This window comes from Elgaria multicarinata, chromosome 11, assembly GCF_023053635.1.
Source record: "Elgaria multicarinata webbii isolate HBS135686 ecotype San Diego chromosome 11, rElgMul1.1.pri, whole genome shotgun sequence".
Taxonomy (NCBI): domain Eukaryota; kingdom Metazoa; phylum Chordata; class Lepidosauria; order Squamata; family Anguidae; genus Elgaria; species Elgaria multicarinata.
The window spans coordinates 22,417,823-22,489,606 of record NC_086181.1 but is presented as its reverse complement, the minus strand read 5'-3'; the positions used below and the strand labels follow the sequence as shown (position 1 = coordinate 22,489,606).

The 71,784-nt window shown below is 40.4% G+C and overlaps 8 protein-coding genes across 8 annotated transcripts; 5 read left to right on the top strand and 3 right to left on the bottom strand.

The window, feature by feature from the left end:
• Positions 1-2,244: 2,244 nt before the first annotated feature.
• Positions 2,245-3,210, top strand: LOC134405464 (olfactory receptor 6M1-like). Its single transcript, XM_063136708.1, has one exon. The coding sequence runs from the start codon at positions 2,245-2,247 to the stop codon at positions 3,208-3,210; it is 966 nt and encodes a 321-aa protein (XP_062992778.1).
• A 5,951-nt stretch (positions 3,211-9,161) lies between these two features.
• Positions 9,162-10,130, bottom strand: LOC134405463 (olfactory receptor 6M1-like). Its single transcript, XM_063136706.1, has one exon. It carries the CDS (start codon positions 10,128-10,130, stop codon positions 9,162-9,164), a length of 969 nt encoding a protein of 322 aa, XP_062992776.1.
• An 11,217-nt stretch (positions 10,131-21,347) lies between these two features.
• LOC134405462 (olfactory receptor 14A16-like) lies at positions 21,348-22,274 on the top strand. The gene has a single exon (XM_063136705.1). It carries the CDS (start codon positions 21,348-21,350, stop codon positions 22,272-22,274), a length of 927 nt encoding a protein of 308 aa, XP_062992775.1.
• A 5,457-nt stretch (positions 22,275-27,731) lies between these two features.
• LOC134406844 (olfactory receptor 14I1-like) lies at positions 27,732-28,646 on the top strand. The gene has a single exon (XM_063138445.1). The coding sequence runs from the start codon at positions 27,732-27,734 to the stop codon at positions 28,644-28,646; it is 915 nt and encodes a 304-aa protein (XP_062994515.1).
• Positions 28,647-32,539: 3,893 nt separating this feature from the next.
• LOC134406239 (olfactory receptor 14A16-like) lies at positions 32,540-33,472 on the bottom strand. The gene has a single exon (XM_063137564.1). It carries the CDS (start codon positions 33,458-33,460, stop codon positions 32,540-32,542), a length of 921 nt encoding a protein of 306 aa, XP_062993634.1. The 5' UTR covers positions 33,461-33,472.
• Positions 33,473-38,641: 5,169 nt separating this feature from the next.
• Positions 38,642-45,578, bottom strand: LOC134405461 (olfactory receptor 14J1-like). The gene is made up of 2 exons (XM_063136704.1): positions 45,393-45,578; positions 38,642-39,388 (listed from the first exon to the last, which is right to left on the bottom strand). Exons 1-2 carry the CDS (start codon positions 45,576-45,578, stop codon positions 38,642-38,644), a joined length of 933 nt encoding a protein of 310 aa, XP_062992774.1.
• An 8,184-nt stretch (positions 45,579-53,762) lies between these two features.
• Positions 53,763-54,341, top strand: LOC134405459 (olfactory receptor 14A2-like). The gene has a single exon (XM_063136703.1). The coding sequence runs from the start codon at positions 53,763-53,765 to the stop codon at positions 54,339-54,341; it is 579 nt and encodes a 192-aa protein (XP_062992773.1).
• A 10,955-nt stretch (positions 54,342-65,296) lies between these two features.
• On the top strand, positions 65,297-66,319 carry LOC134405458 (olfactory receptor 14A16-like). The gene has a single exon (XM_063136702.1). The coding sequence runs from the start codon at positions 65,297-65,299 to the stop codon at positions 66,317-66,319; it is 1,023 nt and encodes a 340-aa protein (XP_062992772.1).
• The last annotated feature ends 5,465 nt before the right edge of the window (positions 66,320-71,784 follow it).

The window sequence follows — 71,784 nt, the reverse complement described above, 5'->3', positions numbered from 1 at the left end:
CATAGCACCCTCTAAGGCTTTCTGGAATCCAAGAGGATCCATCAGCCTTCAAGGGCGGACCATCTTAATAGGTCCGCCACCCCTGCAGGGGCAGATGGTAGCCATGATATTAACCCTGACCTGAAAATGGTCTGTCCATGACAACGCAGAGTTATTTCTCACCTCCGCCCACAGATATGTCTGTTTGGAACTGAAAACAGCATCGAGGGTGCGACCTGCTGAATGTGTGGGTCCAGAGACCAATTGGGATAGGCTCATGTTTGTCATGGATGCCATGAACTCCCGAGCTGCACCTGACAAACCATTCCCAAAAGGGATGTTGAAGTCGCCCAGGACCAAAAGCCTGGGCGACTCCAACACCAACTCCGGCACCAGTTCCGTGAGCTCGGCCAGGGAGTCTGATAGGCAGCCTTAAACACAGGCTTGATGGCTCCCTCAATCACCAATCAATTACGATGGCTAGAGGTGGTCCCCACCCCTAGCCCTATCTCAGCATACCATTTTAATCTTCTCCCTGGTCATATCTTTTGCTAAGGGCTTGATCTGCACAGACCTTTCTTTCTTTACAGTGAAACCCTGTATTCCTATATATAGCTTTAGGGTGCAATCTCCTCTCAATTTACCCTGGAGTAAAACTGATTGAATTCAGTGGGGCATTTTATATATACAATGACACAGTTGTAGAGATTGTTGAAAGCAAGGCTATTTTTTGCTCGTTTGTCAGTTGAAGAAAGAACTCTAAAGATTTGTTGCTATTGTTTAACAAGTAGGCAGCCATATATGCAGCTCAGTTCTTTTTTAAACCAGATCTCCCTTGAGACCTGGGAAAAGGGCTGAGCAGTATCTAGATATGAACCACTTAGCTGTATCTAGTTCTCAACTATAGAAGGGAAGCAACTGATGAAGGAGAAGGAGAAATCTGAAATCTGTCACCAATTTTTGTTCAGACTCAGGGGAAGGTGACAGAGAAATGTCTGTAGAAATCTTCACTTAAGCAAGTGTGCATGCATGAGAATGAAAGAAAGGAATTTGTATGCCACAGATTGAAGAGATATAGAAATGGGTCACATATTGATAAATAGCAATTCTTAGGAAATAGAGTGAAATATGCATAGGGATTTAAAATTTAAAAAAGACCAAAATCAAACTGGATGAGAATTAGAGAATTAGAGATGGATGGATAGGAGAAATATTTTGGACTTCTTAGTTCCTTGACTTATGTATTATGTCTCTTGAAGAATATGAAGTGAATTCAGAAATCTCATCCCATTCACCCTTGATTTCCTTCCAGTTTGTAAGTATGCTTTGTTTGACTTTACATCATTTTGTATTAGTACATAACTTTAATGGAAAGGATTTATCTGCAGAAATTCCATCCAATATTAAAAGCTGCAAATTTACATGCACTTGAACTCCATCAAGTGCTAAACTAGATATTAAACTCTTCTTTCACTGCCATCAAGGGCAAGTTTATGCACTCAGATTGTATGGTTTCACATTCAATCTCATAAATGCTTGCTCTTCTGAATAATTTTTTTTTGCAAGTGTCACTCCAAATGAAAAATGAATTTCTAACACACACCCATATGCAGAATGTTGATTGGGCATTGAAGGGCAGCATACATACATACTTACACATTACATATACATTCACATACATTATAAATAATTTATTTACAATCTTTAATATATATCATGACCTCCAGGAAATGCTTTTAATGTTTTGGATTTTCTTGGGCATGATAGGTCTTTGGAATCATTTGAATAAAGACACTGAAGGAATTTTCAACATTAACATCTATATATGCATATAATGTATCTTTGCTTTCAACATAGTAATTAAGGCTGCAATCCTACAGCCAGGTTCTTGGTAATAAGCCCTGTTGAATCCAATACTACTCCCTCTAAAGCAGAATGTATAGGATAGGACAGTGAGACAATATTTTCCCTTTCCCACCCTGTTTTCACTATATGTAACTGCGTTCCAAGCTATAATGTATGGTTATAGTGCATGTGTGTTTAGTAGTAGTAGTAGTAGTAGTAGTAGTAGTAGAAGCTGGGAGCATGGGTAACTAAAATATATCAGTTTCCACTTGGAATATTTTATTAATATTTTAAAATATTAATATTTTAAAATATCAAGAATAAGCAATAAACTCAGCATGATGTTAGTAAAACTATTAATTAGCTCCATTGCCTGTCTCCTCTGTTCTGACTCTGGCAGGCATATCCAACAGTCAGGAAATGGATGCAAATTATACTTTTGTCACTGAATTTGTGTTGCTGAGCTTCCCACATATCCGTGAATTGGAGGTCTTCCTCTTCATTATGATTTTCATCATCTACGTTCTGACACTGATGGGCAACATGGTCATCATCATCCTTATTTGCACTGACTACCGTCTACACACTCCCATGTACTTCTTTTTGGGAAACTTCTCCTTCATGGAGATTCTGATTACTTCTGTCGTTGTTCCCAAAATGCTTCAGAATCTGCTGTCTAAGAAAAAAAGCATCTCCTTTGCAGGTTGTATCACTCAATCTTATTTCTATTTCTTCCTTGGTGGTGTTGAATTCATCCTGATTGCAGCAATGTCCTTTGACCGTTACTCAGCCATCTGCAACCCTCTCCACTACAATAATGTAATGACAGGAAGAGTCTGTGTCCACATAGTTGTTTGTTCTTGGCTTGGAGGCTTCTTCTCCAATATCTTCTCCACTATAATGATGACCCGTCTGCCTTTCTGTGGCCCAAATGTTATCAACCATTTCTTCTGTGACAGTGCCCCTTTGCTTAGGTTGACCTGCATCAGCATCCAACTTTTTGACTTCATTGAGTTCCTCAATTTCATCTTTTCCACTATAGTCATAATTACTTCCCTCTTGGTGACAGTGGTGGCTTATGCCTTCATTTCAGTGACCATTCTCAGGCTACCATCCTTGGAGGAACGACAAAGAGCTTTCTCCACATGTGCCACTCATATAACCATGGCTGTGTTGGGTTATGGGAGCACCATCTTCTTGTATGTGCGTCCAGCCAAGTCCACCTCAGTTCAGGACAAACTGGTAGCTCTGCTCAACACAATTGTCACTCCTGCACTCAATCCATTTATCTTCAGCCTAAGGAACAAGATGGTGAAGGATGTAGCAAGAGATGCCTACAACAAGAGTCTTCTCTTCTTCAAAAATCTGAGGAAACTGGGAATGTAGCAAAAACAATAACTGTAACAATAGCAACAATATAATACATTCCATGTTTTTATAACAGATAACGAAATGGCAAATTTTATTTAACTCATTGTTCCCTTTCTCCTTTTCACAGTCCCTCTCAGCCATTTAAAATGTCTGTGGAAAACAAAGCTCCTTCAAATCCTAATAATGTCTTTGAAATATTGAAAATAGTTATGGAGCAATAATAAAATGGTGCATGCTTTGTGTAAATTAGGACTGTCCAGTACAGGTTGTAGTGTTTTGGTAGCTGGGATGGATGGATGGATGGATATCTGTAATCATTCCTCAAGATTTTCACATCAGATTTCTGCATTCTGGTTATATTTTGCTTTTTGATGTGGAAATTACAGCAGATCTACCACCATGGGTTCTTTTGAATAAAAGTTCTTATAATCCAAATATAGTAATGATTATTTTTCTTACCTATTGCTAGGATCAAAAGAATTCCTTCAGACCAGTTCAAGAGCTTGCAATGGCTTGTATTGCAAACTGCTTTTCAAATCTCTATACAGTTTCAAAACAACTGCTTATCATGTGGCATAGGGTTTCTGTTCAAGAATCAACAGTCCAAAGCCTCCCTGGGCATAGGGAAGTATAGTACAATCCTTTGAGTCTTGGCTAAAGCCTTAAAAAAGTTTTGACAGTTCCAGACAAAGTTCATTGCACTTATTTCCTATTTAAATCAATGTGTCATAAAGGACTTGATTTAAAAGTCATGGGTGATCATTGTTTCAATGGAACCTATGTTCAGCTAACATAGGCCTGGTTCAGACAACACGCTAAACCATGCTGCTTAACCACAAAATGTTTAAGGCAATGCATTAACCTTAATGCATTCCATTAACCACTTTGTGGTTAAGCAGTATGGTTTAGCATGTTGTCTGAACTACGCCGAAGTCTAGAACCAGCCTACTCAGTTTTATGCCTTTTATTCTGTTATACAGGATAATGATACAAACTAGGCTGCAGGGCATCATGTGTCTGGTCATTTGGTGGCACATCTTTTGAAGATGGTGCAGCATATAATATAATCAACTGCTGAAAATCTTAGGTTATCAACTTCCCTTTTTTAACCAAATTATTTACTTGTTCAGTGAATGCGTGGGCACTCTTAACACATACACAGTTGGATCCAAACTGTCTTAGTTAGAATAGACCTACTGAAATCAATGAGACTCACAATAGTCATGACTGAGGCCATAGCTAGACCTAAGGTTTATCCCTGGATCATCCAGGGGTCAAACCTGTTCATCTAGATGACACACAGGGGATCCAGTGCTCAGGCAGGGGCGAACCCTGGATGATCCCGGGATAAACCTTAGATCTAGCTGTGGCCTAAATTAAAGTAGACTCATCAAAATCAATGGGGATTAAGTATGGCTCAGGCTGAATACAATCCATAGTAACCATGTACAATGTTCACCATTTCCCTTGGGATTCACTCTTTGCAAAGCAGCTTCATCTAGTAACTGAAAAACTGAGGCATCTCTTAAAAAAAACACCCAAAAAACAGCAACCCCTGATCAGTTTCTTGGCTTTTCCTCAAAATTGCTCAGGCTTGATCTACATATTTAACAGAATGAAGTGGGAATTAACTGGGAGAGTCCAGAGGTGGTAGAATAGACTGTACCACTCCAGGCCGAAGGTGGGAAATGACACTTTTAATGTTTCTTCCATAAAGAAAACAACAACAACCTCTACAGGTAGAAATTTAGGAAGGGAAAAAATGGGATGGGTTAGAATCCCACCCCCACCCCTCAATGCAGGGAGTTCTTTCTTTCTTTTTAAAGGGAGAGCTTTTATTATTATTAATACATTTCTATAGCTTGCAGTTCTCACCAATTAAAACCACAAAATACAGCATGAGTTCCCCATAGGAAGTAAAAATTGGTACAACGGTGCTGTACTCTGATGTTTTGTAGCACAACCTATTCCAGTAATGGAAGGCAAAATAACGAGATGAGACAAGAAGTTGGGTTTAAATTAGGGCCACATTTATTCATGTTCAGAGAAAGGCTGATGGAGGCCTAAGAGGGCATCCTAGCTAGGCCACTGATTAGGCCAAGTTCTACTTGAAACCAATGAAAGTAATCACATTAAAACAACTAATTTTGTCCCAAAGCTTTCACTAGGAATTATTCATGAGCAATACTTGCTGGATCAGGACTAGGGATACAATAGAACATCATATATGTGTGCAGCAACATCCTACCTTTTTATTAAAAATGTGCTTTTACTACTGCAATAGCATAATGGTCACAAGGTTCTATTTTGCAAGCTATATCCTAAGAGAGTCAAGGAGCCAATTGGCCTAGAAGGAACATTTTTGCAACAGCAGCAGCAGCAACAACAAACCATTGCCATAGACTTCCATTAATTTCTACTTCATGTACAACTATCTCTTTTGTCTTCAGTGACCTTACTAATATTTTCCTCTTGGGAAAAGTATTAGTAAAACCACGTTGCTTAAATAGAAAGTATATTAGATTTTTTCCCCTTCTGCTTTCAATAAATCATTTCTATTTTCATGTGCCCACTCTGAAAATAGAAGTGGGTAGCAAAAATATAAATAAATAAATAAATAAATCTTGAAATTTTAAATTAAAAAAGAAATTAAGTATGAAGACAACGTTTTTCCACCTGGAGTATAGTCACTGCAGTACATACAAATTGGAAACATTATAATTAAATCCCCAGGGTGATGTAACCTACCACTTGATATGAATGCATATAGCAATTGTTAGCAAGAGAAATAAATAGAATTTTAATGGACCAGTTGGGGATAGGTGGTGATGTAGGGTAAGAATTCAACTAGTATGAGTAATATTCTCCCAATGTGTCTTTGATATAATATATAAACTTTTTTCTTTTATTAAATATCTGAATTTCCACAAATACCTGCATTACACTTGGAATGGATGATAGACAGAGACAAGCATGAGAAGGGCACTGCCAGACAGAGTACAGGAGGATAAATTAATAGATCTATCTAGATAGGCTTGATAACTGAACCAAGAAGGCAGCCAATCTTTATTTAGAGGAGCAAGTGAATCACTGAAACTTGTGGAGTGATGGACTGGCATGGTGTAGTGTGGTGTAGCAGCTAGAGTGCTGGACTGGGAGTCGGGAGATCCGGGTTCTAGTCCCCACTCAGCCATGGAAGTACACTGGGTGGCTTTGGGCCAGTCACAGACTCTCAGCCCAACCTACCTCACAGGGTTGTTGTTGTGAGGATAAAATGGAGAGGAGGATTATGTATGCCACCTTCAGTTCCTTGGAGGAAAAAAGAGGCAGGATATAAATGCAATCATAAATAAATAAAAATGGACAAAATACAGTCAAAGAAACCAACAGCAAGCTGTAAAGGTTGAGCAAATCTTTCTGTGACCTGTACCATTGGATTTAGCACGGACCCAGACCAAGGCCACAGCTAGACTTAAGGTTTATCCTGGGATCATCCAGGTTTCGCCCCTGCCTGAGCACAGGATCCCCTGTGTGTCACCTAGATGAACAGGTTTGACCCCTGGACGATCCAGGGATAAACCTTAGGTCTAGCTATGGCCCAAGACAAAAAGGGCTCACAAATTGTGAGGTAAAAGACTATATTAAGACTAAAGGTATGGTAGATACATGGGAAGAATAAAGAGATGTAACATGAAACATGCATAGCATAAAAACCCAGTAACAGATAAAACAATAACATCTTAACTGTGACTACTTACTCACAAGCAGGACTTTGCCCCCCCCCCCCCCCATGGTTCTCTCCACATGCTTTGGCAAAGACAAGACAAGGAGTTAGGGGCAGGTCCCCAACTATATACTTTACCTCCTGTTTTGTCTCAGCCTCCCCCCTCCTGCCTCAGCTTATTACCTTCCTTCCTCTCACACCTCCTTTGGCCTCTGAGGTGACTCACAGCATTGAAGTAGATAAGAAGCATCTTCTTGGTGCCAAGGCTCTTTGTCATTTCAAATTCTTTGTCAGTTAGAATTTGTGCATAATAATACCAGACTTATCTGACCTTCCTCCCCCCCTCCAGGTGGTCTGGCTGCCAAGACTTTTGTCATTTAGAATTTGTGCATAATAATACCAATGATGGTTCATTGTTTTACGTAAAAGGCATTATAAGAAATGGTGGCTGTAAAGCAGTCGTTTATGCAAGATTACAGGCTGTAATCTTGTGTAAACGGCCTCTTTATGGCTGTCATTTGCATAAAATGCCTTTTACGTAAAACAATGAGTTGCCATTTTTACGCAAAATGAGAGCCTGCTGAGGAGTCAGGTAGTTGTTCACTGGTTGCTCACAGTAATTACTATGACTGAAGTATTGAGCTCTTTTGTAGCATCTTTGTTGCACTTCACTTCCAAAAGGTGTAGTGATGACCACCAATTTGGATGGTTTTAAAAGGGGGTTGGATAAATTCCTGGAGGAGAAGGCTATCAGTGGCTACTAGTGTTGTGTTTCCCAAAACCTCCTGTGTTATTGTGAAACAATAAAGAGATCTTCCACATAATCCACAAATCTTTTTTCAGGCAATAAACATCTCTTTCCACCTGAAGAGAGTCTAATCTCTAGGCAAAACTATGCAAACTAAGCGAGACAATTGTCCTTCCAAGAAAAAGGGAAAGCCTTTTCCCAGAACACTTTCAATTCAAGGAGTCTGATTCTGAAGAAGCCTTTGGCAAGAAGCTAGCCAGGCCGATGTTCTCTTGCCTTCCTTTAGTTCTGCCCATTTGAGTCTGTGGCAGATTCTATGATCTGCCAGCCCTGAAGTGTCCTCCCCTTCTGAAGAATACTGATTTCCCACAGACTGTGTGTTGTTAATATTTTCAATGATAAGGTCTGGCGAAAGTTCATCCCCAGCTGAAGAGCCCATGAGAATTACCTCCCCCACCTCCCATGTAGGCAGATACATTTCTGGCGCTGTCCGTTCTGTTTCAGAATCTGATTCCAGTTGATTGCCAGAAACTCCTTCCCCAAGCCTAAGGAGAACAGGCCTAGTCATGACAACTAGGCCTAATGGCTATGTGCCAACTCCAGTATCAGATGCAGTAAGCAGAATAACAGCTATTAAAAAAAGAATAGTCAGTTTTTAAAGCTCCATTTTTAAATCTTGGCTAAATAGATAGGAAGATAAATTCTGTAAGCCCCTGCTGAAGGAAGTGAGGCAGGTGGGTACTAGGAGGAGGGCTTTCTCTGCTATGGCACCCCAATTGTGGAACGAGCTCCCCAGAGAGGTTTGCTTGGTGCCTACGTTGTTTTCCTTCTTTTGCCAGCTGAAGACCTTTTTTTATTTTCTCAGTATTTTAACACCTAATTTAACTTAAATTTAAACTTCGCTGTTTTAATCTCATATTTTAACCTTTATCGATTTTGTCTGTGTGGTTTTATCCTGGTTGTGCTTTTTATATTATATTTTGTATTTGTGTTTTTAAATTGTTGGTTGTTTTTATGCTCTTCATGTTTTTAATTTTTGTTAACCGCAGAGAGCTTCGGCTATTGGGTGGTATAAAAATGTAATAAATAAATAAATAAATAAATAAATAAATAAATAAATTTTGGACTACTATTGCAGTCTTCTCATTTTAATGGTACAGGATCTCTCTGGTGGTATCACTAGTGTTATCAGAAATGAGAGATAGCATGTACACTATAACTGACAACAACAACAACAACAACAACAACAACAATAATAATAATAATAATAATAATAATTTTAAAAAGGAATGTTTTCCATACAAAGGGTAAACACCTGCTAACAAAGTGGCTACTGATAGTGCTCAAACTTGTTAGCAGTTCCTTCTATCAAAAGGAATGCCTGAGAAGACATTGGAATTTGACAACTCAGCAAAGAAAGGTTGGTGTATTAAGCTGACAGTTTGCAAGAAGCAGGAGTCAAATCCAGACACAGATGTTTGGCAAAGTAAGTGTTCAATCAACTTCCCTCCCTAATGTAGCTCCAATATGCTTCACTGCATCTTTTACAACATCCTTGACTACCTTGTTTCTAAAGCTATAAATAATTGGGTTGAGTAAGGGGGTTACCACAGTGTTGAGCACCGTGGCCACCTTATTGAAATCCATAGAAGAGCTGCCAGCTGGCCTGACGTAGATGAATATGGAGCTGCCATAATAGAGTGAGGCCACAGTGATGTGAGAGCTACAGGTGCTAAAGGCTTTCTTCCTACCCTGAGCTGAAGGCATCCTCATCACAGTGACAATGATGCAGAGGTAGGAGATTGTTGTCACAGAGACAGAACTCAGCAGTGTGAAACAGGATGAGGCAAATTCTATTGTTTGAATGAGATGTGTGTCTGCACAGAGCAATTTTGTCAAGGGTGCTGTGTCACAGAAGAAATGGTCAATGACATTGGGGCCACAGTAAGGTAGGCCAGATTTGAAGACTATGCCAATTGTGACACAGAACAAGCTTCCCAACCAGCAGGAAATCATCATCAGTGTGCAGACCTGGTTACTCATTATGGCTGTGTAGCGTAGTGGGTTGCAAATGGCCAAGAAGCGGTCTACAGACATGGCTCCTAGTAAGAGGACCTCTGTGGTTCCAGCAAGGAAGTACAATGTTATCTGGAGAGCACATCCAAAGAAGGAGATGGTCTTTTTCTCTGAGATCAAAATGCTGAGCATCTTTGGTGTGACTGTGGTGGTGATGATAATCTCCAACCAGGAGAGGTTGCTGAGAAAGTAGTACATAGGGGAGTGGAGACGGGAGTCAAGGCGGATCATGATGACCACCAGAGCATTGCCAATTAATGACAAGATATACAAAATTAGAAAGAGGCAAAAAAGTGGAAGCTGCATCATCGGAAGATCAGAGAAGCCAAGCAACACAAATTCTGTCACAACTGTTCTGGAGATATTTTCTCTATTATTCAGGAACATTGTGCCAGGAACTGTAACCAAATCCCCCCAGAAAAAGGTTGTGTTACTGCTTCTACAAATTCTAAACATGAGACTAGATAGAAAAAAACAAGCATGAAGAAGAAGGAGTGGTATTTGAAATCTGGGCCAAAAGGTTGTGATAAATCAATGAATGAATAAAGAAGATCCTGTAAAGTTCTGGTATCGTAACATTGGGCGATATAAAAGAAGAATGTTCTTTGTTGTTGCAACATGAGATAGGCAAACACCCCCCCCCAAAACTGCATTGGTGGAAGGTCCCCCCCAAAAAACACCATTTCTTTCCATTTTTGGTTTTAAAAAGTGCTCCAGATTTTAGGACAGCTTTGGTCATGACAAAAAAAGCACACTTAAATTCAAATTCAATCTGTTCTGTTCTGCCACTAAATGTATTATTTATTTATTTATTTATTTATTTATTTATTTATTTATTTATTACATTTCTATACCGCCCAATAGCCAGAGCTCTCTGGGCGGTTCACAAAGATGTAAGCATCTAACCTTTCAAATTCTAAACTCTGATGATAAAAGCAAAACATGGCCATAAAAGAAATCAAGCCCTTTATTTATTTATTTTGTCATCTGTGCACATATTCATTAGATCCAATTTTCTTTTAAGTTATAGGGCCTGAGAAAGACAGAGGAAAGAATAAGGAAGATGTCCACCCTAAAGCACTTATGAATTTTATATAGGATTCACACTCACTATACCTCCCCTTTGGAGAAAAAAATGAATGTGTTGGACATGTTTAGAATAGAGATGATGAGATAATAAGAGGTGATAAAGAGCCATTTTGAAATATTTGAAGGGCTGTAACATAGATGATGGAGCTGAGTTGTTTACTGTTGCTCCAGACTGTAGAATGTAAAACAATAGGTTCAATTTGCGTGGAAGGGAATTTCAGCTAAATATACAGGAGAGGGATATGATGGTATGAGCTGCCTGACCATGGGCTCATCTATGGCCTTAGCTAGACCTAAGGATTATCCCAGTCAAATGGAGGCGTCATCCCTGCCTGCTCCCGGGATCCCCTGTTTGTCATTTGGATGCACAGGGATGATCCCGGGACAATCCCAGGATATAGTCCTGGTCTAGCCATGGCCACAGCCAAGCTGGATATTCCACTATTAAAGCAGTATATAAAAGGCAGGAGCCACACTATGACTTTATAGTGGTATTGAAGTGCACTGACAACTGTTGGGGCCCATGACACATACCATATAATGCTTTCATACCACTTTCATAGTGTTATATCCTGCTTGGTGTAGATATGTCAATGGGCCCCAACAGTTGTCAGTGCACATCAGTACCATTATCAAGCAGTAGTGTGGCTCCTGCTTTTTATATACTGCTTTCATACTGCTTTCATACTGCTTTCATAGTGGAATATTCTGCTTGGTGTAGATAAGCCCATTGAAGCAGATGACCTGGAATATGATAGCTAGAGGTTTTTAAGCAAAGTCTGGGTGATCAATAAGTATACCCAAAATGCATAGCTACATTCCCCCAAAAAGGAGGGATTCTCGGCTTCAATGGGTTGCCACCAGATTTTGCCAAATGCAAAGTGGATTTGGAGATTCCTCTTTGCTGAAACATCTGAGGAATTTTGAGGGAGGCATGCAAGAAGTTGTGCAAGACAAAAGTCATTTCTCCAAGGATAAGTTTTGAACAGCCATAATGATGTCAGCTAAATCACAGAGCGGTACTTCCAGAAATGCAAGCAGATCTAGAGTGACCATATGAAAAGGAGGACAGGGCTCCTGTATCTTTAACAGTTGCATAGAAAAGGGAATTTCGGCAGGTGTCATTTGCATAAATACAGCACTTGCTAAAATTCCCTTTTTATCACAACAGCTAAAGCTGCAGGAGCTATACCAGAGTGACCAGATAGAAAAGAGGGCAGGTCTCCAGAGGTTTAATGGTTCACATCAAACAGGTTCAATAACTCATAGAATAAATGGATCAAACATGCTTTAGACAATATCTTGGGGGGGAAAAAGAAACAAATATCTGAAAAACTGTTGGTCATGGAAACCATTCCTTACCTTCATACAGTAGCACCCCCCCTGCATTTTTCTTCAGCAGTGTCTGCAAAATCTATCACACATAGGGGGAAAATTAAATACAAAATGCAATAGGAAACTATAGATACTGTCCGCACTGGAGTCATATGGGGTGGGGAGCCAAAATACCTTGAAGTATAAAAAGGATTTCAGAAATGCCAAAGTTGATTACACCTAACTAATCCTTTTAAGTTTAACCTTATGATTTAGCTGCTAAAGTTTCCTGGTTCCTTTCTCTATGGAGACTTACTTAACTTTTTTAAAAAACAAAACAAAACAGTAAAAGCTGCTAAGCTCCTGTTTCCTATCTCCCCATTTCTCTTACACATCATTTTCTGTGATAAAAATAAATAAATCCCGCGCTAATAAGAAACAAGAATTCCAATATTACATACAGCAAAAAGAGCAGATATCCACACAGCACACACATGGCCTGGAACTCTGGTTGTGTATCTATCAGAGTCAGAGCAGCTCCTAAATTTAAGATACCTGCTTATAGTATTCTGTTCTATTCTGAGCTTTAAGCCATGGGGACCTCTGTGGCAACTCTTGAGATTGAAGCCTCTGGTGTGAGATTGGGCATGGAGTCTGCTCTCGTGGTCATGATCAAATATACAGCTGATTTCCCACATCAAGAAGACACTAGTATTCTTTCACCACAACATTGAAAAGATAATTAATATGGCCATTGGATACATGGTGACAGGAGCAAAAGTATTTGAATATTCTTTTGTGCCAGCCCTTCCAGCTTCATTGGCACTACCACTGAAAAGGAAGGACCTTCCTGTAGTCTGTAGGGGTTTGCAGTGGTAGCATGGTAGATCTTGCTGGGCCTTATGCAAGAGCTACATGGCCAGGTGTCTTTCTTTACAAAGGGAAGTCTTCGAGTTGAAGAGTTGTCAGAAGGGGTAGGGTTTAAGAAAACACACACACACACACCTATATTTAGGCCAAAGGTGAAGTGGATTTCTTGAAGCAAATGGTGAAGGTTGGTGATGTTTGGACAATAAATGATAAATAACTGCTGCATCTTTGAATGGATCTTCAATGGTGTATTTCGAACATTTTATTTATTTATTTATTTATTACATTATTTATTTATTTATTTATTACATCCTCTCTCATCTCACACTATTGCCCCGCTCGTGCTTTTCGCTCCTCTGATGCCATGTTTCTCGCCTGCCCAAGGGTCTCTACTTCCCTTGCTCGGCTTCGTCCATTTTCTTCTGCTGCCCCTTATGCCTGGAATGCTCTTCCAGAACATTTGAGAACTACAAGTTCAATCGCAGCTTTTAAAGCTCAGCTAAAAACTTTCCTTTTTCCTAAAGCTTTTAAAACTTGATTTTGTTCTGACTTTATACTGTTAGTTTTACCCTACCCAGTGCCTGTTTACCCTACCCTGTGCCTGTTTGCTTTCTCTTCCCCTCCTTATTGTTCTATTATGATTTTGTTAGAATGTAAGCCTATGTGGCAGGGTCTTGCTATTTACTGTTTTACTCTGTACAGAACCATGTACATTGATGGTGCTATATAAATAATAATAATAATAATAATAATAATAATAATAATAATAATAATAATAATACATTTACATCCCGCCTTTTTTCCTCCAAGGAACCCAAGGCGGTGTACATAATCCTCCTCCTCTCCATGTTATCCTCACAACAACAACCCTGTGAGGTAGGTTGGGCTGAGAGTATGTGACTGGCCCAAAGTCACCCAGTGGGTTTCAATGGCTGAGTGGGGACTAGAACATGGATCTCCTGACTCCCAGTCTAACACCTTAGCCACTACACCACACTGGCTCTCATTTTGTCTTGTTTGTTTGTATTTTTCCTTGTATATGGGCTTTCTAATGCTGTGTTTTGCACAACTGGATTTTCACCTTTTCTATAATAAATCACATCTTTGATATCTTTAATGACAACCGTTGGGTGCTATTTAGCACTTTTGTGGCAGCTGAAGCAGTTTCTACATGTATTTGCTTAAACCTTCACACAATTGAGAACCCTGCTTTATCAGGAGGTAGTATCCAATGTTAGTCCTACATATAGTAGACTATTGAAATGAATGGATTTAAGTTGGTCACGACTAACTTAAGCCCTTTTATTTCAATGCACATACTCTATGTAGGATTATCATTGGATACTCCACAGTGGTCCAAATCACAAAAATAGTTCTACTTGCTTTCAGGTGAATCCAAGCAGAAGCCCCCTTGAGACCTTCCTGTGCAATACAGGAATGTCAAGACCTGAGAGGACAGGGTTTGCACATATGGAGACTGAGGCCTCTACATCCTTTCCTGCTTCCTTTTCAAGATAACGCCTGGAAAGTGCTCTAGAACTGAAAAGGACCTTAGAGGCAGTATTTATGGCCTTAGCTAGACCTACCTGTTAATCTGTGATGGAGGGGTGAAGATCTCGTGATGGTTTTATCGTGAGATCCCCCCTCTGTTTACACAAGGCACGTGACGACCTCAGAGGAAGAGGCATCATGCCCACCGTCTTTTAATTTGTCCCACTCAACCCACCCCACCCCACCCCACCCCCCATGGGTGCAGTGCTCCTGTGGAGCTCTGTGCCCCTGGCTCCTTGTGAGGAACCACAAGGAGCCAGGACAAACCGTGGTGCTCGGCCACATGTTCTGTGGTCTTGGCCTCCCCGGGACCATGGAAAAACCAGGCCTAAAGGGGAGGGCGAGATCCCAGGGCAAGGGAGGGATCATCCCTCCCTGATCCTGGGATCCCCTGTGTGCCATGTGGATGCACAGCGATGATCCTGGGAATCACCCCGGGATTTTGCCCAGTCTAGCTATGGCCTATGTGGAAAAAGAAAATTTGGGATATAGCAATACATGAAAAGCTTATACAGAAGTTAAGAGTTCATAGAGGAATAAAGAAAAGAGATACTTCTAGGACAGACTGGCAAAAATACATAACTGCATGAAAAAAGAATCGAACAGAATAACATTGGCAGAAGCTTACGGAAATTTCTGGGACTCACAAAAAGTAAAATATAAATAAATAATTGATTAATATACCGCCCTGGAATGGAAAAAAAAAAGATGAAAGACGTAAGAAGAAAAACTTTGAAATGGATCCAGCGTCAGAAAGGAACAGGGAGGGATTTTGAATTAGTATCAATGTGTTTCATTTTTGTTTTCACTGTATTTTATTTTTGGAAACTCAATAAATAAATAAATAAATAAATAAGAAGGACCTTAGAGGCCAAACCTCATGCTCAGTACAGGACCTCAAGTGCTGAATACAATTACTGCATCCCTGAAAGATGGCAATACAGCCCCTGCACGGACACCCAGGAGGACAATCTATAGCAGAGAGGCACAGCATGCTGGAAAGCACCTAAGCTACACTTTAAGCTTGATGACATCACCATTCTTACTGTTATGGTGTAGATGGAGTAGTGCAGTCATTCACCACACACCTTGTTAGCAATTTACAATCTACCTGCTCTTCTTAATGCTTTTATAAATCTACAACCAGCATTAAAAGCAAGTCTTAAAGGTGACAATGTAAAATTATGCATTGATTTGCAAATAGTTTTTTTTTTTTTTTTGTATTTTAAATGTTCCAGGGTAATCCTAAGTGTAGCAGAAGAAATATCATGGGTGTAGGAAATGGTGAGTTTTCTGCTCAGGGGCTCGTCCACATGGGTGCTTTGCCCTGGGATTGCTTTGGAGTGGCAGCAAGTGATCTACATGATGCCGCCGCCACTCTGAATTAGTCCAGGGGCAAAGCCCCGAAGCTCTGCACTAAAGAAGTTGGGGACTTACCCTGACTTTTTTAGATTGGAGGAAGACTCTGCGCCTTTGCAGAGCCTTGTTAAGGAAAAATAAATAAAATTTAAGGTGTGTGTGTGGAAATCCCTCCAGGGAGGGAGCACCCCATTCCTTCCCCCTTGTTCCCCCCATTAGCTGTAAATGCGATCCTTCGCATTTACAGCTAAACAAAACAAAAAACGTCAGCCCCATTTTCCGTTAAAAACCCCACTTATCAGAGCAGAGGCGGGATGAATGCTCCCAGGTGCCTCGTGAGCACTCAGGTGGGCGAGCATGGTGGTAGGTGGCAGCAGGAAACGCTCAACTGCGCTCCTTCCCATGTAGACACTGTGAAGGAGCATCAATGCAGCTGCAGATTGTGCCGCTGGGCATAGCATTAACAAACTCGTATAGATGAGGGCCAGGTGTGCTGGACTCTTGGGAGTAAGATCCCAAGAAGGCCAAACAAGTTTAATGACTTCCCTTCCAATTTATGCCATAATTATTTCTTGTTGCAAAGATTTGTCCCCATTATCAACACAAATGAATGGCTTTAAGCATGTACTAATGTGTGCCCACACTGTGGCAACTGCTCTTGGAAGGTTGAACATGAGAAGATGCATGAACTTTCACACACCATTGACATCCTAGAAAGTCAGAGTGAACACTGAATATTACAATGAAAATGGTTTAAGTGTTTGGGTAAGTAATTGCATTTTAATTTGGTTATGCATTTGCTAAGATATTTTCAAGTGCTCTCATATATACTTGAAACATTAATATGTAGAGGCAAAAATCACTACATTTGTTAAATATTCAATGCCTATCTGGTTTCATTTATTTATTGAAACTGCTTATATAATGCTTGGTATCATAAGAACACTAAATGGTTTATATAAAAGCTACATGAAATACAACATAAAACTAATCAATATTAGTGTGGTGTCCAATTATTTCAACCCCCCCGCCCCAACCATACAAGCAGGGGAGACAGTCAAAAAGAAATCCCATCCAAAAATTGGGTGGGATTTCTTTCATGATGTCTTTCCCTGGGCTTTCAATGCTCTCAGACCAATAAAAGCTTCTTACAGTAATATGCCCCTTGTGAATAAAAAATCTCATAACATGTTCTATGTCATTCCCATTCCCTTAGAGAAAGGCATTGTGTTTTCTTTGTTTTATTTTGCCTTACAACCTGGCATTTTGCCAACAGCATTTCTATATTTCAAGAAGTCCCTCTGAGATAATATTAAACATGGATTTCACTCACAAGGGCAATCCTTTTTCATGGATTCAGCAGCATTTGTCATGTTCTAATTATTTGTTTCAGTTTGTTAAAAGAAGAAGAAGAAACAACATTACACACATTGGAGTTTCAACAATGTTTTCTTAAGAGGTGGGACTAAGATCTGAAGAACCCGAATATCCCTAAAAGCCAAAACATACTGAAATGACACATGCCCATACAGGTTACAATGTTTATTGCTAACTATTTTGTCCATAGTATCTTTACAGATTAAGTGCATTTTAAAATAGTATACTTCTTTCGACAAAGCACCAATCAGTCTCATATGCCACCAAAGATTGAAAATACTTGGATGACAGAATGCATGGATTCATGCATCACTGACACATCACATCCTAAAGGAAGATGGAAGGAAAAGTTGTATCTTAGTGAGTATTTGAAAACCATTTTAAGGTATTTGGTAATTGTACTATTTATTCTGATTTTGCTGTAATACAGCATAGTCAGTTTTTCCTTATTTTTCTACCTATCTGTCCATCTACCTACCTACCTAGCTATCATCTACCTCTTGATTTATAAATAGTTCCTCTTGGAAGATCATTTTACTATCAGAATTCTCTCCACATGGTTAAACATTCAATGCCCATTTGGTATGGTATATTGCAAATGAATAGTACTATGAGAAAATGAAGACATCAGGGTACCTAGCTATTTCCCTGCAAATAAATGTTCATTCAGTTGGGCTGTATGTATGAAGTAACGGAAGAGTGGATTCATGCCAGATTAAGGCTCATTTTTATAGGAACATTTGTGATAGACTTTGTTTTTTGTTCATTTAAAAGGAAATGGTGATCTTTTGTAAGTTCATTTTTCTAACATTACACTAGATTTCTAGTTATTATGTCTTTAGTGTAAAATCATTTTATTTATCTAAGTTAAAAGTTACATATACTACTGTGTTTTGTATTGGAAGAAGAACTAAGGTGTGAATGGTTAACTGTGGAAGAGAAAAAGATTGCTTCTTTCACCCTTGGCTAGAGACAGAGAAATCATACAAAGTTTAAATGTTGTGCTAGCAGTCTGCCAAATGACTGATAAACTGATACTATTGCTTATTGCTACCAAGGAGATGGATATGTTGGGTTAGGTGTTTTTATTTTAATTTTATATGTATATACATACATGAGTGGTGGAATAATTCAGTGGTCAGTTATGATTGGTTAGTTTTTGGACATTCCAAGTCAGTTGGTCCATTAGTAGAGAGAGTGAAGGTGTGGAATTCTCACCCACCCCAAATGAGCTGATTGGCTGGAGGAACCTGACAGGTGAGAATATAAGGATGGGTTTAGCAGTGGTACAGGGCAGTTGAGAAAGGCAGGCAGGAAGACATGTGGAAACAGAGAGTCACACAGTCCTGGGAGGAGAGTGCAGAAGAATACGGACAGACTAAAAAAGAGGCTCAAAAGTAGTTGAGTGAAGCTTGAGGAGAACCAGGAGCAGTGGAGGCTAAAAGCTGAAAGAAAATGGAGGAACCACCCTAGCTAGCATTTGTAATCACTCAAAGCAAGAGCTGGAGAATGTCTGCAAGTGAGAAGTGGGAGAGTCCTGATGGAGCCTTCTGGAAGGCACTGAGTCCAGAATGACAGTGGGTTGCAGTGTACATAAGACAATGCATGGCACATCTATGCACCATCAGAGCAACTTAGGTGATATTCCCTGACTTCTTGTGCTGCACTCTGAGTGCAGTTTCATTGTTCCTCATGAGGAAGAATGGGAAGACCCATCACATTACCCAGTTGCCCCGTGTTTTCTAACTTCCAAGGAGGACGGTGGTGATGGCCACCTAATGAGTTTTCTGGTGAGTAGGGATTCTCTCCACCCCACCCAAAGAACCTGGAAAACATACAAAATGATGACATATCATAGCATAGTTCTCAGTGGACATCTAGAAATTAAAATAGCAGTGGTCCCAGTTTCCAGAGGAGTGCTGCAGTGAAAAGGTGATCTTGGGGACAGATTCAGGGAACTTTTCTTCCTTCCCCCAAATTTCAAGCTGAAATTTCCAAACAAAGAACTTTCTGCCCAGGCTTAGCTCAAACCACTTCCACTACATCTAGGACAAAACATGATGTGACTCAAAATAATTTTAGCAATGTCAGGTTTTTTTTAAAAAATAAATAAAATAAAATAAAATAATGATACCAGCTACACTACTGCTTTTAAAGCGCTTTAAGGCACTTTGAAAACATTTTGAAAACTGTACATGCAGTGTGTCCTGGGCCCTAACAGTTGTCAAACCTGTTATAAAGCGCTTTAAAGTGTTTTAAAGCAATAGTGTAGATCCTGCCCAAGTATGGGGATGGGATGCTTTCATCTAGATGGCAGTGCCAGGGGAAGGCAGGTTTAAATCTTTCCTATATCCAGCCATGATCCCAATGGAAATCATCCTTTCATGGAACAAATAGCCTTAGCAATAAATAAATGAATTCATTGACATGGATAGGAACTTTTTCCTAAGATGTATTGGTTCATGGGGATGGCTCACTTCCCCACTGTAAAACTAACATCTTTTTTTGCCCTTGGGTTCTTCAACTCTTCAGACACTTTTCTCGATTTTTTCTGCACCCCCCCCCCCCCCACCACTCTCACCTGTTAATTCCTTTTCTCTTCCCCTTCCCATTTCATCCTTTCTGGCTGCTTTAACCTACAGTTTATTGTTATCAATAATGGTTTCATTCATTGAAGGAGACATGAAATCTACTGAAGTACACAATGCCCCCTTTGATTCCCTCAGACTAGGTTGATTCTAGTGTTTCCCTCCTCACATACATTTAGAGAGTCATCAGACTGGGGAGAAATCATATTTCCCAACTGTTGCGACGCCTCCTGCTGCTGTCCCAGAATAGTGATGATTTCTTTACCCAGACGCATGGGCAGGGTTGTATGTTGAAACACAGTGTGCTTGAGGTCCTTGAAATAAGCTTCACTGGAAGCACTATCGGCTGTAATACTGCCATACCCATAGAATGGTACCATCACACCTGTCCACAGTGGAATCAAGTGTGAGATTTTAATAATGTCATTGACTAGGTTTGGAAGCACTTCCTGGTTGCCCCTGTAACCCTCACTGCCTTTCAAAATAACAATCTGCTTTATCTTCTCTACCAGTCTGTGAAAGCATTGACATTGCACATTTCCCTGGAACCTATTGGAGGTCTTTTTTTATGGCATTGTTCTTTGTTTCTTCTGTCTTTTTATGGCATTCTTCCTTCTTCTGGAGGAGGAATCCTTCCAATTCTATACAGTAGTAAGGTTTTGCTTATTTCACACTGTGTGGGTAAGCTGGACTTATTGTCATCTCCCTCAGTTTCACTCAGTGCCACAGTGATGATGTGTGCCACAAACCTGGGGCAGCACAAAACTCAGGGTTTGCAGCACAAAATGGCACAAAACTAACAGTAATTTTTGGCACCAGTTTGGAGTTTGTCTGAGAATGTGATTTTTTTTTCTAATCCACCAGACCACATCTAAGGGCATGTCGTTTTCACACTTTAGGATGTGGCACAAGACTCGGGGGTTGTGGCACAAAATAGCACAAGAGTAAGACTAATTTTTGGCACCAGTTTGGAGTTTGTCTGAGAATGTTAAATTTTTCTCATCTACCAGACCACACCTAAGGTATTTTGTTTCCCGGCTTCCTGGGGTGGCACAAAACTCAGGGTTTGTGGCACAAAATGGCACAAATCTAGCACAAAACCTTGGCACCATTTGGAGGTTCTATGACAAAGTTCATTTTTTGGTGTGTTAACTACGAACCCCCGCTCGAAGTATCAATACACAGCTGTTGGTGGCGGCACAAAACTTGGAGTTTGCGGCACAAAACAGCACAAAACTAGCACAAAACTTTGGCATATGTTTGGAAAAGATTCTAGGTTGGGGGGTTCCAAGTTAACAGAGCCAAGAACGAGCCCTGCTTTAGCACAGAAACAGTTGGTAGATATAATTGGCAAATTGGAGGAATCTTGTGTAAATTAACTTGGTAATCAATATTAGTCGATTACCAGTTCCTGCCTTCTTTCTTCCACAGGTAGCAGGCAAGTCATGAAGACAAAATGAGAAATAATTCTTCCATATTCACATTTCTGCTGCTGGAATTCTCAGACGTCCGAGAACTACAGATCTTACACTTCTTTGTGTTCCTAGTATTGTACCTACTGGCAATTGCAGGGAATCTTTTCATCATCATTGCAGTAGTTCTTGATCACCACCTGCACACCCCCATGTACTTCTTCCTAATGAATTTGGCTATGTTGGACATCGGCACAATTTCAGTCATGGTACCCAAATCCATGTCTATGTCCCTCATGAATAGCAGGTCAATTTCTTATCCTGGATGTGTTGCACAAGTTTTCTTTTATTTCTTCTTTGCAACAACAGATTTTACCCTCCTAACTATAATGGCACATGATCGCAATGTTGCGATCTGCAACCCTCTCCACTATGAGAGAATCATGCACAAAGGAGCCTGCCTTCAGATGGCAGCCATTGGGTGGATCTTTAGTCTTTTTAATGCCATGTTACACACTTGTTGCACCTTTGCAAACATTTTCTGTTCTAATATTGTCCATCAGTTCTTCTGTGAAATACCACAGTTACTAAAGCTCTCCTGCTCTGATGGTTACCTTGTGGAAGTTGGGCTCCTTGTGCTAAGCTGTAGCATCGCAGTAGGATGCTTTATCTTCATAATAATAACATACATGCAGATCTTTGTTGCGGTGCGAAGGATCTCCTCTGCACATGGTCAGAAAAAAGCCCTCTCCACTTGTCTTCCCCATCTCACAGTTGTCTCTGTGTTTGTGTTCACTGGAATCTTTGCCTATGTAAGACTTCCCACTGATGATTCTTCTGACCTAGATATAGGTTTTGCTGTGGTGTATGTCATAATTCCTCCCATGCTGAATCCATTCATCTATAGCATGAGAAATAAGGAGATCAAGACTGCATTGTGGAAAATGTTAAGATTCGGGCCTTCACTCTAAAAAATTATTTGGAATTGTTTCGTTACCATTATATTATATGGTTTTCTGGGTTAAATTGTTGTTCCTACACTTAGGCCTTAGCTAGACCTAAAGTTTATCCCAGGATCATCCTGGGGTCGTCCCTGTCTGCTCCCGGGATATCCTGTGTGTTATTTACATGAACAGGGATGACCCCAGGACATGAATGCAGTTTTGTAAATCGGGGGAATGGTTGAGTGTTAAATCATTAAAAAAAATCACTAAAAATCAGGGCATGATCCAATATCCTTCAAATTGGCCTTGCTGAAGGTCCTATGTGGAAGCTATCATGGTGCACAGTTACATGTGTGTATCTTAAAAAATCATGGAGATGAATGCAGTTTTGTAAATGGGGTGGAAGTTTTAAAAATTCCTAAAAGTCAGGGGATGATCTGATTTACTTCAAAATTGGCATGAATAAGGATCTATTTAGATAGATGGTGCCCAGAATGCCCTCTGCACATGGTAAGAAAAAAGCCCTCTCCCCTTGTCTTCCCCACCTCATGGTTGTCTCTTTGTTTCTATTCAGTGGAAGCCTTTGCCTATGCAAGATCTCCCACAGATACTTCTCCTAATCTGGATATGGGCTTTGCTGTGATAAATGCCATAATTCCTCCCATGCTGAATCTATTCATCTATAGCCTGAGAATCAAAGAGATCAAGACCGCTTTGTGGAAAATGTTAAGATTTGGGGCTGTACTCTAAACCTTAACATTTTCCACAAATGTTTAGACATGTTGTGTAAGAGTTGGCTTATATGCTCTTCTTCATGTAAATGATTGTTCCTGCTGTTATTAACCTTGCTTGATAAACATGGACATCCCCCATGCTTGCCTGCCTCAGAGAGGGAACAAGGTTGTGGATGGTGCATGGTGGGACAGTGCCTGCATCTACATGGTAGATAAATATATAAGGCTGCTGCCAGATTAGGTCAGGGGAGATGTTTTCTCACCTACTCTGCACAGATGTTGGGTGAGGGAATTATTTATTTGGGGGCTTAATTTGGTCATATTTGCATGGGAGGTATGTGTGGGAAATACAGGTACAGTATGTAGGCCTTCTTTTCTTTTTAGAGAAGAGATTTGGTCATATCCCAGCCCATCAAAGACTTTTCATCTGGGAGGCCAAGCCAGGAAAACTGCAGCTGGAATTACTCCATTGCTGGGAATGCTGGCAGAGTTGAATAATGCAGTCCAAGTCCCTAACCCTAACCCTAACCCTAACCCTAGATTTATCAGGGAATCCAAAGACATGAATGGGTTGCACTTAATTTCCAGCATCTTCCATGGCCTGCTCAGAGCCTTTTAACTCTTCACAATCTGACACCAGGGGCTGGCAAGGAACCCTGTAGCTTTTGAGCTCTGGCAGCCTGCCGTCTCTGATCCCGCACTGTCGTTAGCCTACCATGAGTTGGGTTTGGAGGAGCCTGGTGATCCCCTTCATCCCTATCATACTTTGTTAAAGTGGCTTCAGCTGGGTCTTGCCTGCCCCCTGAAAGTAGGGGGTCTTGTCCTACCATGCTTCTAGTCCCTTCCCCAGAATCTGCTGGAGCTTGCCTTTCCCCTTCATCCTCTGATGATGAGGAGTCAGGGGAGGCATAATAGTCAGCAAGGAAAATATGCACCAAACCCCAAATGGCTTAGTGGGGATGTTTCTGTTGGATACATAAATATGTGGTTGTATTCTTTTCTTTTCTTTTCTTTTCTTTTCTTGTTTACGTATACGTTGCGGTGGCCTTCAAGTAGTAAAATTACTACTACTACTATTATTACTGCCTATTATCAATAGGAAAGTAGTAATAACTTTTCAATTTTGTTGCAGTGATCATTGTCCCTACTATGTGGACTATGCAGGCCAACTGTCAGGATACCCCATCTTTCATTGTATTTTAGGATAAAACAAGTTTAGGGATGGTTTTAGAAATCCATGTTTTGCAAGAAAAATACACCCAAAACCATATATTATAGAACACATTTAAATATACATTTTCTTTTCATACTGTATTTTTTATTTCTTTTTTGGACTAGAGGTTAATTCAGTCACAGAATAGAACAGATTCATGAATGACATATGCAATACAAACACAGACCAGAAAAAGAGACTTGGGCCACAGCTAGACCTAAGGTTTATCCTGGGATCATCCAGGGTTCGCCCCTGCCTGAGCACTGGATCCCCTGTGTGTCACCTGCATGAACAGGTTTGACCCCTGGACGATCCAGGGATAAACCTTAGGTCTAGCTATGGCCTTGGTTTGGATGATAAAATAACCCTTGATGGGTTAAATAAGCCATAGTGAGCTATTTAAGCCATAGTGGGTTACATCGTGTCCTGAAATAACCCACTCTGATAAATCAGTCTTCAGAGTAGGGAATTATGGGTTATGGTGGGTCATTGTGTCATCTGTTTGGCATTGTGGCAGTATAAAAATGAAATAAATAATAAATAAATAAATTGGGATATTAGGCTGCTGCAATGTTGTCAATGGGTGAAACAGCACAGCTGCTCAGGCAGGAGGTCTGCAGTGGAACAGGGCATGGGGTGGGGTGTCACTCAGATTACACACATTAGCTTAATAAACACCCCAGGAACCCACACTCACTGGTTTTGCATGTAACAGCAAGCTACAGCATGCTCCTACTGTGGTTGAATATTCAAAATGGCAGCTTCCACTGCAACAAAAAGCTCAATGGGGAAATTCCCATATGTCAGCTTATTGTTACTTGCAAGCCAGACTTGAAAGAGTGAAAGAGAGAGAGAGAAACTTTTTGATTGCAGGATGACTGCCCTTGCCTTTTTCCACACAGAGCCTAGAACTGCATTCAACACTTCTCCTTCATAAGGAGGGTTGAGTCTCCTGGAACTGGCATCCAACTTTGGATGTCTAAAGTTGAACTAAAATTTAAAAATGACCACCAACAGCACTCCTGAGCCACAATGGAACTTCCTTCCATGAGTCCCCAGTTTCTTGGAATGTTACCAGATAAACAAGGAAAGAGGGTGTCATGTGAGGCAGCTCTGCAAATACTGGGCTGTCTGATATGAAAGAGAAGATCTACCCAACCTATATTTTGGGGGATTGTGCAGTGGGCCTAGGAGGAAAAAGATAGTGAATGGGGAGTGGTGCCAATGGCAATGAGGGACCACCCAGGGAGGGTGGCCCACTGAAGGCATCTTTTCCAAAGTGCCCCCTTCCAAATCCAGACCTTACACTGGTCTTAATCAAGGAGAAAAACTGTCAGGAAGCATTACTTTTACTCCTCTTACTATAGTGTTTTTCATGTATTCAAGTGCTGCAGAAGTGTGCTAATTATCTCAGTAGGGTTGCTAGAAAAACACAAGTAGTTTGGGGATGGTGTGGTGGATCTCATTTTTTTAATCATTTGTAATAGACTTTTGGGAGACAATCTCCAAGGAGAAAGACGATCTTTAAGAAGGGAGATCAAACATTCATAAACCTCCTTTCCTTGGAAGCAACATTTTATTTCCAGTTTATATTAGCTGCACACACAGAAGCAAGCCTCAAATGAAGAACGAGAATTCATGGATGGACACATGGACCCTTCAATAATGATCTGATGCAGCTAGAAGAGACATTCTATTCAACATGGGGTAACATTTATAGGAAAGGTAAAATTTTGGAAAAATAAATAGTGATTCTTGGAGGAATTTCATAATTTACTTTTTCATCTGTGTATTCTATCCCCACACAAGTATTTTTCTCAGTGGACTGTCCTCTGTCAGCCCTTCAAATCAAGGACTGTCCTTTTAAAAACAGGACACATGGTCAACCTACTTCACATAGAGAATCACACCAAAGGTCCCACACAATTTCAGTGTATTTGAGTAGTACAGTGTTATCTTCTGTATGAACACAGTTGCAGAAAATATGATACAGTTGTAGCTAACTTAAGTCCTATTGATTTCTACAAGTCTACTCTAAATATGATTTAAGCATGCATCTGACCCAATGAAAGGATCTCACCTGAAGGAATCAACTTCAGGAACAGAAGTTGATTCCTCAAGATGCGCGTGCGCACGCGCGCACTCACTCTCTCTCTCTCACACACACACACACACACACACACAGAGTGATAAAGAAAATTAGAGGAAAATGCTGCATTGCCTATAATTCACCAAGACACTGACTGCTAGTGTGGCTCCTGCCTTTTATATACTGCTTTCATACCGCTTTCATAGTGGAATATCCTGCTTGGTGTAGATGAGCCCACTGATACTCCAGTGTAGGAAACATAATGGGATAGGGCTTACCGAAATAAAATTAATGAATGTCCTGTTCCTTCTGCTTGTACTTCAACAATGTATTTAAAGACGCAAGTAATGTATTATAGTTCATTCTTGCCTGCTCATCACATAGTGATGACTGGATCCAATGATGAAGACATATGAACAGCGTCACATCACATGAAGTATATATTTTGCCATATCATAGAGTCTTTATTTGTTTTCTATCTAAACATATGTTTCAGTGAACTCACATCATACATTCAGCCATCAAGTGAATTGCACATACTTTTATGTAAAAAATGCCCCATGTGTGCATGGAGCAATTCAATTGCCATTCTGATTGATACACATTAACTACATTAATCTAAATATAAGCTTGCTTATTTAAATATACTAATTAGATCTGTAATGCTTTAAACACTAATTTGGAAGTAAGTGGAACATGCTATCAAGGCAAGAGAAACTTGATCAGATGGCACAGACACAAAAAATGTAGAGTGAGTTGTGGGTGTTTCCAGATGAGGCTTTTATTGTTAATCCAGAGGTTCATGTCTTCCATTTGTAACCCTCCTGGATTTTCCCATTGTTCCTTACACTTCTTTCTTCTTCCTTTTTCTTATTGCAGAAAGTCCATTAAGGAAGGCGAAAGGTCTTTTGATTCATAGCATTAGGATCCATTAGTCCGGAAGCATCCTTTCTCCATGAGCAGTATTCTCACGTCCAGAAGCAACTCAAGGCTTGCAGAAGTAAAAGCAGCAAAAACAAAACATAAATATAAAACCTACCGGGACAACCCCCAACCCCCAATCAACAAAATATCCCAATGGGTATTGACCATTTTTAAATGAATGTTAGCCGGTAAAGAAAAACGGGAAGTGGTGGTAGTAGTAGTCGTATAACAGACAGATTGTTATTGGTCACACACTTGTTAAGATGATTGGATGGCTGGAATCCTGAACAGGAGTATTTGTACTCCCATTTATAAACCACTCTTACAATAGAGTCGTGGTTCTTTTTCTTCCTTTCACAGGAGACACAATATATAACATTAAAGACAAAGGCTGTAGCTAGACCTAAGGTTTATCCCAGGATTATCCTGGGGTCAAATAAGTGCCACACAGGGAATCCAGCACTCAGGCAGGGATGAACCTGGGATGATCCTGGGATAAACCTTAGGTCTAGCTACGGCCAAAGATGTCCAATTTCTCCTTGAATTCTAGCTTTTTGCTGTTGGAATTTTCCAAGGTCCGAGAACTACAAATCTTACACTTCATTGCATTCCTAGGATTGTACATGGCAATCATGATTGGGAATCTTCTCATCATTGCTGCTGTAGTCCTTGACCATCATCTGCACACACCCATGTACTTTTCCCTCATGAACTTGGCCATGATGGACCTTGGCTCCATTTCAGTCACCATACCCAAATCCATGACAAATTCCCTTATGAACAGCAGGTTGATTTCTTATTTTGGATGTGTTTCTCAAGTTTTCTTTTATTTGTTCTTTGAGGTATCTGATTTTGTCCTCCTTACAATAATGGCACATGACCGGTATGTTGCCATCTGCAATCCACTTCGATATGAGGCCATCATGAATAAAAGAGCTTGCATCCAGATGGCATTTAGTGCATGGTTTAGTGGTCTTCTCTATGCTTCAGTTCATACTTGCAGCATGTTCTCCATCACTTTGTGCTCTAATGTTGTCAATCAGTTCTTCTGTGAAATCCCAGCATTGTTGAAGCTCACCTGCTCAGACTTATACTTCGTTGAATTTGGGCTTCTTCTGCTTGGTTGCAACATGTCTTTAGGCTGTTTCATTTTTATCATAGTAACATATGTACAGATCTTCACTGCAGTGCTTAGGAACCCGTCCATGCAGGGGAAGCAAAAAGCCCTCTCCACTTGCCTTCCCCATCTCACTGTGGTCTTTGTCTTTGTGTTCACTGGGGTCTTTGCTTATATGAGGCCTCCAACTGTGACTTCATCTGAGCAGGATCTGGCCTTTGCTATTACATATACCATAGTTCCATCCATGATGAATCCAGTGGTCTATAGCATGAGAAACAAGAAGCTCAAGGATGCCCTGAGGAAGCTCTTAAGTGTTTAACATTCTTCTAATGCCATTTACAGAATTGTTTTTGAAGGTGTTGTTTTTGGGAATTGTCATATGCCACTGGGGAGGCAGCCAGTGCTGGAAGACTGAGGAAAAGACAGTGGGTTGTTCTTTGTTCAGGAGAAGAACAACTATGCTGGTGACCAATATCCCTCTTCACTATCTTCCGCAGCACAGAACAATATCATTAAACTGACTGAGAGCCAAACTGGACATGATGGTAGCAGTTGGCTGCCATCATGTTCTCACACAATGCTTCTGCAATTATGCTACTACATAATGCAGTGTGATTATGGTGGGGGAATAAGGTGGCCCTCACTGGTCACTCTCCTCACCTCTCTCAATGACTTTGGAATGTAGCTATTCCAGGAAGTAGCGTTGATCCAGAAACATACTGGGTGAACATGAGAATCCAACCTGCTCTTACCTCCATTTGTTACAATAAGCCCCTATCCCTGCCTCCAGTGTCCTTTCCCCTCCCCCAGAATTTCTTCTGCTCCCTCCCACTCAAGAACATCACACAAAATGATGCCCCACTTTCACATTTTGACAGAGAGGCTAGAAAAACGTCAGCATTTTTGGCTCAGGTATACTTAGGTATATTTAGTATGGTGTTGAATTTAACAATATTTATTAAGAGTTATATATGGATGTTTTGCTTTCTCATATTTGATTGTAGCATTTCTTTTTAGCTCTAATCTCATTAGGTTGCCTTTGAGAGGGATGCGCATAATGTTTTAATTTAATGTTATCTACCAATCAGTTGCTAAATCTTCCACACTATTCTTTTCCACTGAATTTCCAGCGTATTGCATTCCTGTCTGATAGGGACCTAGACTGGAAAAAGTGAGGCTATTCGCCCATTGTAGATCTCTTGTGTTAAAATAAAGTTGTTGCTCTATAACCCCTCAACATACTGGGCTCTTCTCTTTTTTACTCTGTGGGCTTCAGGTGAGAAAAAAAAGAGCAGTTTGCACAAGAGCTTCATATTACAACATGGAACTCCTTGGGCTCATCTATGCCAAGCAGGATATTCCACCATCAAAGTGGTATGAAAGTGGTTTATAAAAGGCAGGAGCCACACTATTACTTTACAGCAGTAGTGAAGTGCACTGACATCTGTTGGGGCCCATGACAGCGGCAGGGCCCGGTAACCCCCCCCCTCCTCTCCCTCACCTGCATCCGTCCACGGTCCCTCGGCTTCTTCAATTGAGCCCGCGGTTCAACCAGGACTTCCTGGTTGAGCCGCGGGCTCAATTGAAGAAGCCGAGGGACCGCGGATGGAGGCAGGTAAGGCCCCCCTCCCCCTTGGTTCCTTACTGGGCTCTGCCGCCGTCGCCGCACGGGCAGCGACGGCGGCAGGGCCTGGTAACCCCCCCTGCCCTCCTCTCCCAGCCTTACCTGGCGCCACTCCCCTCCACTGCGGAGCTCCGATTCAGAGCCAGAGCTCCGCGGCGAAGAGGAGCAGAGTATGGGCGGAGCGGGGGGGGGGGTCCGTGCACACCCCTAGTCAGAACTATATTGTTTTATTCAATATAATATATGAACAGAGGCAAGTTCATTCCAATCCAATGTACTGAAGGTAACAAAGAGATCTCTCCCCACCGACTTGAAAACTTTAGAATGTGAGGACTTTCAGCATAATCTCTGGTTCGCTCATGCTCACCATTTTCACATCCCTAGAATTCTTCAAGGGAAGGCCTTATGGTCCAGCAAAGGAAGGGTACTTTTTCTACTTTTCCATGGTTGGTTTGCAATAATGGGGATAATTTCCCTTGTGCATGCATTTTGCTTTAGGTTTCCCAAGTAAACTCAAAAGATTCAGTGTTGCATAAGTACATGGAGATAAGAGAGCACTTATAAAAGATACAGTCTCTACTTTATCACCATCTGGTGTACTTTTTATTATTTCTTTTAATGTAAAAATGTACATAATCTCATAATATAAACATATATAACACAAATACATATTGTATAGTTATATAATAATAATGATAATAATAATAATTTATTTCTTACCCGCCTCTCCCTTTGGATTGAGGCGGGGAACAACATTAGTACAGGAATCATGACATCTTAAAAATTCTTGATTTTACATTTATCTGGATGTGCCTGCTGGAAAAGGCTAGTCTTTAAAGCTGCCTTAAAATCACAAAGACAGTTAATTTTACGAATCTCCTCTGGCAGGCCATTCCACAATCTGGGGGCGACAGAAGAAAAGGTCCACATGCATATACAAACTCATGCATGTACAATTAAGTAGAAAGGGAGAAAATAAGTAAAAATGAAAGCTAATCACACATTGTTTAAACAGCTTCTGTCACATTCAATTGGCTCTTTCCATAATACCCCTAACAATAATCTTACACATTTCTGAATGAAAAACAAAACAATTAAGATGCTTTCCTTCCTCTAAGCATAATATTATGTTAACTTCAAAGTCTAATTATTGCCCCATATTTATTATTCCATTGAACTCTTCTTTAAATATCTGTATTCATGATGCTATTAGTGCATTGAAAATTCACACTTCTCATTCTTAGTACCCCAAATGGTCCGGCATTCTTACCAATTGGGCCAGATATATTTATTACAGCAACTTGTGAAGTTATATCTACTGTCTGTTTCCAGAATCATTGATTATCTAGACAATGCCATTACATATGAAGGAACATCTGCTTTATCCATCTCACAACACCAATTTCTGTTGATGTCTGATTTGTATAATCATTTGATCCTTCAGGATCAGGCATCATCTTGTAAGGATCTTGTAGTAATTTTCTAATACATTAACACATGTATTAGCCAAACTAGACATTCTTTAAATCATGCATAGCAGAGCTCAATGAAGATCTTTTTTACACCCTCATGTGTGTGTAGGGTGGGGGTGGGGTGGGGGTGAATTCCAGACCAAAAATGGGACAGGAAAAAGTTTAAATCCCCCCTCCTGGAGCACCATGGTGCAGATCTGAATTGGGGCCACACATGCTTACACTGAGGTAAGTATACAATCATGCGTAGCTCCATTTTTAAATGTGTGATTTGAAGAACATATGATTTGGCCCTCAGTTCCTGTTTTCCAAGTGTTTTTGATTGGTTAAAAGGATTTAATTTGTGATTTAATAATCTATAGTCCATCCCTTTGCCCTGGTGGATACTGATTTTCTCAGATAGTGCTTATTCAAGGGGTCCCAAATGGATATAGAGCATCATCAGATGATGGGGAGGGGAGCTCATTTCCCTACCATTGCTTTGGCCTCCTGCTGCTGTCCCCCAATAGCTATGAACAGCTTCCTCTTTCTTCACATGCTGAAGAAAGAGGAAGAGCAATGACCATGTGGGTGTTTTTATCATGCCACTTTTCCTGCACACAGCAGTTTTGCTTCAGAAAAGAAATGGATTTACCAGGGTCCTATTTTGTCATGGAAAGAAGACCAGAAGGAGTGGGAGAAGCATGGGAGTCAAATGGTGTCATCAAAAGGACCCCCCAAAACCATGAGTGGTCAGTAACGAGTGTGTGATAAAATGCTCGTCTGATGAAGCTCATAGCAATAGCCAGGAACCACATTTCAGTTATGATTATCTGTGAAAGATAACTAATCTGGACAGAGAAAAGTAGCCAAAAAGGGAGAAAAAAGCAATTTTACTGAGCCCTTATTGAGCTAATATCATAGTTTTTAATTTATTTCCATCAGCACCATGAGGTTTAGTGGCATTCATTCATGGTGCTTGCTTTTTTAGCATCCAGTCATAGCAGGAAACTGAATGGAAGGATACTGATCTGGCTATAGTCATATTACTGAGATCACATATAAGTTATTATTTTTGTAGTTAAGTGCGGAATTCAATCTAAACTTATAAATGTAGAACCATGTGCTCTCAAAAAGCTACCTCAAGTTGAATAATTTTGACAAGGCATTCTTGATCTCCTTGTTTCTCATGCTATAGATTAATGGATTCAACATGGGTGGAAAGATGGAATAGATCACAGTAAATACTAGATCCAGTTGTGATGAGGTGTTAGAAGAGGTGGGTTTGAGATAGGCAAAGCACCCAGTGAGTACTAATGTGGAGAAGACAATGAGGTGGGGAATGCAAGTTGAGAAGGCTTTTTGCTTTCCTTCAAGAGAAGGGATTTTCAAAACCACAGTAAAAATGTTCACGTATGTTATAATAATGAAGACAAAGCATCCAAACACAATACTAATACTTAAGACAACAGCTCCAATTTCAATTCGGTATAAATCAGAACAGACAAGCTTAAGTAACTGTGGGATTTCACAGAAGAACTGACTGACTACATTAGAACAGAAGGGGTTTGCAAAGGTGGCACTGGTGTGTAGCACACCATAGAGAAGACCGCTAATCCATGCACAGCCAACCATTTTGATACAGGCTGTCCTGTTCATCACAGCATCATAGTGCAAAGGCTTGCAAATAGCAATATACCGATCATACGCCATGACTGTGAGAAGGGAGATATCAGATGCCAAAAAGAAGAGAAATAAGAGGACTTGTGCAACACATCCAGAGTAAGAAATGTGTGTGGTATTCATGAGGGAATTGGCCATGGTTTTAGGGATAATGACTGAGATTTGGCCAATGTCTTGCATGGCCAAGTTCATCAAAAAGAAGTGCATGGGGGTGTGCAGGTGATGGTCAAGAGCTACTGCAGAGATGATGAGAAGATTTCCACTTAAAGTTGCCAAGTACACTATCAAGAAAACAACAAAGAGTAGGATCTGCAGTTCACGAACCTTTGAAATATCCAAGAGCAGGAACTCTGAGACTGATGAGGAGTTCAGCATTTTGCACTCAAAAGAAATTATGTTGTAACTTTGGGAGGAAACACAAAGAAAAATAGATATATAAATACAATCTAATCTACTAAGCAAGTTAAAACACTTGGAAGGGATAATGATGGTGAGTCTATTTCCATTCTGCCCACTTGAACTGCGTATAACAACATAGGTTAGGTGAAAGCATAAAATCAAGCTTATAACTACTACACACATTAAATAAATATCCCACCCATGTCCCCCTATATAACAAGATCCACAGGTAAGAGGAAGATTTCGTTACATGAAACTGGGCTGGAGTTTCCTGCTCCGCACAGCAGCACCTCTGCCAGCCCTCTGAAAAGGCTACAAAGTGGGTTGGAGAATCCTGCTAAATGGGGTGGATCCTGAAAATCTGGCATCTTCCATGTGTGAGTCTCATGGAAAATGAAGCTGAGGCACCATTCATGGAAGGTGCTTCTGTCCAGATTTCAGGGGTCTCATCTTCCCTTTTAGCTGCACAACACAATCTATCCTTTGCCCCCCCAAAAAAAATATTCTCCAGGATTAGGACCCTCCCATTGAGACAAATGGGTTAAAAAATAATTGCAAGGGAAGAAAAAAGGTAAGACCTCCACCCACCCACCCCACACAAACCATCCAGGCCAATGTGTGCCAGAAGATCTGCAACTTCACCCCATCCCTCAATTTCAAATTGTTCTGTTATTTAATTACACAGTGCAATCCTATACATCCTGGGGAAAAAGTTCCAATGAACTCAGTGGGACTTATTTTTGAGTAGACATACATAGGATTGCACTGTGACTTACTTACATGATTTCCCCCCTAAAAAATGTTTACAGTCTTAGAGCATCTTAAAAACATGAATGCATCAATCAAAAAGGTAAAAATTAAAACATGTCAGCCCAAAACATTAAAACAGTATAGAACAGCACTGATAAAACCAAATATTTTAGCCTACTGTCAGCTTCGGCTGATATGCCAGCTGTGCCCCTTCCTAGAATTCGAAGATCTAAAGATGGTAGTGCACACGCTGGTAACTTTGAGGCTCAACTTCTGCAATGCGCTCTACATAGGGCTACCTTTGTGCCTAGTCCGGAAGCTTCAACTAGTTCAAAATATGGCAGCCAGGTTGGTCACCGGTAGACATAGGGGGGACCACATTACACCAGTTTTAAAATCTCTTCACTGGTTGCCAATTAGTTTCTGGGTGAAGTATAAAGAGTTGGTTATTACTTTTATAGCCCTACATGATTTGGGATCAGACTACCTGAGGAATCATCTTCTCCCAGCGAGACCACATCACGCCAGTCCTTTTACAACTTCATTGGCTGCCAGTCCAGGTCCGGGCCTGATTCAAAGTGCTAGTATTGACATTCAAAGCCCTAAACAGTTTGGGGCCAGGTTATTTGAAGGAACACCTCCTCCCATATTTTTAACTTAAATTTAAATTTTACTGTTCTAATTCTGTATTTTAATTTTATATCAATTTCTGCTGCGTGGTTTTATCCTGGTTGTGCTTTTTATACTGTATCTTGTATTTGTGTTTTTAGTCTGTTGGTTGTTTTATTATGATTTTAATTTTTGTGAACTGCCCAGAGAGCTTCGGCTATTGGGCGGTATAAAAATGTAATAAATAAATAAATAAATAAATAATCTGCCCCGCACACTCAGGTCCTCCTCCTTCAGCCTGCCAAAATTAGGCTGACAAGTATTACCAGAGGACCTTCCAGACTGTGGAATGGCCTGCCAGAGGAGACTTGTCAACTTAACAGTCTTTTAGAATTTAAGAAAGCTATAAAGACTGATCTATTCTGGCAGCCCTATCCAGTGGAATTTTAGGATGTTTTTAGGATGTTTTTAGGTTGTTTTAATAATGTATACTATGCTTTTAATTCAGTTTTATGTATTTTATATTCATTGTTGTTCCCTGCCTCGATCCAGATGAAGAGGTGGGTAAGAAATCATATTATTATTATTATTATTATTATTATTATTATTATTATTATTATTATTATTTTACACTATGCATACTTCAGGATACACAGTTTCTATGAGCAGGGTGTCCACTTGTGCAGGAAATGCATTCATACACATAATATGAGTTTCAATCCAGCCAAAATGAAACACATTACATTCCAATTAATTTCAGTCAGAGAGCCCAGAACACTGTTAAATATCTCCCAGTGGAAGGAAGGCTTCATCTTCAACTATGTTGTTGCATATGTGTCCAACTCACCCCAAATAAGCAGGCTCTCTTCAGACCTCCTTCACCTCCAAAAAGTTACTTTGGTGAGCACTAAAGAAACCATTATATAAATAATATAGTGCTTTATTTATAGATTTGGGATCTTCTTCCTGTAGGTGGCTGGAAGCATTGTGTAGCCGTCCAGTCATTTATGAAGCTGTATAAAAGCCCTACTCTTTTGCTTTGAGATAGTCAAATGGTCTGTCCACACTGGTATTAAGAAGTTCTCTCCATGGAGTGGGGGAGCTTTATTAATATATATTTTGTACTCTTGGAGACTTAATCTCTGGAGCCCAAAACAGCTCTGCAATGGAGGCACACAGGCTGGTCTGTAATTATTATTAACCAGCAACTTTTTTGCACTTATTAGAGAATGACTGATCACTCATGGAAGCTAAAGACTTTTCAACTCTTATTTCAAATGCATTTGCTTCTCAGAATCTCTTTAGTTTTTAATATCAGATGCAGGGGTGCATTCTATTAATTGCACCAGTATTTAAACATTTAAGATGGGAAGCAACTCTGGGTATAATCTAGAATCATCCTAGCAGGTGATGCTTTTACATAATAACCACTCATGCTAATGGAGGCCACCATTAGTATGGTGGAGCAGAATCATGTGTTTTTCAAAGGCCCCAGAAACCATGCTTTCCCCTCTTCTGCTCCAATTGGGGAGGGGAAAGCATGTCATTCCCACACACACCTACTGGACCAGCTGGAACTTTTTCTATAGTATTTAAGGCTCTGATTGGAGTGGAGAAAGAGAAAGTGCTGTTTCCCATCGTCCGTTCCAATTGGGGCCTTAAAGGGGAAAGTGTGTCATTCCCAGACATTATAAAACATTATCACACCCACACCCACCCACACACCCAGGATAGAGCAAAACCTCAGCAAACCCAGGAAAATCCACTGATGTGGTCACCCTATAATATATTTGAAGCTTTGCTTTGACATTTCCCTTCATTATTGGCACTATCACCAATTAGAGTGGTGCAAGACATATAGCTACAAGCACAGCTAAAAGGTCAGCGTAAAGCCCTGGCAAAGGAAAGCCCCATGGCTGAATTACTGGCACCAACAGTAAACAAATTAGCATCCATTAACATCCATCAAGGTTACCAGGACCCAAACCCAGGAATGCATCCAGAGCTGCATTTGAAACCCACACACATTTTGCATTCATAAACCATGGTGGGAAAACCTAGATCTGACTAGTGTCTTAGATAACTATTTCATCTAGAAAATCCCCTCCTTCATGTACTGAACCTATAAAGGTACAATCCTATGCAAGTTTAGGCAGAAAAAGTCATACATTGCCCAGACTTTCCCAGACAGCATGGGATTACACCCTAAGCATAATAAAAGGCTAAAATTCAGTATTCAGTAGTGATAGACCCTATTTATTTATTTATTTATTTATTTATTTATTTATTGATTGCATTTCTATATCATCCAATAGCTGAAGCTCTTTGGGTGGTTTACAACAATTAAAGCCATAAAATTCAAGATGATAAAATACATTGCATAAGTTTAAAAGCTTCAATAACTTTCATCAGCTTCCTACCCTTTTCCCCAAGTTTTCCTTCCCTCCCTAAACATCTCAGCTTAATCAGGGACCTTCATATTGCCCCACCAAGCCTCTAGCAAGGATGGCTCCTAAACACACAATATTAAGGAATCTGAGAAGGATACGCTTGACCCCTAAATTCCCTAAAATCCAGTAATTTTGAAATGACAGTCTTGTTCCTTATTTATTTATTCCTTATTTTATTTCTATACTGCCCAGTAGCTGAAGCGGCTCACAAAAATTAAAACTGTCAAGTACAATTCAAGGTATAGAACAGGCCACAATAAAACAGTACAACATAAAAGCGCAACTAGGATAAAACTAAGCAGCAATGCAGATATTTTTACAGATTTAAAACAGCAAAGTTAAAAGATGGTAAACTGTTACAATACTGGGAAAATAAAAATGGTTTTCACCTGGCATCAAAAAGAGTGTAATGTGGGTGCCATTCCATAGCTGAGGTGCCACAGTAGAGAAGGCCCTCCTCCTGGTAACCACCTGCCTCACTTCCTTTGGCAGGGGCTCAGGGAGAAGGGCCCCTGAAGATAATCATAGGGTCCAGGCAGGTACATATGGGAGGAGACGTTCCATCAGATAACCTGGCCCCAAGCTGTTAAGGGGGCGGGGTTTGTTTTCCTCATGAGAGGAAAATATGCTGCTTTCCTATGGGAGGGACCTGTGTTTCTCTTGACACAAATTGTTTAAGGTTGTGCACTAAGGCCTCATCTACACCAAGCAGGATATTGTACTATGAAAGTGGTACATAAAAGGCAGGAGCCACACCAAGCATGATATAGTGGTAGTATGTGTCAATGGGCCCCAACTGTTGTCAGTGCACTTCAATACTACTATAAATCAGTAGTGTGGCTCTGGCCTTTTATATACTGCTTTTATACCACTTCCATAGTGGAATATCCTGCTTGGTGTAGATGAGGCCCATGAAATGAATCAATTTGATTTTAATGACTAGAGTTGTAATTAAGCACAATCAGAATCCACAGAATCAGTGGATCCAGGATCTGCTTTCAATGGACAGATGTGCCCTGCTCATGGAAAGTGCCTCCATGCAATTTTGGGGATGCCCTATCCCCCCTGGGCACCACAGCTCATCCCATAAAGCAGGGTCCCTCAATCCTCTGGGTAGCATTTCAATGATGCTAGTGGGGCTGCCTTGGGGAGAAGGCAGCAGGAAAATCTGCTTCTGCCACTCCAGTTGCATGAGCCCAAGGCTGGATGCAACCCATTGAAGACAATTGTTCAAATGGAAGAAAGAGCAGAGTTCTGTGACAAAGTAAAGAATAAGATATTAACTGTGTGACAACCTTTAACAGACAAGACCTGCCTGGTATGTTTTCAAGGATGTATGAGAATGTCTTTAACTGTTAGAAGAGTTCCCCAAATGCAATAGTTTTGACAAGGCAGCCTTGAACTCCTTGTTCCTCATGCTGTAAATCACTGGGTTAAGTAAGGGTGGGACTATGGTATAGATGACAGCAAAGGCCAAGTCCAGATGTGATGTGGTGTCTGAAATGGTGCACAGATAGGAAAGCCAACCACTGAGCACAAGTATAGAAAATACAATCAGATGGGGAAGACAAGTTAAGAAGGCTTTTTGCCTTCCCTGCACAGAGGGCATCCTTAAGACCGTAGTGAAAATCTGCACATAGGATACAATGATGAATATAAAGCAGCCTAGTGCAATAACAACACTCAGCAGGACAACTCCAATTTCAATTGCATTTACCTCCCAGCAAGCGAGTTTAAGTAACTGTGGGATTGCACAGAAAAATTGATTGACAGCATTAGAGCAGAAAGGGGTGGCAAAGGTGCCACTGGTGTGTAGCATTCCAAAGACGAGACCACTGATCCATACGCTAGCAACCATTTCAATGCAGGCTTGCCTGTTCATCACCATCTCATAATGTAACGGATTGCAAATGGCAACGTAGCGATCATAGGCCATGACTGTGAGGAGGAAGAAATCAGATGATAAAAAGAAAATAAACAAAAGGAGTTGAACAATACAGCCTGAATAAGAAATATGCCTGGTATTCATAAGAGAATTGGCCATGGATTTGGGAATAATGACTGTCACTTGGCCCAGGTCTTGCATGGCCAAGTTCATCAGAAAGAAGTACATTGGGGGGGCGGAGCTTGGCAGCCATGGCGGTGGCAGGTTTCTTCTGAGGCTCTGAGCGGCGTTGCCGGAAAAAGCAATTATCTATTTTCTAATGGGCATAAATCTTTGAGCAAACGACAGGAAATGATTATAAAAGCTATCGGAGCTGGAAAGTGTTGAGAAGAGCCGATGGGATGAGGTGAGCTTGACGGAATGTCTTTATAAACTGCAGAGGCGAAACCGAAAGTAACATGATTGATGTCGCAGTTTGAAAAGAAAGAACTTATGCTTGTTAGACGTTGATCTGATTTACAGCGATCCTCACTTCTCATCCTTTATCTTAAGTTGGAAAGATTGAAATACTGGCTTTGAAGTTGTTTGCTGTAATCTTTGTAAAGTGGAAAGTGGAAGCTGTTTGCGGTGTGCCGAGAAGGGGGGGGGTGATGGGGAAGAAACAGCATTCTGTGAGGGAGATGTGGGATTTTGAGAAACTGTGAATGATTGGATCTGATCCCCTCTAGTGAATGCTGTTGTGAACTGAATATATTTCCTCCCCCTCGGGAAGAAGGTGGTGTGTTTGGCACATAGAAGAGAAGCCAGTAAAAGTTGCTAAGGAAGTGGGGGCTCTAAGATTTATGCCCTACTCAGAAGGGTCCTATGTCCAACATTAAAAAAAAGATTAAGAAGTGGGAAAAGTTGAATAGACAAAAAAAGAAACCTTCAAATCATAATTTAACCCACCTCTCCCACCTGGAAGATACAGCCCCTGGAACAGACCAGGAAGACGAAGTTATAGACCCAGTTTCTTTGGATACAGTACCAAATAAAGAAAAGAATATGGCTGAAGGGGGAAAAGCAATGGACAGCAACTTTCCCTCCCTAGCAGAAATTAAGGCAGTTATTGTAGAGAATAATATCATCATTTTTAAAAAAATGGATCTGCAAATGAATGAATTTAGACAACAAATGCGTGTTCTTTCGGATAAGACTGCAGAAAACTCGGATAAGATCAAAGAGATAGAGGCAAAAGCGGAATTGGACCAGAAGAAGCAAGAGGCCTTTGAAAAATCAACAAATATTCAATTTAAGGAATGGGAATTACGTCTGATCGCCTTGGAAGACCAATCTCGTAGATCTTCAATTCGAATAAAGCAGCTGAAGCAGATACAAGGAGAAGATCTTAGAGAAATCATTCTGAACTGGTTCAAAGAGCTGATGCCTGACATACCAATAGATGGATCGGATCTGGACCGAGTCCACCGCGTGGGGGGGCAAAACTACAAAGGGACTAGAGATATTTTGGTGAAATTTGGTAACTATTATAAAAAAGAGCAAATCATGAAAGAATTGAGATCTTTGACCCAGTTACAATATAAAGGCAAAGCAGTGCAAATTTATAATGATCTTTCTCAACATACATTAAATTGGAGACGGAGTATTAAACCAATAACTGGAATGTTAATGCAGAACAAAATTCCATACGCATGGGGTTACCCGGTTTTCTTAAGATTTACATATGGGAGGAGGGAACACAGAGTAACCTCATTGGATCAAGGTAAAGAATTGCTGAAGAGGCTGGGTCTGGATGGGGAAGCAAATGGGGCTGGAGTGGGTGGGGGAGGGAATGAGGCTGGGACATCTGGAGAGTAAGAGAATTGTTAATTATGTTTGGAGATAATTGCAAATAGAAATGCTAATATAGAAACCTGCCGGCCAGGCGCAGCACTGCCTCCCCCCCCCCCTTTAAAGTAGATGGCTGGAGTGCTAGACTCACGGGGATATGGGGGGGGATTAGAGTGGGGGGGTGGGGAGGGGGGGAAGGTAGGAGAGGAGGGATTGGGGTAGGAGGGTGGGGGTTTTATGTATGGAGTTTGTTTTTTTATGTAAGCAAGTTTGAACTGCTGAGCACAAGGGATCGGAAGAGATTTCAAAAGGGTGATTATGGATAAAAAGATAAAGGTATCAACACTCAATGTTAAAGGTTTGGGGGCAGTCGTGAAAAGGAAGAGAATAGAACAAATGCTTAATAAAGAGGGATCAGATATTATAATGGTCCAAGAGACACACCAAGGCTCCGAGAATTCGAATATGATAAAATTAAAGTGGTTAGCCTATTATGAAAAGTCATTAGGGACATCGAAAAAAAATGGAGTGGCCACTTTGATTTCAAAAAAAAGTGGGTTTATATTAGAAGAAGTAAAAAAGGATGATAAGGGCAGATATCTTATGTTAAAAGGTAAAATTGAGGGAAAGGTCTATACTTTGATTAATGTTTATGCCCCAAATGAGAGGCATAGAGAGTTTTTTATAAAGTTGTTTGAAGAAATAGAAGAATTTAAGGAGGGGTATGTTATATTAGCTGGGGATTTTAATATGGTTATGGATAATAAACGGGACAGGTCAAATCCCACTAATGCTGAAAAGAGGAACAATATGACTATATTGAATAAATTAGTAAAAGAAAATGATTATTTAGATTCGTGGCGTTTACTTAACGGGAATAGGCCTGGATTTTCATACTTTTCCCCAGTTCATCATACATACTCCAGGATAGATTATATATTTGTTTCAAAAGATTTTGCAACGAGGATTTGTAAAATGGAAATGGGGGTAATAAAAGTAACTGATCATGCCTTGTTAAGTCTAGAATTTACAGTTAAGAAAGATTATAAAGAGGCATATAGATGGAAGCTGAATACAAAGATATTGAAATATAATAAAATAGTAGATAAAATTCGGAAGGAACTGACGGAGTCATGGGAAATTAATGAAAAAGGAGGAACAGCTGGGTCAGTCATTTGGGACACCATGAAGGCTGTAGCAAGAGGAATCTGTATTAGAGAAACATGTAGTTTAAAAAGACAACAACGTGCAGAACAGGAAAAGTTAGAGATAGAAATTAAAAACTTGGAGGAAAGATATTGGCGAGTTAAAGATAAATATAAATTAGTGGAAATACAAGCTAAGAAGAAACAATTAGAAAATTTAAATATAGAAGAGATTCAAAAGAATTTAATGTATATGAAAAGGGAATATTTTGAAAACAGTGATAAGAACTCGAGGTTGCTTGCCAAGCTCACACAAAAAGAAAAAGGGAGGAATGGGATAGAAACGTTGAAAGATAGCCGAGGGAATTATTGTCATGTAATGAAAGCTAAAATAAAAATTTTTCAGGAATTCTATCAGGAATTGTATAAGGGTAAAGAAATTCAACAAGAAAAGGTGGAGGAGTATATTGGAAGGTTTATAAAGAAGGGAATAAAATTAGAATATAAGGAGTTAATGGAGTCAGTAATAACTCAAAGAGAAGTTGAAGAGGTTATTGATAAGTTAAAAGTTGGTAAATCACCGGGAGCAGATGGTTTGGGTCCAGAATATTATAAGGTCTTCAAAGACTGTTTAGTTCCAAAATTAATGGAACTTTATAATAGGATATTATCAGGAGAGAAGATACCTGAATCATGGGAACATTCAGTGATAATTCTGATCCCAAAACCAGATAAAGATTTGACTAATCCCGATTCTTATAGACCTATTTCTTTAATAAATCAGGATGCTAAAATTTTTACATCTATTATGGCCAAACGGCTAAATAAATTTTTGGCAGAATATATAGGAGCAGATCAATGTGGGTTTGTGGTAGGAAAGCATATGCATAATTTAGTGGGTAGAGTTTTAAATGTAATAAATGTAATAAAAAAAGCAAATATTAAGGCAGGTATTATGGCATTAGATATTTTTAAAGCTTTTGATTGTGTGAGCTGGCAGGCACTAAAGAGTATTATAGATAAATTGGGATTTGGAAATAAATTTAAAAATGTAATAGAACAGCTATATTCCCAAAATACGGCGGTAGTGGTGGTAAATGACGGACTTACTGAAAAGATACGACTAGCCAGAGGAACAAGACAAGGATGTCCGCTCTCGCCGGTCCTGTTTGTAATGGTTATGGAAGTTTTGGCGAAGGCACTAAGGGAGGATGAAGAGTTAGAAGGAATTGGAGAGGTAAGGGAAATAAAGTTAAACATGTTTGCGGATGACACTTTATTGACCATTAAGAATCCATTAAGAAAATTAGAAAGAATTAAATATCAGTTGAGGGAATTTGAGGAAATTACAGGGTTAAAAATAAATTGGTCTAAATCAGAGATGATGTTGTTTAACTATACCAAGAAGGAAGAAAAGGATTGGGAATTTAAGGGAATGGAATTGAAAGTTAAGAATGAGATTAAATATTTGGGAATTAAAATTACAAAAAATTTGGAGAATCTTGAAAAGGAAAATTTAACGAGGTTAAAGAAAGAGGTATTAGAGAAATTGGAGAAATATAAAAGATTAAATTTATCTTGGTTCGGAAGAATAGCCTTAATAAAAATGAAGATATTAGCTAAAATTAATTTTGTATTTAGAATGTTACCTATAAAAATATCAGAAACCGAGATAAAAAGTTGGCAAAATATTATTAATAAATATTGTAATGGAGAAAAGAGAGCAAGAGTGAATAAAAATAATTGGTACCTAAGCCAAAAAAAGGGGGGAATGGGTCTCCCAAACATAAAATTATACTACGTAGCAAATAGATTAAGACATGTTGTAGAAGCAATTATGGGAGTAGGAGATTTATATTGGATGGAAGAAAAAACCATAAATAAGGTAGAGATGAATTTGGAGAATGTCTTTTTTAAAGACGGAGGAAGAAAGTGGGTTGGAAGTATAGATAATCCACTCCTGAGGACTCAATGGGAAATTTGGAGTAAATTTAAAGGGAAGCTGCTTCCGAGCAACTCTCCCTTAGCACCGATAATAATGTTAAAGAATTTCCCAGAGGATCTAAAGGGTAGATTATGTAAAATATTAAAAGAGAAAAATAAAATAAGATTAAAGGATTGGGTAAGAGATATTAAAACAAGAGAGGATATGGAAAATTTGTTAAAGGAGAAGAAGCTATCTTGGCTAGAATATGGTCAATTAGAGCAATGGAATAAAAAGTGGATTAAAGATAATAGAATGTGCAGAAAGATGACGAGGTTTGAAGAATTAGTAGTAAGTAAGGAGGAAGGGAAAGGAGGGAGTATAGTTTCAAAAGGATTAATGAGTGAAATATATAAAATATTGTTAGAGAAGGAGTTTAGAGAGAATACAGAGAAAATGGTTTGGGAATCAGATTTGAAGATACAAATAGGGCGACAGAGCTGGGAGGGACTATGGAAACAAAGAGTGTTGAGAAGTTTATCAGTAAGAATAAAGGAGAATTATTTTAAAATCCTATGGAGGTGGTACCTAACCCCGGTTAGATTGAATAAGATAAGTGATCAACATTCAGCAAATTGTTGGAGAGGTTGTGGGGAAAAAGGAACGTATTTACATATGTGGTGGCAATGCAAATATGTACAAAGATTATGGAAGATGGTGTTCTCAGAAATTGAAGAAATAGTGGGAATGAAAATAGAACAAACACCAAAAATAGCATTGCTGTCACTATTTGAAGATATAAAGTGTGGAAAAGGAACTATAGAGCTGATATCGAATTTGTTGGTTGCAGCACGACTGATGGTAGCTAGGAACTGGAAGGTCCAAGGGGAATATTCTATTGAGGAATGGTATAAAGAAGTATGGGACATAGCCATTAATGATAAACTGACATGTAATATTAAGTGGAGAAAAGGCGTAACTAAAATAAATGAGTTCGAAGGAATTTGGAAACAGTTCCTAGTGTTTGTGTTTACTAAGGGAAGTGGGAAACCACCAGCAGAAGAAACGATTAGATTTTGGACTCAAGAATGATCCCGAGGTGGGGGGTGCACTTTTATGTTAAGAACGAAGATGTTGTAGTATGATAAGGTATATGTAATAGTTTTTGATATTTGTACTCAACAATCATTCAATATGTATGCAGCAGATATTTGATGTGTTTTTTTTCTTATTGTGTTTTGTTTCAGTTATATTTTGGTAATGTTTATCTATGTTTATATAGTGTTGAAAATGAATAAAAATTTAATAAAAAAAAAAAAAGAAAGAAGTACATTGGGGAATTTAGGCGATGGTCCAGAGCTACTGCAGAAATGATGAGAAGGTTTCCTGATACAACTGACAAATACAACACCAGGAACACAACAGAGTGTAGAATTTGCAGTTCCCGAACCTCTGAGAATTCCAGAAGGAGAAACTCAGAACTGGAGAGATTGTTGGACATTTTACTATCTGTGATGTTGTGCCTGTAGAAAAAAAAACACACAGGAAAATGATGAACAATTATAGTCCGATTTAGTGAAATTATTAAAACTGTCCTCCAAACAGATAGGGTGAGAAATTTAGCCCAAGGTCACTTTACATTGCAGAATTTACATAAAAATACATTTTAAAATATACGTTTTAGCACATGCTTAAATGCAAAGTTTAGTACTTTTTTGTTTTGTTAATGTGCAGATTAATGTGAAAATGGGATGAAACAGATTTATGTGTTAATCCAGGTGAAAGTGTCTTGATGATACTATTATAAGTTCAAAAGTTCATGTTATAGCTATAACTGGAAATAGTGTACATCAGAAACAATAATGTACATTAAAGTCTAGACACAGAACTTCAAAGCAAGTGCTCTCTGTCTGATAGACGAATCAGAGCCATTTCTCTCACAGAATATTAATAGGAATTCATAGCCATAAACTGAAATATTGTGTGTGTTGCAAATATATTTAGAATGGCTCAATTAGCAAAGACAAAAACTAATACTGAAAAACTATAATATGTCCAGAGAAATAACCCCTCCCATTACACCTATTTCATGGAGTATGGAGAGAAACAAACCATTCATTAGCAGTAGCCATCTCTGAATAACTGCCCAAATTCCAGCATATTCAAGACATTCAATTGAGATATACTGAAAAGATTAGATTATTTATCTTAGTATATCCTGAATCTGATTATTTTCACTGGTAAAGATCACATGGGTGAAAGAAACACAGCATTTCGTAGAGACAAAAAATAAGAAGAGAGAAAGAAAGTGAGAGCTGATTTAATGGAGCCATTTCCTAAGACAAAGGGCCTTGCTAGACCTACCTGATAATCCGGTGGGGAGTAGAGGCGCTGCCGCGCTGCAGCTAGCGTGGGCCATCGCCCTTTTCTACACGTAACATACAACGGGGTAAGGGAAAGCCCCGTCGTGTCCTCCATTTTTTGGGGGGGACTTAAAGGGCCATGTGCGCAGAAGCGCACCAATGGAAAAGTAAGTTGTGTTTTTTTTAAAAAATAAAGGGTTCCCTGCTCCCCCTGCCCCTGATTTCCCCCCACAATGTCTGATGCCCCCCTGCCCGCTAGCTCGCCCATCCTCCAACCGCTCGCCATGTCCACCCCCCGCTCGCTTGCCCATCCCCGCTCGCCATGTCCACCCCGCCCACTCACCTGTCCCCACTCGCCATGCCCACCCAATCACCTGCTTCCCATGTCTGATGCTCCCTCCGCGCCCCCAGTCCGTGATCTCCCCACCCTGGCTCTGCTCTTCCCCCCATCTCTCCGGCTGGGTCCGCTCTGTCCCCCGTCCTCCATCTCCCCACCCCGTGATTTCCCCCCCCCGGCCCGATGGGCATAGCACTCCTGTGGAGTGCTGTGCCGAGTGTGTGGCTTCTCCCGGCTACTCGCGAGTAAGCGAGCAGCCGGGAAAAGCCACAGAAGTAGCTAGACCTTCCACAGCCCTGGCCTCAGCCCGGGGCTGCGGAAAAGCTGGGCCATCAGTGGATCTGGTTATCCCGGGTCAAGGGAGGACTTAACCCGGCCTGACCCTGGGATCCCCTTTGCGTCATCTGGATGCACAGCAGGGATCCCGGGCCTCACACCGGGCTAACTCCTCGTCTAGCAATGGCCAAAGGGACTCAGGAATGTAGGATTTCATGAAGCTCTTAAACGGTGTCCTGGGGCTCCTAGACATAAAATATTGATTAGCACAAGGCTGAAGAACCCTTGAAACATAGTGCTAGTCCACATGGTACTTTGCATAATCATAAACTTGCTTTGTGCTCATAATCACATTGACTATGAGAGAAGTAGAGATCTTAAGCTGAACTAATGTGAGAGAAATAAAGGCTATATATTATGTATTATTTCAGAACAGCATACGGGGTAGTGCTCTACATGGATGGCATAATGCAAATTGTGCATTATGAACGTCATCCTTAGCAAATAAATCTCCATACCAGCAGCAGCACCACCAAGGAAGATATGGTGATGGTAGCTATGAGACATTCCTCATGTAAGGGCTATTCCATGCATGGAACAGCTGGCATACATTCTAGTCACTGCCTGAAGCCCCAACTCCAATATCGGCATACAGGTGGCTGAATTCATCATCCTTATCATTTAGAGAAAGGCTATTTGTGCAAGCTGTTAGGGACAAAGGAAAAAAAAAACCCATTCAGCCATACCACCCACATAACATATGAAGACATCACAAAAGTCCTCAATAATAACTAAAGCCATTTTGTTAACTGCTCCACATACAATCTCTTCATTACCGTTTTAGAGCACTGCTGACCTTGCCATCATTCATATGGCTTAATTTATCATCTTACCTTTTATCTTTTAGAAAACAGATTATAGGCACTGGCAGTAAGCAGCTGTCATGGGCTAGCCCAATTTATACATGATTTGCATTGCAGCTGACATGTTCTCAGGAGGCCAACCCAGCTAAGCAACAGAGGTGTACAGTAAGCCATTCACGCTTGTTCTGTACTACTGCTAATATAATTAGCAGAAATTGACTAGAACATGGCAATTTTAGAATTACAGGATCGTCGCAAGAACTTAATTTGTTGCATAACAGCAGAAATCCCCAAATTCTTTCCTTTCAAAACTCAGCAGGGAAAGTTGGTTTGGTTTGGGCTTCCATAATTCATGGGCATTTGCGTGGCACATTTTGGAGAAATTCACTGTAGTTATTTTAAGGTTATGTTGCTGGGTGATTCTTTGTTATGGTGCATTGTTTTCAATCACTGCCTTGGAATATGGGTATTGCAGACATGCCTATGGCTGTGTGTCAATTTGTTTTCATCCAAGCGGACCCAGTTAAGCACTGCTCACACAAGGTACCTTTCAAACAAGTCAGCAGGATACTTTTGTTTCTTTTCTTTAATAAATGGCTATCAAGATAAGATAGGGTTATCTTTGGTGAAAATGGGGATCCAGACAAAATAGAAGAAAATGGAAGAAAACAGTTTAGCTTGGAGGGAATCTTGCAGTAGAGTCTGGTGTCACCAATGTCACCAATGGTGACATGTCCAATGGTGACATGTCCAATGACCAATGGTGACCAATGTCACCAATGTCTGGTGTCTGGAGCAGTGAATCTGCTCTGGGTTTCCATCAGAACCTTGGATAGCTCTTTTAGAGTTCTGATTGGTGCTGACTGAGACCTGGAGCAGATTCACCACCCCACTGACATCGAAGACACCAGGCTCCACTGTAATTTTTAATTGACTGAGAAGGTGCAGATAAGATGGTCACTCTATGATAGGGTAACACATGCTTAATCCCATTGGCACCAAGGGTCATATCTGGCATTATCTATGGGGATGGGAGCAATATATATGTGTGCGTACACACATACGTACACACTTCATTTCACAGGGATGGGGAGGCCAAACATTCCCTTCTGGCCCATGGATATCTAGGAGGAGATAAAACCTCCCACTATACCACAGTGGGCATCACCAACTTCGCTGCTTATCCAAAATGGAATTGTCATGGGGTTGGAATATAACTTCACTTCTACAGTGATTCACAGTGAGAATTCTGTCCCACCCTGTTAATAGCAGTACTAGAATAACATTGTTGTTGTTGTTGTTGTTGTTGTTGTTGTTGTTGTTGTTGTTGTTGTTTTCTCTCTCTACAGGACAGCTGATTAGCAACATATCTGAAAAATGGGAGGGCTCTGAGTTTCTGTGGGACACCGCATGTCTAAGATAGTACAGCAAGAAATGCACCCATCTAATTTTAATGACTTTCCTAAACTGCTACTGTTGTAATTAAGTACTTTCAAATCTACACCAAAGACAATTAAAAAAGATAAGATGCTTAATGTGAGATAAGCTTTAGTGAACTGTATCCTGGTTTCACATATGTATAATTAGAAGTGTTCTTAAACATTAGAAGAGTTCCCCAAATGGAATAGTTTTGACAGCGCAATCTTGAACTCTTTGTTCCTCATGCTGTAAATCATTGGATTCAACAAGGGTGGGACAGCAAAGGCCAAGTCCAAATGTGATGTGGTGTCAGAGATGGTGCTTACATAGGAAAACCAACCACTGAACACAAATATAGAGAATACAATGAGACGGGGAAGACAAGTTGAGAAGGCTTTTTGCCTTCCCTGAACAGTGGTCTTCCTTAACACTGTGGTGAAAATCTGCACATAGGATACAATGATGAATATAAAGCAACCTAACGCAATGACACTGCTCAACAGAACAACCCCATTTTCAATTAGATTTACCTCCCAGCAGGAAAACGTAAGTAACTGGGATTTTGCAGAAAAATTGATTGACAACATTAGAGCAGAAAGGGGTGGCAAAGGTTCCACTGGTGTGTAGCATTCCAAAGACCACTGATCCATACACTAGCAACCATTTCAGGGCAGGCTTACCTGTTCATCACCATCTCATAATGTAATGGATTGCAAATGGCAATGTAGCGATCATAGGCCAGGACTGTGAGGAGGAAGAAATCGGATGATAAAAAGAAAAATAACAAGAGGATTTGAGTGACACATATGGTAGCCATAGAGGTATTAATCAGGAGAGCTCCCATGATATCTTAAAATCACATGGCCTACTTCTGGTCATATGCATCGGTGGCAGCAGAAGCGACCAGATGCAAGCATGGAGGTGGTGGTGGTGGACGGCAGATGGTGGTGGAGGCAGCAGGTAAGGGACCGCCAAGGACCACTCCAAAGCACTGAGGTGCCCCAAAGCTTCAGAGCCAATTGACTTTGGGGTGCCTCAGAACCGAGCCAAGTCGGGCCGAATCAGCCCACCTCGGCTCGGATTTGGGACCTCGGCCTGAGGCGCTGCACAGCCCTAGTACAGTCACATCAAGACTGTTTTTTTTTGCAATGTTTTATCAATGTACATGTGTGCTTTGGGAATGTAGAGGAAGGAAAAAGACACAATTCTGAAAGCTATGACAAACTGCATGCAGAGAACCCTGTACAACATTTGGAAATGAAAGTTGAACAATGGAGGATTCTTAATGCATTGGATTCATTTCAGAAACCAAACCAAGTAATTCAGAATTCCAAAACCTATTGAAAAATACAGAAGGGGGAAATTTCAGAAGCATCCCTACCTGCAATATAATTGTTATCTTACTTTTTGTCCCTTAAGCCTCTCTACCAAACACAAAGATGCATTCACAGTGTAAACTAACAGATCCCCTGCTGATGAGTTTACATGTCTCCAGGGAGTGATTTTCTAAGTGCCTGAACATATGAAAAATGCGTCTTCCCCAGTATCTGGATCTTTTCATTGATACAGCCTGCAGTGTACAACACTTATATGCATACACACTGGTCATGTCTACAGTGGCTTGCTAGGTAGAAGACATGGATGAAAGAAATGCTGAAAAACATAATTTCAAACTAATATATGTGATTGGATAGATAGCTGATAGATAATGTATAGTTCTGAAAAGAAGATAACTGAATCAATAAGGGATCTGTAAGTTTCCTTTTTCTCTACTTATTGTTCAAACAATAGTTAATTTGGTATACTCGGTATCTTAATTTCCAGTTTAGCACAGATGCCTGTGCAAGCTTTAATTTTTTCATATTACAGTTTGTACTGAAATGAACAAGTCTTCTTGCCCAATCGCAGGCATGTTGAGCCTGAATTAAAAACCACCGTGTTCAATCATTCTTTGAGACTTGTTTCTTAGTAAGTAGCGGCAGATGGAGGATCTTCCTCCACCGCATAGGAACTGTAGCATTGCAGCATGAGCCTAAGTGTGTTTACTCAGTAGTAAGTCTCTTCCTGTTAAATGGGACCTGTTCGCTAGGAAGTGTGTTTAGGACTGCAGTTACGTAATGTAAATCTATGCATGTTTACTCAGATGTCATGATGGGCACTTATGCCAGACATCTAAACAGGTCTAGCATTCTATTGAAACTGTTTTTAGTTGTCTAAATTGTTGTAAATTTTGTATAGTTATAATTATGGTGTATTTTATGCTATACTTCATTATCTTATGAACTGTTTTAAACTGTCCAGAGAGCTTCAGCAATTGGACAGTGTAGAAATAAAATAAATAATTTATTTTATTTATTATTTATTTATTACATTTCTATACCGCCCAATAGCCGGAGCTGTCTGGGCGGTTCACAATGTTTATTATTTATTATTATGTTTTCAATCAACTTACTTCTGTTGTTGAGTTTTGAAATGCTCTTTGGGGAAGAACTCCCAGAAAAGTTAATGCATGATAAAAACTCATCCTGTTAAGAAACAATTTTACTATCATTAGAAAAGATAATCAATCACATGATAGATCTTTGGAAATATTGTGATGCACATACAAATCACCAAAACAAAGAATGAATGGAAAGTCCTACACTAAGAGCTAAATCTATCTATGTATGTATTATTGCCATGCATTATTTCAATTTCTCCATCTCTATCTGTATCCCAGTCTCTCTTTCTGCCTCAGTCCCCACTCCCTCTCTCCTTTCTCTCTCCCCCTCTCCCGTTGTCAGTTTTGAAGAGCATTCTCAATAATATACTGTAAAGTTAAGGTCTGCTAGAGAATTGCTAAACTGTTTTTCCCCATATGTGCATTGCCACATTACCTCAAGTATACCTAAACAGCAACATCTCTATATCGGTGTACACTGCACAGATGGGACATGGGACAAGCCCACTGTGAAGACTCCTGTGACTTAAATGAAATGTAGGTTATGTGCAATGTATTAGGATAATCCTCTTTCATCCATCCATCCATCCATCCATCCATCCATCCATCCACCATCTATCTCCCTCATACATTTGCAGATAGTAATTAATTCCAAAACAGCAACAACACAAAAACTAAACCAGATTATGATTATGCAATCTAGCCTGATTGATTCCTTCTTCTTCTCCTTCTCCTGAATATATAATTTATTATTTATTTCATTATTGCATTTATATCCCACCTTTTTTCCTGCAAGGAACCCAAGGCGGCATACATAATCCTCCTCCTCTCCACTTTATCCTCACAACAACAACCCTGTGAGGTGGGTTGGGCTGAGAGTTTGTGGGCTCATCTACACCAGGCAGGATATTCTACTAGGAAAGTGGTATGAAAGCGGTATATATACTACTGCTTTATAGCAGTATTGAAGTGAACTGACAACTGTTGGGGCCCATGACACATACCATATACCACTTTCATAGTGTTATATCCTGCTTCGTGTTGATGTTCACAGGCCCCAACAGTTGTGAGTGCACTTCAATACCACTATAAAGCAGTAGTGTAGATCCTGCAGTGCACTTCAGTACTGCTATAAAGTGGTAGTGTGGCTCCTGCCTTTTATAAACTGTTTTCATACTGCTTTCATAGTGGAATATCCTGCTTGGTGTAGATGAGCCCTGTGACTGGCCCAAAGTCACCCAGTGGGTTTCCATGGCCAAGTGGGGACTAGAACCCGGGTCTCTTGACTTGCAGTCTGACACTCTAGCCACTAGACCACACTGGCTCATATAAACACATATAAGGTATGTATGAAGGCAGAGAATTGGTAGAATGCATATCAGTAAGAATAATTTATGTGAAGGGGGGGAATCCAGGTTAAATGACTGAATGGAAACCCATTTTTTGAACGTTTGTATTTATGGAATATTGAATTGTATAAGAATGTAGGAAAATAGAGAAAATCATATTGGAATAATGCCCAGTCATCTAGTTATTTTTAAATTAAAAAGAATAAATAATCACACATTTTCCCAGTTTTACATGATTCCCATCAAACATTGTTCCTTTTCTTTCAGAGATGAAGTCAGCTACAGAGGAGACAATGTTCAACCAAACCACACCAGCTACATTCTTGCTTCTGAGGTTTTCTGATATTTGGGAGCTGCAATTATTAACGTTTTGTGGGTTTCTCATTATTTACATGGTTGCCCTCACTGGGAACCTCCTTGTCTTCATAGTTATAGCCAGTAGCCACCACGTTCACATGCCAATGTACTTTTTTCTGATGAACTTATCCATCATTGACATTGGGTCCATCTCCAACATCATTCCCAAAGTTATGGCCAATTCTCTTCTAAATACTAGATTCATTTCATATTATGGGTGTGCTGCCCAAGTGTTCTTCTTTTTCTTGTTCATGGCATCAGAAGTATTACTTCTGACAATCATGGCTTATGACCGATATGTGGCTATCTGTGATCCCTTGAACTATGGAAGAGTGATGAACAGGAGGTTCTGTTTCCAGCTAGCAACCAGTGCTTGGACTGGAGGCTTTTTGTATGGAATAGTTCACACCAGTTGCACATTCCTTATCTCCTTTTGCTCCAATGTGATCAATCAGTTCTTTTGTGAAGTTCCTCATCTTCTCATACTTTCATGTTCTAATATGTATCTTGCTGAAATTGGAGCTATTGGTGTTTCTGCTGTTATAAGTGCAGGTTGCTTTGCCTTCATAGTTGTGTCTTATATTCATATTTTCAGAGCAGTAATAGGTATGACTTCCATGGGTGGTAAAAGAAAAATGTTTTCTACATGCATCCCCCACCTCACGGTTGTCTCCTTGTTTTTCGTTCTTGGAATGTTCGAACATCTAAAGCCAACCTCAAGTTCTCCATCAATCTCGGATCTTGCTATTTCATTAATGTATTCTGTGATACAGCCAACAATGAATCCAGTTATTTATACCATGCGGAACAAGGAGATTAAAGCAGCACTGTTTAAACTCTTTTCCATTCATTGTGTTTGATGAATAAAAATGCTTGCATTTCATATTAACATGTGGGAGTCTTATCTTATTATTTTGAGAAAGTACTCTAATCAAAGTCGAATTTAGGGATGCAATTCTGGAAAAATCAACTCACAATGCAATCCTATCTACAGTTACTCAGAAGTAAGTTCCATTGACACCAGTGGACCTTACCCATTAATAACCATGTTTAAGACTACAGTGTGATCTTTGTGTGTATTTTAAAGTTTAAATACAATGGCCTGGTTCATACAACATGCTAAACTATGCTGCTTAACCACAAAATGGTTAATGGAATGCCATTTTGTGGTTAAGCAGCATAGGTAAAAATGACTAGGCTATGTGCGATTTTAAGATATCACTGGGCCTCTGAGTTAATAGTACCTCTATAGCCACCGTAGTTTGTAGCTGTAGAGGTACTAAATAGGTAAGGCCTGCACAGTTCTGCTCGCTCTGAATTGGCCCAAGGTGACCCATAGCTTTGGAGCCAATTTGCTTTGGGGTGCCTCGGGCTGATCCAGAACTGCCTCAGAACCAAACCAAGGTCAGCTGAATCAGCCCAGCTTGGTCAGATTCAGTGCCTTGGCCCGAGGTGGTGCACAACCCTAATTTTGACAATACTTCTCTAGCTTTTGCCATTCAAATATTTGACACAAAATCATCACTACAGTATAGGCTTTCAGGCTTCTTTTTAATTAATTAATTAATTAATTCACTCATTTTCTTCCGAGGAATCCAGGTGACTTACATTACCTCCTCTCCATTTTACTCTCATGACAATGCTGGGAGGGAGGTTAGGCTGAGAGTCATTGACTGGCTCAAAGTTGGTATTTCTGTCACCTGGAAATTCAGCCCTTTTTGAGCTCACCAGAGTTCGACTGTATGTCCAACTCAGCTTGCATTTGTGAGCCAAGGTGTGGGTTTTCTCAGAACTCTGGGGTTTGTTTGTTGCAAAATTTTAAAGTGTTGGCTATAATTAGCATAATTTTGCATTATTTGCACAAATTATACTAATCTGAACAAATTGCAACTGCAGTGCGTGCTAATTAAAAAATATTGAAGATCTGATAGCTGAGTCAGGTCAACTAGTGGAAAATGAACCAAAGTCTGATGGGATGAGCCAGTGAAAGTTTGTTGAGCTCCACCCCACAACTGGATTCCTCCAACACCCCTACCTCTATGTCATCCAATAAGGTTCATGGCTGAGTGAGGACTAGATCCTGGATCTCCCAAGACCCCATCAATGCCACACTTTTTCTTGATCTTTCCTCCACTCACACCTTCCATCTTTAATCATATTTGAATGTCAGCCATTATTTAGACATCATTTTGAGATAAATAGGAAGATGCTTTAAAAGATTATCAAAACATTTAGGGGATGGGGTGGGTGAATATTCATACATCTGAAATGGTGCAACAGTGAGTGTGCTCTGCACTAGGTTTAACATTCCTGTTAGTAAACAATAATTAAAAAAGCCTGAATTTACTCCCAGCTGTTTTAATGTAATAAGTGATACATTTCCCCCCCCTGTCCAGCAGCATTTTCTACCCAGACCTCTGCTTCTGAATTCTGAAAAGCTCTATGGGGAAGATCTCCCATGGTAGATGACGTATGGAAAGATACAAATCCTCTTCCTGAAAATAAATATATGTACTGCTATTAAGCCAACTGCAACAGAATGGACTGAGAAGCACCGCTGGAAAAAGTCTTACCATGCACGTATTTAAATACCCACACACACACGCAACAAAGAAGGTCCTACATTAAGAGGTAATTTTATCTGTGCATCTATTTTTGCTGATTAACTTTCTAATGTTCTCTCCCTTAGTCCTCTTTCTCTCCTTTCTTTTTCTGTCACTCCCGTTTTCATTTCTCAGCAATATACTGCCATGTGTACTGTCACATTCTCAGCAATATACTTCAGGACAAAGTGAGCAAAGAATCCTCTGGGCATGTTGGAAAGCATGCAAGCATCCTCATTGGCCCTCAGTCCATTAAACATCCCTGTCCACCAGTACCTCTAAATCTATGTACATTGAGAGATAAAACTGATCCATGGGCTAAAACAATTGTGAGATTCATGTGACAGACAGACATGAAATGTTGATTATGTACAATGGATAGACTAATCCTATCTCATCTCATCTCTCTCTCTCTCTCTCTCTCTCTCTCTCTCTCTCTCTCTCATCTGTCTGTCCAACTTTGCACTTGGTAAGTGACCAGTTCTGGTCAAATAAGATTGTTTTTTAAAATAAATAAATAAATAAATAAATAGTATGGCTCTTTTGATCCATTTCTCTTCCTTTTTCAAAATATAAATTATGTTCATCTGTATGTAATATGCTACCAATTCTCTGTCTCTTTTTCCTCACTGATATGTATACTATTGAGAATTGGTAAAATACATACTAAGGAAAGCACTTCATGCAAAATAGAATAGAACATGTATAGTACTGAAAGAAAACCAAATACATGGGAAAACATCTATACGAATGTAGGGAAATAGAGAGAAAAAAGCTATATGGGGAAAAACACATCACACAACTGTAAGATATATTCAGTCACCAAAAAACTGCCAGTTTAATAGACCAGAAAATAAGACTCATATTATTCCAAACTCCAAAAAGCCAGGAATTGGAAGCTAAGGCTTATGCCTTATTTGATGTGTCCCTTGATCAGTCATGATGTTATGCAATGTCACAAATAGTGCTTGCATAGAACTTACCTTCCATGCATCCACACTTTTCCTGGCTCTTTCAGTCCCAAATCCCTCCCCAACCTTGGGCCCGCCTGATGTTTTGGACTACAGCATTCCTGACCATTGGCCATGCTGCCTGAGACTGATGGGAGCTGACGTCCAAAATATCTAGAGGGCATCGAGTTGGTGCTGTATTCCCCTAGAACCCCATGCTTCCCCTCTTGTGGGTTTGGGCCAGATAATCCCCAAGCCAAGGAGAATGTGCAGGGTTTACGATGGTCATCTGCCCCTCCCCCATCCCTCCCTGAGACAGGACGTAGGGCAAGGAGGAGGAGGCAGCTTGGGGGAAGAAAACTATTTTAGGAGGAGGAGGAAGAGGCAGCAGCTCATGAGAAGAAAATAATTTATTTTCCTAAACTCTTCTCCCCATGGCAAAGCAGTGCGGAGTGTTCTGGCAGCCATTCCCAGCTCTGTGGGTGGTTTACAAAGGTTTAAAACATTAATACTGCAATATGCAAAATTTAAAAAAAACATTAAAAAGTTCACAAACAGGCAATATGCACAGAGACTACTAGAGCAATCAGCCAAACAGCAAATAAATCCAGGATCTATTGAAACTCATCATGTGCAGCCAAATGCCTGGGAAAATGGAAAAAAAGACTTGACTTGGCATAGAAAATATAACAATGTTGGCACCATATCATCATTTTATATTTTTTTCTATACTAAACAAAATAGATCAAGAGGAGTACAACAGTGCTCTCTCTCGCTGTAGTGTGGAAGGGACCACAAAGCTTTGTGACACTTACCTTGGAGTAAATCCCATTGAACACAATGAGAGTTACTTTCAAGTAAACATACAAAGGATTGCCGGGCAAATATAGGAAACAAAAATTACTAATGAAATAGAGTGACCAGATTTAAAAGAGGACAGGGCACCTGCAGCTTTAACTGTTGTGATGAAGAGGGAATTTCACCAGGTTCTCCATATATACAAATGATACCTGCTGAAATTCCCTTTTCTATGCAACTGTTAAAAGTACAGGAGCCCTGTACTCCTTTTCATATGGTCACCCTAGTGTTATATCCTGCTTGGTGTAGATGTCAGTGCACTACAGTACCACCATAAAGCAGTGGTGTAAATCCTGCAGTGCACTTCAATACCTCTATAAAGCAGTAGTGTGGCTCCTGCCCTTTATATGCCGCTTTCATAGTGGAATATCCTGCTTGGTGTAGATGAGCCCCATGTGTTCCGATCCAGTTGGGAAGGGAAAGAGGTGGTACTGAGGATGTACAGGCTAATCTCATAGTTATGGATGAGCTTCATAGCTTCTGAATCATTTCATGGTTCAAATAAATATTTTTTTAAAAACCTAAATGGATTTTTAAAAAGGGGGAAGAAACACCATTCCATCAAATAAAAGACAAAAGAATCAGGAAATGTTCAGGCTTTAATTAGGTAAGCTCTCAATTCTTCAGAAAAAAATTATTCCCAACATGGAGATCCCTGTCATTTTGACTGAGTGAGATTTTTCGTTTCTATTTCAAACTTCCCTTCCCCCTTCAGTCTTTTACCAATCCTCTTGAAATGTTCAGGTTATATAAAACCAACATTTCTTTCTGGTACGTATAAGTTTTATGAAGATTGGTGAAACATTTCAATTTTATGAATGTTAGAATGACTAAACCCCCCAATTATCCCTTTATAATGGTAGAATCCTTTTTCCTGTTTCAGCCTTATTATATCCGCCACAACTGTGGCAGGGATAGTGCAGTTATTTTCAAATTAAAATATATAAATAATAAAGTAATCATATTTTCCATTGTATTACATAAGTCCTAACAGTTATTTTGCTTTTCTGTCACAGATCAAGTCAGCTATGGTGAAGATAATGTTCAACCAAACCACTCCAACAGAATTCTTGCTTCTGGGATTCTCTGACGTTTGGGAATTTCAAATGTTAGCTTTTGGTGTGTTCTTCATTATTTATATGCTTGCCCTCATAGCAAACCTTCTTGTCTTCATTGTCATAGCCAGTGGCCACCATGTTCATAAACCTATGTATTTTTTTCTGATGAACATATCCATCATTGATATTGTGTCCATCTCCAACATCGTTCCCAAAACCATGGCCAACTCTCTCCTAAATACCAGGGTGATTTCATATTATGCCTGTGCTGCTCAAGTATTCTTTCTTTTCTTCTTGTTGACATCAGAGGTATTTGTTCTGACAATCATGGCCTATGACCGATACATGGCCATCTGTGATCCCCTGAACTATGCAAGAGTGATGAATAGGAGGTTCTGTTTTCAACTAGCAGCCAGTGCATGGATTGGAGGTCTTTTCTATGGAATTGTTAATAGCAGTTGCACATTCCTAATCCCTTTCTGCTCTAATGTGATCAATCAGTTCTTTTGTGAAATTCCTCATCTACTTATACTTTCTTGTTCGAATCTCTACCTTGTTGAAATTTGGGCTATGGCCCTTGCTGCTTCTGGAAGTGTAGGTTGCTTTGTCTTCATAGTTGTCTCTTACATCCATATTTTCCGAACAGTACTAGGAATGACTTCCTTGGAGAGCAAAAGGAAAACTTTCTCAACATGCATCCCCCATCTCATGGTTGTTTCCTTGTTTTTCCTTGTTGGACTTTTTGCTCATTTGAAGCCAGCCTCCAGCTCTCCCTCGAAGTGGGATCTGGCTTTTTCTTTCATGTATTCTGTAATAACACCAACAATGAATCCAATCATTTACACTATCAGGAACAGGGAGATCAAAGCAGAACTGCGCAGACTCTTCTCCTTTACAGTCAGGGAGGAATTGCAATTTTGTGGCAGAATTATTGAAAGAAATATGCGTTTGGTTTAATGTGCTCAGAAACTACCTTTAGATACATACTTTCTATGATGTAACCCTACACAGTGTGTAGTTTTGATGAGGTCATCATGGTGACTCCCATCAAAATTCACAAAATCATGAATATCTCTGTAAATAGTGGATGGATTTTAATTTGTAAGGTCTCATTTTGTAGGCATTTCACAGAACTATAAATTTGTTTGCTTCAACTCTAACTCAAACATTAGTAGTTTTTTTTAAAAAAAGATAATGTGTATTTATAATATCAGTCCTATCTATATACTAGGTTTGGGTGTTACACATGTAATAAAGACAGAACAAAAATAAACTACTGCAATTCATTTTTGTATGTTTGGTTAAATTTTATTTCATTTATAAATATAGAAAATACCTTGTATAACCCTCCAGAACATAATTACAAGTATTGGAAAGATACTTTCATGAATTTGATATCAAAGAAGCAGTAAATATAAAAGGAGCGCTGTGCCCATCGGCGGGGGGGGGCGAAGGCTGGGAGGGTGGGTGGCAGGGTGGGTGGCACGGGGGGAGGGCGGGTGCGATCGTGCTGCGTGCTGCCCGGGCAATGCCGCCCCATGCCAGGCATTGCCCGGGCTCGGGTGGCACGCGGCGCGATTGCACCCTCCCTCCCCCCGTGCCACCCACCCTGCCACCCACCCTCCCAGCCTTCGCCCCCCCCCCCGTAAAAATAAAAAAAAAAAAAACACTTACCTTGTCCGCCATCTTCAGGCCGCACCCGGCCCCTTTAAAATAAATTAAAAAATGGCGGACGCTGCAGGGACGCGACGTCCCTACGCGTCCGCCGTGTGGTAGCCTGGGGGAGGCGCGCTAACGTTAGCGCGCCTCGGCTCCGCCTCCTTGCTGGCGTAAGCCGGCAGGTCTAGCAAGGCCCATAAGAACTATCTATCTATCTATATCTCAAACACACACACAGCCCAATGTACACCTGGGCCAGAACTACACCTTGTGTCAAATCATTACGATGGCATCATGATAATGCTATATCTCTCTTCAGCATTTAAATCTCATAGGACACAGAATGATATTTATTGTGGTACTTTGGAAAATGTGGAATAAAAAGCAGGAAATGACATATGGAGCTTATCTACATCGTGCAGGATATTGCACTATGAAAGCAATATATGGTATGTGTTTATGGGCCCCAACAGTTGTCAGAGCACTTCAGTACCGCTATAAAGCAGTAGTGGGGCTCCTGCCTTTTATATACCACTTTTACAGTGCAATATCCTGCTTGGTGTAGATGAGCCCATGAAAGCAGTAGATGGAATGTGTAATGTCTGCCAGTAGTTATTAGCACACTTCAATACTGCTATAAAGCAGTAGTGTAGATCTAGCCAAGGAGTCCAATTCACTCAGGAGCAAAACAAACCATCACCAAAATCTGGCAGACTAGACATGGTGTTCTATTTTTTAAACCAGTTAATACTAGTAATTGGAGGCATTATCCACTGTTGTGAACCTACTAAGTTCAACTCCCTTCTGGCTGCTATTAGCTCCAGGAGGGAATCTCTGACTGGAACCACTAGGAACTTCCCTTTTAGAGCTAATAGCAGTCACAGGGAATGATTTCTGTTGGGACATTAATTGTGTCCAAATGGAAGCCTTATTCACTGTGGTTAAGGCCATGGTTTGAGGTGTCTTCTGAACAGGTCCATTGTTATTGTTGTTGTTGTTGATGATGATGATGATGATGATGATAATAATAATAATAATAATAATAATAATGTCTTATACTAATCTGTGGTACAGCTACACTTTGAGTACTGAGTACAGTTTTGCCCACCATGTTTCAAAAAGGTTATTAAATCACTGGAAAAGATACATAAAATGGGTAGCAGATCCTTGAATACTTTTTAGGATGTGTGAATATATCATAGAATCATAGAATAGTAGAGTTGGAAGGGGCCTATAAGGCCATTGAGTCCAACCCCCAGCTCAATGGAGGAATCCACCCTAAAGCATACCTGACAGATGGTTGTCCAACTGCCTCTTGAAGGCCTCTAGGGTGGGAGAGCCCACAACTTCCCTAGGTAACTGGTTCTATTGTTGTACTGCTTTAACAGTCAGGAAGTTTTTCCTGATGTCCAGCCGGAATCTGGCTTCCTGTCACTTGAGCCCGTTATTCCGTGTCCTGCACTCTGGGGTTGTGATTAACAACTATTCCAAGATTTGCTTTCTTCTGCATTTAAATTATTAAAATCTCATGTTCTTAATTGAAGTTGGATATGGTTCTAACCATTTGAATATTTCACTTAGTTTAGAAACTTTCAGCCATGATTTGAGCTAACTAGCTTGAATCAATGTGTGGAACTCATTCGACTTCATCCAGTGTTTGGACACTCCTCCATGTGTTCAAAGAATGTGAGTAGGGTGGGCAGAATTGCTGCAGCATGCCCCTCTCCTTCTGCACATTGGTTAACATATCGGCAATGCTCTTTGCATTGGGTTGTGTTCAGGGAGAAATTCATGTATGCATTTGTTTACATACAAATGTATGCAGACATGGGAGGGGTAGAGGCAGATACCCCTCCCCTATGTATTTTAATTGTTTTGCTGGAACAGTCCACAATGTGTGAAAAGGTCTTCACTGATGCTTTAAGATTGCAATGCCACAATGCAGTGATGATGACTAAAGCTGCAGCTGTCAATATTCTGCTTTCTTTCTCAATTTTTAAAGGTGCCTGGGAATTCTCAAGATTTAAGCCTGTAATGTTACATCCAGGGCCAGGGCCAGATTATTTTGTGCCCTAGGCAAGGTGAGCTAATTGCACCCTGCCCCCGCAATTGTGCGGAAGTCCGAATGTGTGTGCCGAGTGGAGAGCTGGGACTGGCTCACTTTGATTTGGGACCGAGCCATCTGGAATTCACCAGGACTTACTTCTGTGCAAACGCAACCCACTATGCAGCCTGGTGTCCCGATCCCCTCCACACGTTTACTTGGGGGAATAAGGCTTCAGAGTAAGGTGGCATAGGCGGAATGGGCCGCACTGGTGTCTCCCGATGCAACGCTTTCTCGGATGCAAGTCCTGTTGATCCACTTGCACAGGATCGGGAAGCAGGAGAGTTTGCCTTGTGAGGAGTCCACAAGTCACTAGCTTTCCTGGGGGAAGGGAGTGTTTGAGGAGAGAGGCGACCCAGTGCCCTTTCCTCGGGAGTAAGGCAGAGACTGGCTTGGGCCAGGGTTGAGCTTGCCACATGCTTTTTCTTCTGGTGGCGGCGGCGGCGGCCTCCCGGCTCTGGAAGGGCAGCTTCCGGGCAGCTAGAGTGGCTCTGGGAGGGCGGCTTCCAGGCGGAAGTCCGAATGTGGAGCCACCCACCCACCCCAGCGTCCCTGGCTTCGCTTTGGCTGGGCGGGCGTGGGGTGCCATCTCACTCGCCCAGGCCCAGCTGAATAACAGTCAACAATGCGCGTGAGTACTGCGTGGCGCCCGACACCCCTCTTACCTTGGCGCTCTAGGCGGCCACTTGAGTGGCCTCTATGGTAGCACCAGACCTGGTTACATCCCCTTGGTTCCCCAGCCCACAGAGCTACCTTTGATTCCTTACCATCTGTGATATCCTCCCTGTACCCTCTTCTGTCCTTGACTTCTCTTGTATAATTAATTAGCTTTCCATAATACATGCGTGAATCTCAGGTCAAGTCAAAAACAACCACTTTCTCACAGACTGAGTCTATTACTGGACTGAGAAAATAGTTTTGCAGATAACTTTGTTTCCTAAAGATTGGCATCTTTGTGAATCAGTAAATGTAGAGGTTTCACTGCCCCAAATATGACACTATGATCAAAACCCGGGCCTCCCTCTGAGTGTCACCTCTGAGGGAGGCTTGGAGGGTGGTGACAAGGAAGAGGGCCTTTTCAGCGGTAACTCCCCAACTGTGGAAGGAGCTCCCCACTTAAGCCTGCCTGTCATCTTCTTGGCACCAGGCTGAGACTGTCCTCTACTCCCAGGCATGTAATGGCATATGATGGGGCATTTATGTCAGCCATCTAAACAGGTCTACTACTCTATTGAAACTGTATTTAGCTGTCTACATTGTTTTAAATTTTGTATCTTTATATTTTTATGCTTTATTTTATGTTGTATTTTATTATCTGAGCTTCGGCTATTGGGTGGTATAGAAATGGTGACCATATAGTCAGGCACTTTTGATTTTTTTATTAAAACAAATGCTTTTCAATCTACTAACACTAATAATTTGTCTTGGGATTCCTGTTACTGAATTCTTCTGGGATTTATGGTGATTATGTCCAAGAACACAAACAGAGTAGACAGATATAAAACCTCTGTCCTACAAGGTAGACATTTACTATTGTCCCATGCAGCTCATTACCGCAGGACATGGAGAATCAGGAAGCTAATTCCAGACATTTTCACTTATCTTCCTTCATGAAACACAAATAAAGAAATCAAAAGAGAAGAACGAAGACTCTGTGTTGAAAGGTAAATCTCTCCCCTGCCCAAACATATCTCCTCTCCATTGTTATCCAGTAAGAAATGCCTCAGAATAATCTACAATATACAAACTTGCTATGTAGCCTGACACAATTCATCCCAGAAACCTTCTCCTACCATTGCATGTAACTTTGAGGCAATAATAGCAACTTAGCTTATGCAGCTGAGCTAAAGCAGTATTTAGAGGCCTTGTAATGCTCACCTCTTTTTTAAAGTATGGTTCAGGGTCAGTCTTTCTATTTGGCCAAGTGAAATATCTCCCTGTCTGAGGAAATTGCTTTTAGGTGTCATGAAAGGGAAGCAAATTGTGAATTCCTTAATTTATTAATACAGCTAGGGAAAAGGGAAGGTACTAGTGGGATATTTTTTGCCTTAGATGCCAAAATAACTTGGCTGGACTTGGTTACTATATGACTTGACTTGGGCCATAGCTAGACCTAAGGTTTATCCTGGGATCATCCAGGGTTCGCCCCTGCCTGAGCACTGGATCCCCCGTGTGTCACCTAGATGAACAGGTTTGACCCCTGTATGATCCAGGGATAAACCTTTGGTCTAGCTATGGCCTTGGAGATGGGGGTGCCATTTGCTACTCCTCAGAAAGCAACATGTATTGGGCCAACTTCTGAAACCTAACAACCTTTAACAGCATCTCTAGTAGCACTAGAGAGAAAAACTAATTGTTTGAAGCCTCTTTTTCTTCCTGATAGTTATGTACCATAAAATGGGATGATATAGTTGCTTATCAAATCTGTTCTCCTTTTAGTTATAATTCTTCTCCTTAGTTTTTATTATTCATCATTGCTATAGATAATAAAGCATCTTAATGCTTTAGTGAGTTATAAAATATCTTAAACAAGTTCTATTTTTCTCCCTCAACAGCAACACAGTAAAACATCTTTAGGAGAAAATGTCAAATGCAAGTACCGTTACTACTTTTCTTCTTTCGGGGTTTTCTGACAGCCGGGAGCAAAATGTTTTGAACTTCGTTCTTCTTTTAGTGATTTACTTGTCAACCTTGATGGCAAATTTTCTCATCATTTCAGCTGTTTCTCTGGACCATCAACTTCATACCCCCATGTACTTTTTCTTGGTGAATTTATCTGTCGTTGACCTTGGTTCCATTTCTGTCACCATCCCCAATGCCATGATTAATTCCCTCTTGAGCAGCAGAGAGATTTCATATTCTGGGTGTGTTGCACAAGTGTTTTCTTTGTTCTTCTTCTTGATATCAGATTTATTTCTCCTCACGGGCATGGCGTATGATAGATATGTTGCCATCTGTGACCCACTGCACTATGAGACAGTGATGGACAGGAAAGCCTGCATCCAGCTTGCAGCCACTGCATGGATAGCTGGTTTTCTTTATGCAACCTTACACACAGGTAGCACTTTTGCCAACACATTCTGTTCAAATGTCATCAACCAGTTCTTCTGTGAAATCCCACAACTGCTGAAAATCTCCTGCAATAATTTGTACCTCATTGAAGTTGGGGTTATTATTTTCAGTGAATTTATAGTCTTTCTTTGTTTTGGTTTCATAGTTGTTTCATATGTGCGGATTTTCAAGTCAGTGCTCAGAATACCCACCACTCAAGGACGGAGTAAGGCCTTCTCCACTTGCCTGCCTCATCTCATTGTGGTCTCCTTGTTTATCAGCACTGGAAGCATCGCTTACCTGAAGCCAGCCTCAGGATCCCCTTCTGATCTGGATGTAGTAGTAACTGTATTATATTCGGTGGTACCTCCTTTGATGAATCCAGTCATCTACACCATGAGGAACAGGGACATCAAAGCTGCACTTCGGAAAATGTTTGTGTGTGGTATTTCTTCTAGGAATCAAGCAAGTTCTTCTATTGTCAGTCTGATTTCCAGCATTGTGAGGTTTATTTTTAGAAATGTAATGCACTTCCAAAAGCAAATGCCACAATGAAAGCATAATCTATCTAACATCTATCTCTATCTATCTATCTCTCTATCTCTCTATCTAGGGTTGGATCCAGACTTAGGCATATGCAACTCAGCTGGTAGAAGTAGACTTCCCTGCCCCTTCCTATCCAACACCATAAGCCAAGAGGGCCTCCCCCCCCAAAAAAAAAAGTTTCACAGAGGGTATGTAGATCCTGATTAAAGGGATGAGCTGCAATGTGGGGAAGAATCCTCTCACATTGGGCCAATCACCTTCTGAGAGTGGAGACCTTCTGTCCATTGGAGGCTAATCCAGTATCCAACACATGTTCTGCAAAATGGATTCAATATTTTGCCTAAGCATCAATAGTTTCAATGGAACTAATTTTAACTGAGATCACAATGGTGTTTAAAATCTGCAGTGGAGGGGCAATGTTTAGGGAGGGCAGTGAAATGCATGCACACACATGCACACACACACACACACACACACACACACACACACACACACACACACACACACACGCCATGCTACTATTCCTCAGAAAGATCTACATTTCTAATTATTGTGATGTGTTTTTGTTTTAAATGCCATGCTAACTATGTGCTTTTAAAGTAGACTACTTTTTATTTTTATTTATTATTATCTTTCATGGCCATGGGTAAGCTTTTCAATTATGAATCTTCAAAATCACTGCATTATACTGAAACTCTCCATTGAACTCCATGAAGTCTTTCACTGTTTGCTCTGACTTGCTGCAACTTCCTAAAGATGCAAATATATCCCAAACCTTTTGTAGAAAAAACCTTTTTCTTGGATTTGCCAAGGATTCAAAAGAATGAACTTCTACCACTATTCCACAAATGGCCCTGTTGCCACATGTTCTTTTACCCCACAGCCACTGAGTGTCTCTGTTTCACTATATTTCATTTTATTAAAAGCCATCTTTTAAATGCTCACTTGGTCTTCATTTGATTTTAATCATTTTAATGGGTAATAGAAGCATATTATCTAGGCTCAAATTGCAGATATACTTAGTACTGATTAATGAGCCCCAGTTCATATAGTGGAATCAATTTTTGAGTAAACCTGCACTGGATTGCTCTACACATTACTTATTGCCAATGAATATGCAAAAACAAACGTTCCTTTTAAATTCGTACTTCTATAAAAAAAATGTACAAAAAATCAATTATTATTGTGTACATAAATATTCCATTTATTCATGAAAATATTGTTAAAATGCATTATATTAGGAAAAGCCTACCTATACATCCTACTAGAATTGTCATTATGGAGTTGGATGCTATATCTCAAACAAATGAGAAACCCAGTCAAAGCAAATCCATGCATGACAGCAGGCTTCTGCATGCAGAGCTGATATGGGTGCTGTTAATGCACATTGTGATGTTCATTCTGAGTCCCACTGAACTAATTACACATGAATTTTAATGCAAATGCACATCATAACGCAGATTATTTGTTCTTCTGTGCAACTTGCTGGGTATGACATATGTCACGCCCTGTCTTGACATCAGTGCATTGGCACTGGGAGCCCAAGGGCTCTCGCATTTGCACTCCTTCCTGGCATCTGCACCAGAAGGATTGCGAGTGCGGAGTTGCCACCACTGAGCACAGGGGAGGGGGGAGGAACAGGGCGGGGAGAGGAAGACAGGGATGCAAACCCGGCTCTCCTCCTTCTGACCTGCCTCTCGCTGCCTTGTGTCTCCCCTGCCTATTTTTTTTTAATCTATAGGTGCAAAGGATCACATTTATAGATAAAAAAGAGGTGTGGAAGGAATGGGGCAGTGAGAGGGAGGCCAGAGGGAGGAGAGCTGGTTCACATCCCTGCCTTCCTTTCCCTCTGGCTGCCTGGTTCCTCTCCCCCCCCCGCCCCCGCTGCCCACACACTTTAAAAACAATATCTATAGATATGATCCTTCACATTTATAGATAAAATAATAATAATAATAATAATAATAATAATAATAATAATAATAATAATAATCATCAGGGGGGAGAGGAACCGGGCAGCCAGAGGGGGAGGAAGACAGGGACGCGAACCAGATCTCCTCCCTCTGACCTCCCTCTTGCTGCCCTGTTCCTGGTTTGTTTGTTTGTTTGTTTGTTTGTTTAAAAATCTATAAATGCAAAGGATCACATTTATAGATAAGAAATAGAAAATGGGGAAGGGAGAGGAATGGGGCAGTAAGAGGGAGATCAGAGGGAGGGTCCCTCTCTTCCTCCCCCTCTTCCTCCCCCTCTTCCTCCCCCTCCCAGGGATCACGTCTATAGATAAAAAAAAGGAAAGGGAAAGAACAGGGCAGCCAGTGTGGGAGGAAAAGAGGGACACGTGGCACCTGAACTGGCCCTCCTACGGCTGATAGCGAACAATCGGCAGTTGCCATTGGCTGTGGTACACCTCCATGTCCAAAAAAGTCGGGGTAAGTGCCTGGCTTTTTGGGAACCAAGTTTAGGAGGTTTTCCCCTGGATGGCTTCAGAATAGCTGCTGCGTCATATAGATGACCTGCTGCCACTCTGGATCCCCCCCCTCCCGGCAAATCCCTTGTCAAGACAGGCCCTTGGATTGAGACCCATATACTTAGATTTAGGTCACAATCCTATCCAGGTAGTTGCCAGCCTCTGAAATTGGGGGTGGCTGACTATACTTTGCAGGGCAACTGGACCACGGAGGGGATCCTTTGTTTCATGCTCTAGCTGCCCTCCATTTTGCCTAAGTGAACAATTTCATTCATCTAGCTATGGTTTCATGGAGGTGGGAGGAAGGAGCATGGAGACCCAATAGGAAAGCAGCTTCAGCAGTCTCCTCCCCACGCCAGGGATTGCCTCCTTTCCCTCATCTCCACACTCCATTTCCAAGACAGTGACACTAGGTAACCATGAAAATCCGTGGAACATTTGATCTTCCACAGCAGAGATGGGCCACTTCCAAACCCATTGAATACTCTCAAAGTGGAGACATGCCCAAATAGAGCTTCTAAATCCCCAGAATTAACCTGCTCTCTCTCTCTAAGCTCCATCCGACAAGTGTTTTACTGCACACTTGTTACTGGGCACTCATGAATTACTCACATGATGTTGTCTGCCTCTCGTGTGTCTTCCACCCCTTCTGGCCATTATTGCGCTGCAAAAAACCCACATTAAATCCGGTTGCTGCTCTCCACTACCAGACTGAATGGGACTAATTACTTCCTGTTTTCAGGAATCGACATGGGAGCGACACATTTGACTAGATGTGATGGCTGGCTCTCTCTCTCTCTCTCTCTCTCTTTGGAAGATGCTGAGTGGAGTGAAGGGTAGCTTTCATATTGACTTTTGTGGCTAACCAATAGGAACAGCCACAGTGGTGTTCCCCTCCAATCACAGTGTTCAGGGAAGTGGGAAAAACTAACTTGTAGCTGCTGAGAAGGAGCATGTTTCTGCTCAGACTCATAAAAGTCAATCATCCACATTTCCACAGTGTGAAAGTCTGCTGGGCTGGCTGGTGAGTGAGAAAACTTCAGCACCTGAGTAAGGCACAGGCAGGCACTTTTTCAGTGGCTGGGTGCAGGGGTGGGGGGTTCCGTCCAATAGATCTGAGGGCACCAGGTTGGAGAAGGATAAAGTGGTGAAATTTTTTTTTTTAAAAAAAATCCTAAATCAAGGCATAAACCAATCTAATTCAAACTTGGTGGAGCTAACACCCTCCTTAAGAGCTATCACCTTGCCATGTTTTTTTTTCTTAATCTATAAAAATTATGCAGATGTAAGCATTTTTGTTTATTTCCATTTAAAAATGCCTAAAAAAAATCAACGCATGAACCGATTTGATTCAAACTTTGTGGGACTAAAGCTCTCCTTAAGCGCTGTCATTTTGCCAAGTGTTAACTCTTTATTTTTTAAAAAAATGAGGGAGCTGTAAGCATTTCTGTTAATACTAGTTACCCAAATACTGAATGATTCTTTGAGGGTAATTCGACGAGGCAGAGAGAGGGGAGGGGCTCCAAAATTGAGGCAGAGAATCACCTCTATGAAGCTCCAAATTGGATTTTGAGGTAGAAAAGACCCACTTTGCACACCCCTAATAGCCACTCTACCAGCTATGAGAGAGGGGACGGGGAGCATGGTTTCTGGGTTCTGCAGTTAGAGCCCTGTTTCTGACCTTGGTTCCCCAAAACCAAACAATCCTATGCCCCCACCCCCACCTCAACACTGTCTAGGGGACATAGGATTGTTCTCCTACATTATCATATCAGAAAGTAGAGATCATACCCTGACATATGTACTATGTGAGATGTTGATTAAGTAAAATTGCTTATAAAAATGCATGTATTGTGAGAAATGTGCACAGAAATGCATATGGATTTTCATGCAGGCTTTTAAAAACATTCTCAAAGTTCAGAATGAAATAACTTTAAACTGGAAAAATGAGGAAGTGAGAAAATGAATCTGCCCATCCCTACAAATCATGGCTAATTTGAAAGTTGTCTCTTTCATCATGTCCCATTGTCTTCTGTAAACAATCCTCCATGGAGCTGACACACTATCCCTGTGTTTTCTCCCACTTTGGCTGTCAAATAATGTAAACAGTATTAACTACCATTCTCTTAGGTCTTTGAATGTAATTTGGACTGTGAACTCCAGGGAAGACATCTGGAAAAACCATACAGAAGGGGTACATATACACTTCAGTCACAAAGAACCATAATTTTACCAACACTCTCAGCTGAAATCAGAAGCAGGCACTTTTAGTACAGTGTAACAGATCCAGGTGTCAAATTTTGGTTCAGGGTGAAATATAGATTCATAGATGCGATCTCTACCAAACTGTGTGCAAGTTACAGAAATATAGTGGCATTAATAGCTAAATACTGAAAGAGTATCAGAAGTATGGAAAAATTCTACAGGTCTGAGAAGAAATGTATACAGTAAAGCAGTAAGTTGGTTTTTTTCCCCACTAGTCTTCCATGTGTTTATTTCCCCCCTCTTGTTGAGTGTATCGAACTAATTCTTATTTACCCAATTCTTTTGCAAAGTCTTATGTATGTGCTAATTGAGCAAGAAAATAAACCAGTTCACTTCAAGTCCCTGAACAAGCAACTGTGCAGTTTGATAGAAATAAGGAATAAATTCACAAATGTGTAAATGCAACAGTTTTTAAAGGATTGTTGGTCTTTTTTTCTTTTCTTTTCTTTTTTTGCTTGCGCAGGCTGCTTATGTAAAGAAAGTAGGTGATTGCACACATATGTTGGCTTTTTTGGGTGCATGCTCTATGTTGGGTAGAATTAAATAGAAAGTAATCTCAGGAAGAATGGTTGAATTTAGGGGGGGAAACAGTTGATTGAGATCCTAATGAATTGGCTGAAACCATCGCTAAACCCCACCATGCAGCTGAAGTAGCACAGAATCCATTGATAGCTGAAGTAGTCCACGTTGATCTAAGGCAGTGGGCTTAACTAATCTTGATTAGCAGAAACCTAATCTGACA

What these genes read in the sequence shown, in the direction of transcription:
- LOC134405464 (XM_063136708.1), top strand. Translation starts at nt 2,245, where the DNA reads ATGGATGCAAATTATACTTTTGTCACTGAATTTGTGTTGCTGAGCTTC.
- LOC134405463 (XM_063136706.1), bottom strand. Translation starts at nt 10,130, where the DNA reads ATGTTCCTGAATAATAGAGAAAATATCTCCAGAACAGTTGTGACAGAA.
- LOC134405462 (XM_063136705.1), top strand. Translation starts at nt 21,348, where the DNA reads ATGAGAAATAATTCTTCCATATTCACATTTCTGCTGCTGGAATTCTCA.
- LOC134406844 (XM_063138445.1), top strand. Translation starts at nt 27,732, where the DNA reads ATGTCCAATTTCTCCTTGAATTCTAGCTTTTTGCTGTTGGAATTTTCC.
- LOC134406239 (XM_063137564.1), bottom strand. Translation starts at nt 33,460, where the DNA reads ATGCTGAACTCCTCATCAGTCTCAGAGTTCCTGCTCTTGGATATTTCA.
- LOC134405461 (XM_063136704.1), bottom strand. Translation starts at nt 45,578, where the DNA reads ATGTCCAACAATCTCTCCAGTTCTGAGTTTCTCCTTCTGGAATTCTCA. An exon ending in CAATGTACTTCTTTCTTTTT is followed by an intron (nt 39,389 to 45,392) that starts TTTTTTTTATTA and finishes TTCTTTCTGATG; the next exon opens with AACTTGGCCATGCAAGACCT.
- LOC134405459 (XM_063136703.1), top strand. Translation starts at nt 53,763, where the DNA reads ATGGCTTATGACCGATATGTGGCTATCTGTGATCCCTTGAACTATGGA.
- LOC134405458 (XM_063136702.1), top strand. Translation starts at nt 65,297, where the DNA reads ATGTCAAATGCAAGTACCGTTACTACTTTTCTTCTTTCGGGGTTTTCT.